The sequence below is a fragment of the Mixophyes fleayi genome, chromosome 1 (genome assembly GCF_038048845.1).
Source record: "Mixophyes fleayi isolate aMixFle1 chromosome 1, aMixFle1.hap1, whole genome shotgun sequence".
Taxonomy (NCBI): Eukaryota; Metazoa; Chordata; class Amphibia; order Anura; family Limnodynastidae; genus Mixophyes; species Mixophyes fleayi.
This window is the reverse complement of record NC_134402.1, coordinates 338,329,997-338,389,247: the sequence shown is the minus strand read 5'-3', so window position 1 is coordinate 338,389,247 and position 59,251 is coordinate 338,329,997. Positions and strand designations below refer to the sequence as shown.

The 59,251-nt window shown below is 40.8% G+C and overlaps 1 protein-coding gene across 1 annotated transcript; it reads left to right on the top strand.

Annotated features, from left to right (window-relative positions):
* Positions 1-21,486: 21,486 nt before the first annotated feature.
* Positions 21,487-57,347, top strand: MMP11 (matrix metallopeptidase 11). The gene is made up of 8 exons (XM_075192534.1): positions 21,487-21,702; positions 39,050-39,255; positions 40,207-40,350; positions 47,423-47,556; positions 47,723-47,967; positions 51,980-52,184; positions 53,505-53,765; positions 54,041-57,347. Exons 1-8 carry the CDS (start codon positions 21,613-21,615, stop codon positions 54,181-54,183), a joined length of 1,428 nt encoding a protein of 475 aa, XP_075048635.1. The 5' UTR covers positions 21,487-21,612; the 3' UTR covers positions 54,184-57,347.
* Positions 57,348-59,251: the final 1,904 nt, after the last annotated feature.

The window sequence follows — 59,251 nt, the reverse complement described above, 5'->3', positions numbered from 1 at the left end:
TAAGTAGTGATGACTTGTTATATATTTTGTAGAAAAAGGAACTAGGCAGCTAGAGTGTAAATTATATAGTTTAAGTGATATTTATAATGATCGTAAAGATGATATAATGTATGAAAACATTAAAATGTATCTGAGAATCATGATTTACTCGCATGTATTGATAAACTATCACTTTCAACATTTTCAATGTGGAACCAAGTTAGAGATGAGTTTTGGCATGAACAAGGTTCTCTATACCCAAGGCACAGTAGAATACTGAGGGGGCTGGTGGACAGATTAATATATATATATGTACTTGGGTACAGAGAATAGAGATTTCACTAATCTCCACCTATACTACAGACTTCCGGTAGTCAAAAAAGTAGCACCATGTCCACCCATGTACATAATATAGTAGTGTATTTCTTCAATAAAGTTGATTCAGAAGTTTTGAAATGTTTTTCCAATTAATATTCTACCTTATAAGGTTATTTCTATATTAAATATGATGTTTACTAATACTAAACCCCCTTCCATCCCAAAGATAGTAGTTTGGTGCAGATCTCTCCCTCAGGATCCCCATTATTTGCTCTATTTAGCACTGCTCAGCTCTATCCATAGCCATACTAATACCCCACCATGGAGCCAAGAAATGTTGACATTTTGTGGTGGGTGGCCAATTAGTTTGTGGAAGCACCTGTAGTATGGGGGCCCCATAATTAGTGCCCTGGTTGTCCCTCCTATAGCCTGGCTGCATAAAACAGGGGTAGTGTGTTAATATGAAGATGGAAATAGAGGCAAGCAGGATGCCACTGAGAGTTACATAGTGGAAAGAGCGGGGGCCCCCACCAGCACAGATTAGTGATATGAGGTTCCTATCGGACCAGTGCAGGTAGATTGTGAAACATAACTCTCTCATTCTTTTAAGTCTCTTCAATTTGTGAATATTAAATTTATCTTGGCTAATAAGCCTTCTATATTAAATATTACCATTATCACATCCTCCAAATAGTGCAATACTGTTGGTAAGCTGTGTATGCTCCAGTACTTTCTAGTAGCTAAACTCAACATAACTGTCACCTGTGTCCCCCCCATATGTAGGACTGTGTTAAACACCCATGTATTTGGGGGTGGGGTGAGGGGTTGTCTGAAATTGTTTGGCTGTACCCAGCAGCTATTTAGAACAAGGAACACATGCAGTTGCAGCTCAGGCCACCAGGGGTCCCTTCACATCTGACTTCTGTAACGTTCACTAAGCTTATGCATCTAGGGCCTGATTCATTAAGGATCTTAAATGAACAGGTATCTTATTTCAGTCTCCTGGAGAAAACCATGTTACAATGCAAGAGGTGAAAACTAGTTTTCTGTTTTGCACATAAGTTAAATACTGACTGTTTTTTCATGTAGCACACAAATATCAACTTTAAATTTCAGTGTACAAATAAGCTATCAAGTATTTGTGTGTTACATGAAAAAACAGTCAGTATTTAACTTATGTGCAAAACAGAAAACTAGTTTGCACCCCTTGCATTGTAACATGGGTTTGTCCAGGAGACTGAAATAAGATACCTCTTCATTTAAGATCCTTAATGAATCAGGCCCCTAGTGATTAATTATTAACCTAGGCAATCAAGAGGGACTCCTTTGACTTGATATGACCCCTTGATATGCTTTACTGTGATTTTCCCTTTTTTAACTCTATCAATCTCCTTTTTCTTTAAAATCCCCTAAAAACTGCAGTTTTCGGGGGATAGACACATTTTGAAGGATCGTATCAATTTTTAACTATGGTATCGCAGCAGATACCTCCAAGTCTCCTTGAAAGCAAGAACAGTCTCCATAAGTTTCTATGCGGACTGCTATTTTGCATGATTTAACAAGTTCTGAAAATCAAAGATTTTCGCAACTTGCTGGTGTTTCCTATCATGTACGTGAGATTTCAGCGGAGCTACACAAAGCAGAGCTGCACAACGCATGTGTAGAGGGATCATCGGACCCCCCCCCCCCCCTCGCATGCTGCGTCTCCTCCTGTTTGTCTACAGGGATCTTTGTGGCACGCCCGAGGTTTTCGCATGGAGCTTGCACACATCCAGTTTCAACACTGATCTGCATCGCAAATCTCATTGGGAGTGAAGAAACAGTGTTAGGTGTTTGATCACAGGGATAGCAGTTTTTTGTGACTGCTGTTCCGAAACAATTTTCATAAACAGTCACAATCTTTCATTCCTTATCATTGCGATAAGGAATAAAAATGATTGTGTAAAAAAAGTGAAAATATGCTCTTCCATCCTAGCCACTACTGCATTTAAAAGAATCCCTGATTCCCTTCCGAGCCTTCAGTTATCTTACACATATTGGGCTGCATGGGGCTATGGGTTAAATTCCAACCAGACCAGTTTACATGAACTGCCCGTCCAGTATACGAGCATTCTGTGCAGCCCCTGTGTTTTAAATCTCTCTCTATTATCCTGTTAAAAAAATCATCCTTTCTTTTACTTACAATGTTATATTGATCAAATCCTTACTTTGTGGTTTTTTTACATGTTATTATCTCTTCCATTTACAAAAGAAAACTACAGGTAATTATGAACCGGTTGCCTGCAATGTGTGAGTCACATGCTGCCACTCACTGTAGTAATTCCCTCTTTCTGTCAAGCGTCTGCTGAGTCTGCAGAAGTCAGCACATGTTATTAGTCAGAAGCTGTGATAACTGAGCTGTCCCCCCTTCACAAGACCGTCATTCACCTCCATTTTACCCTGGGGCTGGAGTTGGATGAGGTAACCCCTTCTTTTCCAGAACAAAAGCTCCTTGTAAGCCGAACACATGTACCAAACACTTTGCTATATATACATGTCAAATGTATTAACAAAATGTCGTTTCACATGCAAAAACAGTACTTATTGTACTTACCATAATCGCCTCCATTACTTTTATTTGTACTGTGAAAGCTTCAACTATCCTACTAGGTCAGAAAATATTCTCCTGTTTGAGGACTTCTTTGAGGTATGTTTTTATGTAATCCAAACCACTATTGGTATATATATATATATTTAATGCTTTGGATTACATAGATTTTAGGTACCTTTTCAGTGGTCGCATCCCTCAAATGACCCCTTATTCCCCTAAACTGTCTATTGATTTATCATGTGGACATTGTGAAACTGCAGCGCTAGTTGTTCTAGTTTATGTTTTATGTGTTGGACTCCCCTATGCTAAAAAAAACATCAATGTGTCCCATATCTAGCTTTCAAGATAGTCAGGAACACGGAAAAAAGCAATATTGTCAGAGCCCATCGACATAACAATTTGATCATTGTTTGCAAAAAGCTGGGCAGTGATTCAACTGACTGGTAGGGAAGTTCTGGAGGATGTGTTTCTATGAAATGAAAGCCCAAGTGTAATTTTTCAACAACGTTAGGCCCTAGGGCAGAATTCCCAGCCAATGTGTTAAGTGAACTCTGCCGTGGTACTGATTACTCCACACTGAATCCAGAATTACAGGGTCGATGACAAAGTAAAGCAATTTGTGAAAATCAGCAAAAAATATTTAAAGGTAACTACATCTGAGCTACTCAAGTTATTCACAAATATGCTGTATATGTAAACGTTTCAGGAGATTATCGTAATTAAAGATATTTGAGAAAATCTTTATCGTGGGGGGGGGAGATTTTCTTCCTAAAGCAGGCCAAAGACAGGCAAGTAGGTAGCTAAATTGGGTGAGATGCAGCCATTCTGGCCATTCAATTGCACTGCAAGTGCATGAACCGGCAACAAGGATCACGCAACCGTAAAATGATGGAGTCTGTCCCTAAATATGCATATTTGTAATATGTTTGTGAATATTTAAAATGCTGCCGATGCACGCAGTGAGATTATCAAGATGGTCTAAGATTGTGTGATAGCCCCCAAAATAATCAGCATACTTCCACGACGATCAGATAAAAATTAAATGGGATATGGATTGGATATGTCCAAAAACAATCCAGTCAGTAGAGGACAGCAGTCAACCTTGTATGTGATCATCTTCAAACTACCGAACATGCCCCATTGTGATCTGTCTGCTCGACTGGAGCGTGTGAGTGCCAGACTGGAAGCAGCCCAGGCCAATTGGCAAGCCATACAGGAAATCATTGAAAGTATTGAAGGCACCAAGTTTAACACAGTACCATGACTTAATGAGAAGAAGTTAATTGTACAGTGCTGTGGGACATTTTATAAATCTATAATAATAATATATTGTACTTGATGTTATACTGGTTACTAAACTTACCAGGAGATGTGCCTCAGACTAAGTTGTCCTTAATTACGTTTACTGCAAGGAGAACATGCGAAAAGTGACTTTATTACCCTCTGAATTCACACAATCTTTACCTAAATATGGTCTTCATTTATATAATTTTAGTATAAAAATGTGTGACTGCTACATCAAATTACTAAGTATGACTTTACAGTGCTGCCTTATACTTGGATTGAATTGTGCTGACTTTAGTCTTTAGCATTTCTGCACCTCAGGATGGAAACGAGGAAACATGCTGCAATCTTACTATAATACATATTGGTTAATGTTTTCCTTTCCTTACGGCTATATTTAGTACTACTATTTTTGAGCTCTATGAGAGAAAATGTGACTGCTTAAACATTTTTTAAGTAAGTGTTGTACATTATTATCGCTGTCTATACAAAAGAAGAATGCTTTATGACCCTTTCTGGCAGGGTAAAGGTTAAAGCAGGTCTCAAGTGCTCCTAGAATAATACTGTCTAGACAACCCCCACCTAGAGCAGGGTGAGGTGTTTGGACCCTTCTGATTCTCAAAAAGCTACAGGCTCCAAGCTGATAGCAATCTCAGGGCCATTCAGGCTAATGTTATGTGGGTGGCAGGTGGGATTGTTGGTGTGTCTGTGAGGAGACTCACTGACTGTGCATGGAAACTCAGAGACCATAATATGGATGAAGAGACAACAGTGGTGTCAGGTTGCCCTGAGTTCAGTGGTGGTCTGCAAACTTGTGATGCTTCTTAATTCATTTTATCTATTGACTTGCTCCCTGCACTCCATCACCACTACCATTAACAATGTATTTTTGTGTGGAAACCTATAGATAGAGCAAAAAGTTAAACATACAAACATTGATAACATACACTAATAGTAACATATCTAGATATCTGATCCAAAACATGAGCAGGTGAAGCATGCCATTGATTTAGATAGAACAACAAGTGTGAGAGCTCCATGACACCAAAACTTTAATCAAGCAGTGAGAAAAAAGCTTGGCTTTATTAAATCTTTTATAAGCTATCCTGAAGCTTTTTGAGCTATTTCTTCAATACAATTGTTCTAAAATTTCAGTAATTTAACAAAATAAAACCACTTTTAAAAAGCTGCATCCTGCACTTTTTAGCATATTCTGGTTTTCATACATAAAAAAAGAGTTCACAACCGCCGGAAAATGTTTTTTTTGTGTCAAAAAAATCTGTGTCCTGTGCACTATTATAGTCACATAGCTGTGTATGCTTCTAAATGCAGATCTGTAATCTAAGAGCTTGTGCACACAGGTATACTTATATATCAACCCTCTTCCATGTCTTGACAGGTGATCATGAGATGGGGTACTCATACAGAGATTTCTATATAGAAGTGAATGACAGATCAGAAATGGGAGAAATTTGAGCTTGTTTTCATTTCAACCCTCCCTACTAGATGTCCAATTTTGTAAAGTGCTTATGTGTACTGTACCAGCATCCCTTCATAGAGATAAGTGATCTATAAATTAGTACTCATCTCTCCACCATAAAAAGTGGAAGAGATGGATATAAAGATATCCATATGCACATTGCCTACGACTGTGTGAATAGAATAGAATAAACAGGTCAAAAGCACAAGAAAAATTTTTTAACATTTGCTTTAATAGCGAAAAACATTAGGTTTAATTTAAAAAAGGTCTATGATACAGTCGGTATAATCTTCATTCTCATGTAGGAATAAAAGTAGAAAAAATTAATTAAAAAACACGCCCACAATATCATGTAATATAGGCACAGGCAATGAAGAAAGCCCTATTAGCTTCAGAGGTGAATTCTCAATCAGCCAATCAGAAGCAGGTAGCTAGTGGTGGCAACTGTCATCATCCTAATTGTGTATTTGCACCAGCCCTCAAGGTCTCCTCAGTGCTACAGGCTACTGAAAGGTATATCTTGGTCACGTGTCCGCCTCAGTTGCAATTACGCGAACACGCCGTTACTGTACTCTGGCCGTTCTTTCCGTCACCCATTCCACTCCAAGCATAAGGAGGTACAAGTCAAATGTCGGTTGTGAATATGAAGGGCAGCTGTGAAAATGAAGAATAAATAACATCCCAAAAAATTTAGAGATAAAGGGCCTCTTGCAGAAATTGTATGCGTGAATTGTGTCTGTGAAAAGTATGCAGTGTGGGTAGTATGTAGAATTGCAGGTATCTTAAGATACTTGTGAGGCTGCATAGTATGCAGCCTCATGCTGTGCAGCTCCCTAGTGCAGCTATGTGCATACTATGCAGCTCCCCAGTGCAGCTATGTGCATACTATGCAGCTCCCCAGTGCAGCTATGTGCATACTATGCAGCTCCCCAGTGCAGCTATGTGCATACTATGCAGCTCCCCAGTGCAGCTATGTGCATAGTATGCAGCTCCCCGGTGCAGCTATGTGCATACTATGCAGCTCCCCAGTGCAGCTATGTGCATACTATGCAGCTCCCCAGTGCAGCTATGTGCATACTATGCAGCTCCCCGGTGCAGCTATGTGCATACTATGCAGCTCCCCAGTGGTTCGCAGCAGTAAGAGGAGTATTACCGCTGCCAACCACTGGGGAGCTGTAAATTGCTTTGCTACCCCATTGACATTTATTGATACTTTCGGCGGCTTAAGATTTTCTATCACTGCGATACTCAGCAATAGAAAATCTACAATTTAGAAGGGTCTTGATAAATTGACCACCGCAGTCTGCTAAACAAAACCTTGGGCAAAAGTTCATCTTTCAGCAGGACAAAGATCACAAACCAAAGGCCAAACTAATATTGGAGTGCCTCAAGAACAAAAAGGTGACTGTCCTATAATGGACCAGTCAATCCATGACCTCAATTCAATTGAGCATCTGTGGCCCATTTGAATATTGGAGTGACAAGCTTCATCCAACAAACCTGAACAAACTGGAGCAAAGTTGGCCGCGATAATAGCCTAAAATCACACCCAAACAGTGTAAGCTGGCACTTAACCCAAAAGACTTCAAGTTGTTATTTCTGCCAAGGTGGCTATACAAAATATTATAGGGCAGGGGTGAAACACTTACGCAAACAGCATATTTCAGTTTTTGTTTTTCTTAACCTTTTTGTTTCTAACATAAAACTATGTCACATAACCATAATTTTGAGTTTCAGTGCTTTGAAATAATATTACAGAAAACAAAATGTAAGTGTTGTATTTGTTATTCAGTAAAATGAGAGAATTAGTTAAGTCTGAATAATTTTGCAAGGAGCAGTTTGTTACATCTATAATATCTGTAATACATAATCACCATAGATCTAACAAATCAATCAGGACTCATTAATATGCCATTTTCACCCTTGTGGATTTCCCATATGAAAGTTATCAGATGACTGCATAAAAACTACTTCTAAAATAAGACTTTAAAAATTGGTTCCAAGCTGTAAAATCACTTTGCTTTACACCAAAATAGTCATATTCTCTGCATAAACATATGCTCAAACATTGTGTATACTCTCTGCCCTGGAAACGCCTTTTCACACTGCCATGAACAAAGGAGTTATTGCCTTTGTTGTGTGTGCTAGAAATGGCAGTACAACAGATTCTTTTCATATTTTAATAAATACTTCTGATCTAAAGGGGTAACCAAGCCCTCTGTAATCTCCTCTCGCCCCTTGCACGCACCAATGATGTATATGATTTTTCCTCATTATATTCAAACAAATGCGTAGGATTACATTGAGGTTTAAAATCTAAACAATGAATTTTATTAAGCAATTAATTCCAAAACCCCCCCCAAAAAAACAGGCACATTGTATATGGGCCAAATTAGTTAAACATACAAACCACAGAGAGACCACATGTAGAAATTTGGATAAATAATGTTAAAAACTATAGGGTAGAATGAAATAACTTTATATTAAAAACAGTTGCTCAAATATTAAAGACAACATTAAAGCACAATATTAAAAAAAAAATACTAAGGTCAAGTATTGCTGTAGTAGCTAGAGCAAAATGTAGGCACTGTCTAGTCATAATTATACTTTGCTGCATGGTACAGCAAATTGCATAATTTCTGTCCTGACGCAGTTCACCACAAATCGTGTCCTGCCTACTTCACTAGAAAGTGGGTGGAATCCGGGAGAGAGGGCTGCTTTCCCAGGGGTCTGGGAGACCTCTCCGAAATTCTGGAGTCTCCTTGATATTTAGGGAGGATAGGCAAGAATGGTCATAATGCTACTTTAAAAACACTAACATGGTTAAACAAGCCAAGTAGATGGTTAGACAAGCCAAGTAGACCAAGCCCTTCTCAAGCCCTGAGAAGTGTTAGAGACTCTCTCTCTGTCTGGGATAAGATGTTGAATCTCCTGCCAGATTTTTATCTCCCCTCCTCTAGCCTTTCTACAATTGCACTGTCCCAACTGATTCCAGATCTGCGCCTTGGCTTTTGGGACAGGCAGGGGGCTAGCCGGGTGCGGGACCTTATGGAGGGAGGTTCACTTCTCTCTTTTTACCAAATTCAAGAGCGATACGATGTCCCAGTCCATGACTTTTACAAGTACCTCCAAATTAGACATTGGGTACATTCTCATCCCTCATTCCCTCCGGTCTTAAAACCGGCTCCCCCTGGTATTATGTAGTCTCTCTCTCCCACTTCTCATGCGGGAGGCATCTCGGTTTGGTACCGACTCTTGATGGTTCCTGTGGACAGCAGAGATCTCTCGGTGCAGGGGATTTGGGAGAAAGAACTAAATTTAGATATTTCACCAGAGGTCTGGACGAAAATCTATCAGAATATATACAAAATGTCAAAGTGTATTAACCATTCAGAAATGCTTATTAAAATGATTCACAGGGTGTATCTCACGCCAGACAAACTGCATAAAATCTGGCCGTCAGAAACTAAGTACTGTTGGAGAAATTGTGGGGAAGTTGGTACGCTTATACACGTTTTTTGGAACTGCCCTAAGCTACAACCTCTTTGGGTTGAAATTTTCCAGCTAATCACCCAGGTCACTAAGGATGATTTATCCCCATGTCCGGCTATGGCACTTTTACACCTATATCCCCCTCATCTTCAGCATCATAATCACTATGTGGCTGGGCACATATTCATATCAACCAGAGCCGCAATAGCTCAAAGCTGGAAATCCTCCTTGGTTCCATCTCTTACCAAAATCATCAGCAAAATACAACACAGCTATGAGATGGAAACCATAGGCTTTAACTTTTCCTCAAGAGCTTCCTCGCCCCTATTTAAATGGTTCACATGGTACAAATTCTTTTCAAAGTATAGACCTGTGTCTGCCACCTAACTCTCCCATGCTGTATACCCCTCTGGAGGGTAGATGTCCCGCTCTCAAATTGTGCCTTTATGGTTGATTGGGGTCAATACGGTCAGTCTCCGACTCCTGCCCCCCTGTCTGTCTCCCTCCTCCTCCCCCTTGAAGTCTTTGTCTTATGTATATTTGAATGTTTCCTGTGTTATTGTTTTTTTGTTACTTTTTTGATTGTTTATGGGCAGTTCTGTTTGATTTATTGGATCTACATTATGCACTGTACTCTGTGGTAACTGCTATGTTTGTTACATATTCTTTTACTAAGAACTTAATAAAAAACCTTTTGAGAGAGAAAAACACTAACAAACACAAATCAATTCCAAGTGATATAGCCTGATCTACGTCTCCTATCATTTCTGTGCCCTTAGCACTTGCCTAGGTTGCTATGTGTTGTGGGAAGTGCCAGACATGGTCCCTGCTTTTCATATTTTATAAACTACTGTGTAATTCATTCAAGTGACTTCATTGTTTATTCAGACCCTCATTTTCAGCCAAGTTGCAATACCATACTTTGTCAATAATGCAGTACATACCACTATGCTTGATACCAGGTGGAAAGTTCACTTTTCGCATAATGATGGCTTGTTTAACAAGCTGTATCAATCTAATTTATGAGTTTAGCGTTGTCACCATTTTTAGTGTTTATTTTTGAAAACATAGATATGTTGCTTAATCGTTTCATTCTTTATCTTCACATGTTTTCTTCTACCATATGACACCATATGATGATAGAGTTATGGCTGTTCAACAAAATTCTGCGAAGAGTAAAAATAAATTTAAATTTTATGGTTAATTATTAAATAAGACATCATTAATTTCCCTGTTCCCTTCCCGGAGGCCCCTGCTCTGCAGTCAACAGAGCAGAGCCCCGGGGCATGCTCATAAGAGTACATTGCTCTGCTCTTTTGAGTGCAGAACATTGGGCTTGTGTCACATACAAACTTGCTCTGATGGCCTTACCTGCTGGTATTGGTGCGGCTACACTGGGATGCGCGCAGTCTAAACATGCCTCAGGTCCTTTCCAGGGAACCCCGCAAGAAGATTTCAGTTTACCTGCAGAGACGTGCAGGTCGCAGCCCTCCCAGATAGCTACCAGCGAGGTATAGTGAATTAACAGAGGGCTTTGAGATGAAGGTGCAGTTCCAGATAGGAACATCCGACTAGAGGTGTCCTGGAGGCATTGGTCAGAGCAATTACGCTGGAAGGTTCGAGAAGATGAGGAGGTTCAACTGAGGGTGCCACATCGGATTCGTCAAATGACCGAGACAGCGCATCTGCTCAAGAATTCTGCGTACTGGAGCGGAAGGTAAGTTTCAGGTTGAAGCGAGCAAAGAAAGAAGACCACCTTGCCTGACCTTCGAGGAGGTGCGCTATTCTTCTAACACCGACTTGATGGCAAGTAACTCCTTGTCTCCTATTCCATAATTGCGTTCAGAGGTGGAGAATTTTTTAGAAAAGAAACCACAAGGACGAAGGGTACAAGAGTAAGATTCTTGGGAAAGGACTGCTCCGACCCTGACTGAGGAGGCATCCACCTCTAAGAAAAATGGTCTACTTTGGCCGGTTGAGTTAGAACAGGTGCAGATGAAAAGGCCCTTTTCAAGGAACAAAATGCTTAGATTGCCTCCAGGGGCCATATCTTAGGGTTCACTGATTTCCAGGTGAGGGCTGTGATGGGAGCAATAAGCGTGGAGAACTGATTAATAAATTGTCAATAGTAATTGGTGAAACCAATAAAATGTTGAACAGCCTTTGGACTGGTTGAGGCCAATTGGTGATAGCAGAATCTTTCTCCGGATCCATCTGCAACCCAGAGCCAGAGACAATGTAGCCCAGTAAAGGAATTTGAGATATCTAAAAAATACATTTTTCAAGCCTAGTTTGTTTTGACGTAAGTGGGACAGAACTTCTTTTACATGAGGACGGTGGGTGATGAGGTCAGGAGAAATAATTAATATATCATCCAACTAAACCATCACAGATTTGTAGAGAAGGTCTTAGAAGATTTCGTTAACAAAAGACTGTAACACAGCTGTGGCATTGCACAGCCCAAAGGGCATGATGAGATACTCGTAATGCCCATCTCGATTACTGAAGGCAGTCTTCCATTCGCCCCCTCACGAATCCATAGTAAATTGTACACGCCTCATAAGTCAAGTTTAGAGAAGATCCTCAAGCCACTGATTCGATCAAAAAGCTCAGAAGTGAGGGGGAGAGGATACCTGTTCTTTATAGTAATAGCATTTAACTGCAAATAATCAATGCAATGGTGTAAGGTTCCATCTTTCTTCTTAACGAAGAAGGGTCCTTCTGCAGCAGTAGAAGAAGATTTTCTGATGAAGCCACGCTGTAAATTCTCGGTGATGTATAGAGACATGGCCTGATCTTCTGGAAGAGAAAGAGGATAGATTACCAGGCTGCAAGTCAATTGGGCAGTCCCACGAACGATGCTGGGGAAGGATCTCAGAGGCAGTTTTGGAGAAAACGTCTTGAAAGGAGGTGTAGGGAGCTGGGAGCATTTGATAAGGTGAGGGAGTAAAGCTCTGTTTCGTGGGGTTAACTGCGAGTAGGCATCTCTTGAAACATTGAGGACCCCAGGACGTGACTTGTGCAGAACGCCAATTAAATTGAGGTGCATGCAATCTGAGCCATGGAAGGCCCAAAATGACAGAATTAATGGACTGAGGTAAAACCAAAAATTTGATCCATTCAGAATGCAAGACCCCTACCCTCAGCCGAACCAGAGAGGTAACCTTGGAAATGGAGCCGTTAATAAAGCGATTTCCGTCTACGGCAGTAAGAAATAATGGCTGAGGCAGATCTCGGGTAGAGATTTGGAGTTGCGATGCCAAGGTGGCAGAGATGAAATTTCCAGCAGCGCCGAAATCCACGAAGGCAGAGGGGGCCACTAGGAGTGTCCAAAAACATGGTCATCAAAAAATCTGATTTAGAGGTGGAATAGGGAGTGGAAAGTCTGACTCCTAGAATGGCCTCCCTGTCACCGACTAGGAGGGAGCGTTTCCCGGCCGTTTAGGGCAGGAGACTAGCAGATGACCAGCCTCTCCACAGAAGAAAAAAGATTCTGTTTTAGTCTTCTTTCTCTCCCCTCAGGAGACAACCGAGAACGTCCTATCTGCATGGGCTCGTCCGGAGGGATTGAATTCGGGTCTGAAATCGGGAAGCGAGGCAGGGAACAAAGCGTCTGGCAGAAGATCTTTCTTGAGTACGTTCCCGGAAGCGAAGATTTACCCTATTACATAGGGAAATTAAGGAATCAAGATCTGCTAGAAGTTCACGATGTACCAACTCGTCTTTGATGCGATCCGAAAATATTGCCACAATTGCCCCATTTAAGCTTTGAAGCCAGGGTGTGAACTTGAACCGCATATTGACCAACAGTTTGGGAACCTTGGCTTAAGGAAAGGAGGCTGGAGGCTGCAGAAGAAATCCGTCCCGGTTCCTCAAATATTTTCCGGAAAGCTGTAATAAATCGAGAGACGTTCAGAAGGAGGGGATCATCCCGTTCCCACAAAGGTGAGGCCCATGCCAGAGCTTGTCCTGGGAGAAGGGAAATTATGAAAGCCACCTTGGAGCATTCAGAAGAGAAAGCTTCGGAGTTACATTCGAATTGGATAGAACATTGGTTCAAAAATCCCCGACATCTCTTTGGATCCCCAACAAATTTCTCTGGTGTTGGTAGCCGAAGGGAGGATAATATGACAGCCGCCGAAGCAGAAACAGGAGGACTGGCTCCCAAAGAGGTGACTATAGCAGATTGCGCCGTGGGTAAGGAGGCCTTAAGATAGTCCAGACGAGAGGCAATACCTTGAATACATTGAAGAATCCTGGCCTGTTTGACATCGTTTTGTTCAACCTTTTGAGCCAAGTGGAGCAGCAACTCCCGGGCGGAGGGTTCACCTTCTCCTTCAGAGGTCATGGCCAAAGTATACTGTCACAAACAAACTTGTTCTGATGGCCTTACCTGCCGGTATTGGTGCGGCTACACTGGGAGGCGCGGAGTCTAAACATGCCTCAGGTCTTCTCCAGGGATCCACACAAGGAGATTTGGGTTTAGCTGCAGAGACGTGCAGGTCAATCCAAGGTCAAATACAAACAGGCAGAACAGGTACTGGAGGATAAGGCAGAAGAAGAGTCAGGAAGCCAAAGGTCAAAACCATAGAATCAGGATGGGTCCAAGAGAGAATCCAAAAGAATGGTCAGGCAGAACTGAGGTCAAAATCCGAGATATCAGTAGAACAGGATGCACAATGCTGGAGCCTAGGGACTAGATACTCTGACACTCTAGTTTAAATACAGGTTGCTGAGGATTCATTGGTGGATGTGGAGTTGGCGGTCAGCTGATCTGACCGCCGTCAGGAAGCACTAATTGGCGTCTCCATTGCAGTTGCGCCCGAACCTCCTGCCGGATCCCGGAATAAGCAACAGGACGGCCAGGAAGAACAAAATGCGACCGTCCCCGGCACCTAGCGTGTGTGCAAGGACGGCGCCTGACAGCTTGAAAGGCTAGAGTGGCATCGCCAAGCCCTTACCCAAATTTTGCTTTGAGGCCCATCAATGAGTTGTTGTACCCCTACAATCCCTATTATTTTTTAACCTCTTACTATGCTAGCTTCTCATGCAGGATTGTACTTACCATAAAGGTAGGTAAATGCCAATGGCCGTACTGCCCAATGGGAAGCACAGAAATGTTTTAAACTATTAATTTTGTTATTTTGCCAATTGGTCTTTGCCAACCACCCATTTAACCCAGTACAATAGGTAGCAACAGTCTTAAAATATCCATACCAACCTATCCTATTTTAGTATACAAACCTATCTATACCTTCCCAGCATTATTTATCTATTGATAAAGTATTTCACCAGGAGGAAATACATTGAAAGTCAACTCTTGTTTTCAAGTTTGTTCTGGAAACATCAAACACAATCGTGACCTGGTTATAGACAGAATGTTTCAAGCATTACAATCACAAACACGCTTACAGGGCGACAGAAGTTCTGAATTACTGCCATATGGCTATTTCTCACAAGATCTTCCTCTGAAACAATCTACTGTTGCTGTGATATTATACAATGCTGTATGTATATATATATATATATATATATATATATATATATATATATATATATAGGACATGCTTCATGTACTTTGTAAAACAATAGATGATTATAAAAAAAATAAACCTGGAGCTATCTGATGCATTGTGACCTCAATATTTTCCCTGTGTTTGGCAACAAATTGAGAAATTACAGGATCACCATCCTGACAGCAGCATGTTGAGACGTCCCCAGAAAAAAAGCAGCCCAAGGCAAGTGGGGGGAGGGAGCAGACAAGAACAATATTAATAGAACTGGGAACAACCCCAAATTTGCCCAGCAGGGGGCATGGGCAGAACATTTACAACAGAGGTAGACACCGCCCTGGGACTTTCCAGCAGTTGTGGAACTACAGGTCCCAGCAGGCTGTTAATTTCTGACAACATCTGGCTGCCCAACCCTGATCAATTGACTTTAAACCGCAGACTTTCATTGGTAGTACTTTCTGCTATGACAGGATGCTTTGTTGTTTTATGAGAAAAGTTTCATCTTATTAAAACTGAGACCTGTATACAAACAGACACCTTTACTAGAGAGTTTATGGAGCTGAGTCAGCCACTTCTGAGACATCTCTAGCCACAGAGCTCAGGCCCTTACTGTGTCATTACACAGGCTGTTTACTTGTTTTTATACAGTGGAAACTATATACTCAGCACTTTGTTACAAATACACAAATATACAATAAAAGAAGTCCAGAATAGAAAGTTCTGCCTTTTTCCATACGACTGTGCTTCAAAGTACTGCACAATAATATTTTACATTCCTTGTACAATCAATTACAAAAAGCAAAATAAGTTACATAAATGTGTACTAAAAACAAATGGATATTTTACTACATGTCATCATACTATTGACAAATATGATAAGTTTCATCAGGCTTTATAAAACTGATATTAAAAAACAAGGCTACAGACAGGTAATTTATTAAATGCTTTTTTTTTTATTTTATTTTATTGATCAAAAAATATTTGAAAACTCTTTTGTACTGATTTAGCTTCTGATAACAGCAGAAGTGAAACATTTTATTGATTAATTGACTGCAAGCTTTTGCCACTTCTAAGGTTTCACAGTCTATAATTTGCACATTGATTTTCCATTGTTCAACTGTTGCCAATTTTACTACAGAACCACATATGTTGCCAGTCAGCTCACAAAGAGCCTGAACACATGTCCTAAAACAACTTGCAACTTAAGTTGTGTGTTTAAAAGTGCATGCGACTTGAGCCTAGTTCCGACCATATTCAAATCCAAGCGTATCTCAAGAGAGATTTCTATTGGAATCTGGCTCTGCCTAAACAGTACTTGCTGTACACACAGAACAGACTAAGGCAGTGGTTCCCAAACTTTTGCCGTTCGCGGCACCCTTAGAGTCTCCATAATTTTTTCAAGGCACCCCTCCAAAATAAATACAGAGCAGTCCCATTTTATAAGTAGTTGGGTCAAAAAAACGTAATAAGTATTTGTCAGGACAGAAATACTTATTTAGTTGTATGCCAAAAAATAATACACATAAATCAAAGGGAAAAGAATATTTTTATTTATTTTTTTCAATTATATTTCTGTCAAAGAATAATTTACAGCTAACACACTGTGCCCCCTTCATCCGCACACTGTGCCCACTTCATCCGCACACTGTGCCCCCTTCATCCGCACACTGTGTCCCCTTCATCCGCACACTGTGTCCCCTTCATCCGCACCTCTCACTCTGTGCCCTCCTTCATCTCCCCCTCTCACTCTGTGCCCTCCATCTCCATTCATCACACTATGTGCCCTCCATCCATCTCACTCTGTGCCCTTCATCTCCATCCATCTCACTCTGTGCCCTTCATCTCCATCCATCTCACTCTGTGCCCTTCATCTCCATCCATCTCACTCTGTGCCCTTCATCTCCATCCATCTCACTCTGTGCCCTTCATCTCCATCCATCTCACTCTGTGCCCTTCATCTCCATCCATCTCATTCTGTGCCCTTCATCTCCATCCATCTCACTCTGTGCCCTTCATCTCCATCCATCTCACTCTGTGCCCTTCATCTCCATCCATCTCACTCTGTGCCCTTCATCTCCATCCATCTCACTCTGTGCCATTCATCTCCATCCATCTCACTCTGTGCCCTCCAGCTTACTCTGTGCCCTCCAGCTTCATTCATCTCACTCTGTGCCCTCCAGCTTCATTCATCTCACTTTGTGCCCTCCAGCTTCATTCATCTCACTCTGTGCCCTCCAGCTCACTCTGTGCCCTCCAGCTTCATTCATCTCACTCTGTGCCCTCCAGCTCACTCTGTGCCCTCCAGCTCGCTCCATCTGTGCCCTCCAGCTCGCTCCATCTGTGCCCTCCTTCTCACTTCATCTGCGTCCTCCATCTCCGCCCCTCACTCTGCCCCCTTGGCCAGGAAGAGGGAAAAAAAAATACTTATCAATCCAGGAGGCACCCGGGACCCAGCATCCTCCTCCCTCCTGCCGCTTGTCACTGACTGCCGGCGTGATGACGTCACGCCCGACGTTCAATGAGAAGCGAGGAGGGAGGATGCTGGGTCCCGGGCGCCTCCGGATTGGTAAGTAATTTTTTTTTCTTTATTTATTTTTTGCTATCTGGCCACGGCACCCCTGTGACAGCGCTGCGGCACCCCAGGGAGCCGCGGCGCACACTTTGGGAACCGTGGGACTAAGGTATAGGCGTACGTACAATAAAAGATTAGCATAAAACTTTTATTTGATCATAATTTAAAAAGAAACTGCTAACCGTATAATCATATATATTTATATTTATTTTCAAATATAAAATAAATTTTTACTTTAATTATATAAATAACGATTTCAATGCATACAATATATACATACATACTGTACAAAATTTGCTGAGGGGAGGGAAGCGCAGCGGCGATTTTTAAAGGGGGGGGGGCGGCGATTTTTAAAGGGGGGGGCGGCGATTTTAACACTGTGCCTAGGGCGCCAAGGACCCTAGCACCGGCGCTGTATGTATGTATAATGTATGTGTAATTTTTCATTCAAAGCCTATGCTATGTCAGTCATCTCTATCAGTTGACATTATGCCTGACCTGTGGTGGGTGAAGAAGATACGGCAGACGACAACTGTAATTACGATAATTAGTTTTATAAACCGCATTGGAATGCCCTTACTAAACATCCGCCTCTTCCCTCCTTCCGCGTCTCAAGTCATAGACAGTCATAAGTATCAGTTGCATGCAGACATGAATTGCATGCATTTGTGATCATTGGCGTAATTGTCCGTATCTGGGCTGAGCAGAGCTATTTGCACAAGATATACTACACAAAGGGATGTACGTTGGAACATGAATAAGGCCCAAAGTGTCTTTGTGACAACTAAATATCCAATGTGGTTTAGTTTGAATTTTTTAATAAGTTCTAGCAAATTCTAATTTTTTTAGCAAGCCCTTTAAATAAGTAAATAACATTGGCTTTCAGTTTCTGCTGTGTGTTAGTGGTGTGAGTGAAGCTGTCAGGGCTGATGTAAGCCTTAGTGCATTCCTACCCCCTCAACTACGAGGTGGCACCACCCTCCCTTTGGGCATTGCACCCCATCCCTGCCTCTTACCTCCTCCGACTGACAGTGTGGAGTTCCTCAGACTGGGAGTGTGACGCTCCCAGCTTAACACTGACATTGAGGAGCAGCCGACGACAGCTTCACATGTCAGAAGCTGCTGGCTGCTTCTCCTTTATGTAAGTGGCAGGCCAGTGTTTTAGGCGCCCCCTAACCATTTGTGCCCTATTATGGTAGCGCCAGCCCTGGAAGTTGGCATTTAAAACATGCTAGGTGTTTGTTACAGAAGTTGAAGTTCAACAATAACAATATTTAGTTGGAGACTATATATTATGTAATGAAAATTGGCAGGTCTGAACTGTGTCAGTCAATACTGGTGTAATTCTGACAAGCCTCAGATCAAAATTAAAGCCACAGTAACCCCCCTCAATGTGTAAGCTTGGTACCAAGGAGCTGTAAAATTAGCACATGACCACCCAACATGTGGTATTATGTAAAGAACAGTATAGACATAATAGATCACATATCAGCCTAGTATTGTAAACAGTATATAAGATGTGATGGAGATGCATATTTTGGGGGCCACCTAGGGGTAATATGCATAGATGTAGTCGCATCCATTTCACCTTCGGTCATTATGTTTCTGTATGGATACAGTGGGTGTAAATCATTTACAGTTATAGTAGAAAATCAATTTTCATTCTTGATCTCAACAAAGTGTTCCAGAAATATTACAAATGTCAAATCTTTAATATTTAACTAGAGTTTTGATACATTATATGTATGCCATATATTGTTACAAACAAAAATGTATGCTATATATTAATGTTCCATACAAACACAAAGGTTTCCACAGATGGACACACACAGAGGCTTGCATACATCCACAGAGATCTCTAAACACGGATTCACTCATACAGACAGGTGTCAGGTGAATGGACACCTGGTGTTTGGGTCTGAAACATGTTTTCATTCATGCTGGATTCTTTTGATGGATCTAAAAGAGGGATTTTTTTTTCTTTTCCTTAAGGAATGTGTGTGTATGTTTGTAGGAATTCCTATAGGCTCAGTTTGTGTGTGAGTTTGTTTGTTTGTACATAGAATGTACCTGCATGTCATTTGTGATGGATGCACTTCCAGTCAAGTGTAAAAGAAAAACTGGTGTTGGTCACACATTGTGTCCTTTGTCATTGGGTAAGGATGTCCACAGATGGGCTGACCCTGTCACTCGCCTTGAGAGACAAGCAACAGGATCATCATTTCATTTGGTTATTCAAGGGGTGGCCATACCAGACAACATCACTGACTCTCAGGCCAATCAACTGGATCACTTCCTTCATTGCAGTTAGAAGATGAATGCACATACAGATAGATAGCAGCTATCTCCCCACCGCACTTTCCCTCATGCTCAGTAAAGCTGACTACATGTGCTGCAATATCGCAACGTGTGCACCCAAAATGACAACAATATCTGATAATGATCCTATCAAAATTGGCATCATATTTGGCATTATTATGATTTTGGATCCACTCGCTGTAATATTGCAATGTGCAGTCAGCTTTACTGTGTATACTGTACAGTCTATGCCACAGAAGCTCTTTCTCCATTGCCGGCTCACTAGTCATTTGTGCATACACACGGGTCATCATGCCACTCTTATCACAAGTTAGACAATACTGCCTCAATTTCCTCTGCTTCTAACATATATAGCCTTACTTTTGACATATATCCTTACTTTTGACTCCTTGGTTTGATATAACTTGGTGTTTGATTTCTCCCTAATTTTGGTAGCCTCAACCCTGACCTGTTTTCTGACATTGAACTTTTACCCTCTTCATGACAGGACACCTTTGAGGGCCACAACATGTGGGCATTTCACAGCAAAGATCAAGAACCCTGGGGAGGCCTCTGGGGACAGCTGAATTGCATTTTAGACTTTGTGCCTCAGAGGAACCTGTATCAACTGCTAAAGGCTCAGCGGGATGTGGAGCGGGATGTACTCCTGTTTGCATAATGTATTTCAGTTAAAATCACTCTGCACATGGCCAGGAAGTGGGCACTTGCATATTTGCCAGACTTGTGTGATTCCGACACTTACTCTCACCTGCACCTGGAGAGGTGAAATGGGGAAGGGCGTAGGCGTTCTAACATTGGCCGAGCACAGTAAAGGCGTGTTTACACAAATGCAGCTCACACTGACCTGCATAATATGTGTATATGTGTATCTTTTGCACCTGCTATAAGCCAGGTTCATATATTTGCTGATGATGAGTACTTAAACCTGACACATATGCTGCTGATGCAGAGGCGGATGCATCTTGAGAAGTGCTCTTTTTTTTTTTTTAGAGTAATTTACTCCCATTTTGTGATCAACTCTGCATTAGCCCCAGAGAGTCCACTTTTCAATAGCAATCTTAACACACAGAAAATTGCTTGCCAAAAAGTAAAACTGCTTATTTATTAATCTAACTTTAACTTTAAACTACGATCTAAATCAGCTAAAAGTGCATTATCCATTCTGACTCTAACAGAAAACCACATAGTTACTTATATTTTTATATACTGTTTACCTTTCTTCCTGTTTCATCTTCTCTTCTGCGCTGAAAAGATGGAGACAGTTTCAAAAAGAGCCCTTGTAGCTCTGATGATAACACAATTACTGTCAAAGATATCAAATATTTGATATGCTACACCTACTAATTGCTTTTATTTCGCAACTACAAAACTTCAGTTCTCAACCACACTTTTTATGCCATCGCCAGTGTAACCACACTAAAACAAAAAATATTATTATTATTATTATTGTTTTGTTGTGTTAATAATATTTATATAACGATCTAGCAAAATCCTTAAGTGGTGCTTTAAATGTCAAACACTAAAAAATAATAATGCTAATACAGGTTATGTGACTATTGTGTGATACCTTTGTTGTGAATTGTCACATTTTGTTTGAGTATCTCTGTCTGATTGTGAGTGTGGTGCTTTGTTTGTGTTTATTATACATCTGAAGTTCCCAAATTAAATGCATGCACCAGATTATAAACTTCAGTAAAACTTTAAGAATTCTTTTTTTGTTTCTGAGGGGATAGCTACTCTCCCTCCTCCTCTCCAAATGTACCACTCTCCTCAGTCAAACCCTCTATCTCTCTCTCCCTCTCTGCTTCCCAAACATTTAGCACGTGATGCTGCTCAGATGTGTCACTTCAGGCCATAAAAGTGAAGAGAGAGAACAAAAGGCACAGAGGAGTATAAATCCCCAGCAGGGATTCTCTGCTCACTGACAGGCACCGGGCAGCTCCTCCACACATACACACAGAAAAAAGGAGAGAGGAAAAAAAAGAAAGACTGAGAAAGTGGAGCAGAGTCTGCTGCACACATAGTAGTACTACCTCTTTCATACAACCTGTGCTCAGCTGTGAGGATGTATCTCCTTATTATCCTGCCTACTCTATGTCTACTAGGGGCACAAACAGCACCTTTAACCCTGAAGAACGTCCAACATCGAACTCAGGTGAGATGCAGGCATTGGGATTTTCTTTGTATTGTGTTATGTCACTCTATACAAATTCACTATCTGGCTAATGTTACAGTAAATACATTGGTACAAATAATTTCTCTTGCATATTACCATATTATATATGATGCTATTTTCTCTGGTAGTAAAATTAGGTGGTAATTATGTTCTACCTTTAGTCTGTTCATATCAGTGCTTTGTGTGTATATGTATGGTGCCACCTAGGGTACACGTGTGTGTACTGGGTCACTTGAACACATGTTGCTTCATTCTTGAATTGTGCTTTGCTAACTTTTATTCTTAAGTCCACAATGTACCTGTACAAGGTTAACACCATCTCTGAGGATGGCAAATGTGTTTTAAGTGTGTATTTCCATTTTTTCTTTAATTTTGCATTCTAAACTCTTAAGAGTGCCCATTGGGTCCATTTAATATATTGGCATACTAGTATAAGAATTATAATGGAAGTTCATGAGATTTTCTGCAGATGTTTCCACCTGGGAGGAATGTGCTGCAGGCCTCTAGCAGTTCAGGGGTGATGATTTTCTGATTGGATGAGTGTGACAGCCACTGGATGACTCTGGCAGACCCTGTTTGTATAAGGGATGTTGTGTTTCTGTGCTGTCAGCTGCCTGGGATTTGGAATCTGCAGGCTGGCGTTTTTATATATCAGTGCTAAGCAGAGTCTATGTACTGACAGCTTTTCACAGATGCACATGTTCAGAAACCGGCATTTCATTTTTAAACCCTTCTGCTTGCAATCATTAGATGTAAAAAAACACATGTGGCTAAAATGTTGGAGACTCTGTATTATGTTCCCTGATGAACCAAGCCAATTTACTGGTATATTTTATTACCAAAATCAGTTATCCAATAGTGAACAACAAAATATGTACTTTTGCATATGCCCAGTTTAAATAAAAATGCACAATGGTAAAATGTAATAAAGCGTTTAATACAAGGGCACACAATGATAATGCTTTTGGCCATTGACTAATTGTTAGGTGTGAATACACTTGATTCTTTGTTGTATTGCAGTGTCACACAGTGACTTGGCTTCATGGAGACCTGTGTGCAAGGTTCTGTATAGAACAAAGAGCACTGTTTCATTTTATGCAATTACTTATGAAGCACAGTGAATAATGTAAGAAGCTAAAGGAGGAGTTAGAATGCAGGCTGATTGTAATGGGAGGGGCTTATAACCAGAACAAAGAGAAAGTTTGGCTTCTACTATGCAGCACAGCAAACAGTGGTACCCAAGACTGCTGTGTTTGTGCAAGTTTTCTCATTTGGCATCTGTATCATTGTCTGTAAAGTATAACACCAGTTGTCAGTGTGGTGGCATCTACAGGAGCTAATGTAGAACTTGCCCAGATGGATTCTGTGTTCTTTTTCAAAGTTATTTCCGATCTTTAGAAATGTTTATCCTCTATATAAACAGGATCTGAAAACATTGCACGGATTGAATTCAGTGAAGAAGAGCAGAGAGGGAGAGGGTGTTGAAAGGAGTTTATGTTAAAGGGACACCACTCAGAAAATACACTGATTTAAAAAAAGAAGTATTTTGTATAATTGTTTCCAGCTAAATAAATACTCACGAATGAGATATGAATTGTTCAAAGGTCACTTCATGGTAAAGTTAAAGTGTACTTATCACAGAGGCACAATGGAGACAGCTGTTTTGTTGGGTGAACCTATATTCCTGAGATTGCAGCCTACTCGCTAGGATACTGCATTCTCATTCATATTGGTTCATCCCAAATGTCTATTTCTGATGTATAAAAGGAATAATATGCTGTAACAAAAACCCAAGTTCCTAATAATAATAATTGTTCCACTCAGGTAAGTATCGGTAATCTGGTAGAATTGATGGAGAGAGGTAATACAAGTAAAGATGGATGTGCGACATCAGTAAATAAAGATAACGGGTGGACTGGGTAAGTGAAGAGGGTAATAAGAAAACAAAATGGAAGTCAGAAATTAACTAGATATGGGGGTTGGAAGACATTAATAATGTGTGATTATTTTGTAACAGTTTGTTTTCTGCTAGTGTACATGCAAGGATGGTTCACATATGTTGTTGTGATGCAGGCTGGGTCATTTACGACTTACAGAATTGCTGCTCTACTTTATGTAGCCTGCATGCCTAGAAACAGACAGAGGTGCTTAAAAGTCCTCTTTCAGGGAGAGAAAAAGACTGTTCCCATCCACTTCAGTGCAAAACTAAGTGCACTCATGCACCTAACCCACACTAAGCAAGGAAAGCCTGCGATCCATCCAACTCCTCTCTTAGTCCAGTACATCCCCTTAGTCTCTATCATCTATGAGCAGCAAATCCAAGCTGTAAAAATTGGAGCATTTGTACAAAACTAAGTATGTGACATTATTAAACAGCATTTGCATATTTGACTCTTAAAGAAATAAGGGGCATATTTAATTGTCGGCGGGATCGCCGAAAATCCCGCCGCGTAAAAACTAATACATGGAATACGGTAATTTGTAGCTGGATTTTAGCTCGCGGCTCAGGGAGCCGCGAGCTGAAATCCAGCGAGTAAATTGCCGTATTACATGTTTTTCCGCGCACGATTACCGTAATATCGGTAATCATGCGTGGACCGTGGGATTTTCGGCAATCCCGCCGACAATTGAATACCCCCCTAAGAGTCTATTTATCAAAAACCTCAGTAATGAAGATTTTCTACTATTACTTATTGCAACAATAAAAAATCTTCGCCCGCCAGAATTTATCACCAAAAACTTCACCGGGACACCTGAGTGATGCTCCCGGCAACACTGCAAAGTAGAATCTTACTGCTCGCCATGCCAGTCTGGTGCTTGCAAATGGGCTACTCTGCCTCTGCAGTGGTACCTGTTCTGCTATTACCATCTCAGTATGCTGAGAACAGACCAAAAGCATTTAAACAATGCTTTATTCTTGGAAAACGCAGTTGTTTGAATGAATTAATGTTTTAAAAATTATAATTTTTCAAATGCATTTTTTAAACCTCATTTTTTTACTAAGTGGAACTGAAGCTCAAGTCTGGGCTTTCCTTTCCACTGTGCATGCATTAGCTGGCAGTGGATTTCAGCAGAGACTGGCTCTGTCCTCTTTAGGCTGATATAGTCTGGCAGCTGAGTATCATTCAGCAGCATCAGTGATATTTTTTTGACAAATGGAGCAATAAGTGATTTTTAAAAAAATACTACTTATGACAGATCAGGGCTGTTAATGATAAATATTCTCTATAGCTTCTTACAGCACTATAATTGAAAGTCACACAATAACGTATGCAGAAGCCCATCATGTCCTGGGACAGTCTGGTATTTATCCTGTCTCAGCTTTGTATGTGAAATGTTAATTAGCCCATACCTGTCTCCAGGTGACTTTGAATTTGAGTCAGTGATATGTTCAGACACTAATAAGTGGTGATGTCACAGACAAGGGGAGAAGCTAGTTGGGAGCTTAGAGTTCGAACCCTTAGGCAAGAATGAAGTCTCTGGATAACACAATACAAACAAAGTCTGTTTACCACAGACAAGCTGTCCAGTGACTAGGATGAGGAGTCAAGCATGACAAAACTATTTGTCCAGAAATGTGAAAATCCATTCAGAGATTCAATTAGCCTTCCAGTGAATGAATGTGACAACTCGTGATAGTACAACTAGGATTACCAGATCAGCAGTGCAAAGCTGCAACAACTAGATCCAATGGGATCCTGATAGTATGTTGTTCAGTATTGCTGAACATTTTGGACCTTAAACACAGCTATTAAGGACAAATTTTATCCAAAATGGACAACGTGGCAAGCCAATACAGCATGTCTTCATTGCAATTCATTTAAGTATATGCTGCATGCCTATAGGTAAAGCAGAACACACCCAAGAACCAACTGCTAACAAGAACCAGTGCTGTCAATGGTTACAGTGCTAGGGTTGCACTTGGGTTGCATTTTCTACAGTGGACTCCAGCTAGTCAGCACTTACTGCAAGCAATAGTACTGTGCAGTACAGCGGTGGAACAAGCAAGTCGTGGGCCCAGATGCAAAAAAATTTTTTGCCAACGGCCCCCCTTCTCACATACATGCACAAAAATAAAAAATATTTTTGTTTTGTTTACTTCAAATTTCAAGAATAACAAATATAAATATATAACATAAAAATTATGAACAACCCCCCCTTCCCCATAATAAAACTTTCTTCAATTTCAATAACGTCTTGTGCTTATATCTCCTACAAATATATTAATGTACATTTTAAAAGATGCAAATCAATGCCTACATCCCCATCATTAATTAAATCTAACATCAAAATGCATTCCAAACATATTCATTAACCCTCTCATCACCTTCCTCAGTCTCATAAAGAAAACCTCTTCAATTAACTCCACTAAGATCTTTAACCAACATACATATATATATATATATTAGGGATGTGCACCGGCGACTTTTGAGGTCTCGTGTTTTGTGTTTTGGATCCGGATTTTCGTTATTTTTGAGGTTCGGATTTGTCTCGCAAAACACTTGACGAAAGGTCTCGGTTCGGATTTAAGGTATTGGATTCGGATTTTTTTTGAAAAAAACATAAAAAGTTTAAAAATCAAGTTTTTGGGCTTATTTTCACTCCTAGGCTATTATTAACCTCAATAACATTCAATAACAAGCATTTCCACTAATTTACAGTGTATTCTGAACACCTCACAATATAGTTATTAGTCCAAAACGTTGCAACAAGGTATCTTTCTGGACTGCGTAGAGGAGTGGGTCACCACAATATATATTAAAAACCCTGAACTTTTATGATTCGCACCAATAATTGTACCTGGACTGCGTAGAGGAGTGGGTCACCACAATATATTAAAAACCCTGAACTTTTATGAATCGCACCAATAAATGTACCTGGACTGCGTAGAGGAGTGGGTCACCACAATATATATAATAAGAAAACCATCAACTGGTTTGATTCGCACCAATAAATGTACCTGGACTGCGTAGAGGAGTGGGTCACCACAATATATTAAAAACCCTGAACTTTTATGAATCGCACCAATAAATGTACCTGGACTGCGTAGAGGAGTGGGTCACCACAATATATATAATAAGAAAACCATCAACTTGTTTGATTCGCACCAATAAATGTACCTGGACTGCGTAGAGGAGTGGGTCACCACAATATCTTAAAAACCCTGAACTTTTATGAATCGCACCAATAAATGTACCTGGACTGCGTAGAGGAGTGGGTCACCACAATATATATAATAAGAAAACCATCAACTTGTTTGATTCGCACCAATAAATGTACCTGGACTGCGTAGAGGAGTGGGTCACCACAATATATTAAAAACCCTGAACTTTTATGAATCGCACCAATAAATGTACCTGGACTGCGTAGAGGAGTGGGTCACCACAATATCTTAAAAACCCTGAACTTTTATGAATCGCACCAATAAATGTACCTGGACTGCGTAGAGGAGTGGGTCACCACAATATATATAATAAGAAAACTATCAACTTGTTTGATTCGCACCAATAAATGTACCTGGACTGCGTAGAGGAGTGGGTCACCACAATATATATAATAAGAAAACCATCAACTTGTTTGATTCGCACCAATAAATGTACCTGGACTGCGTAGAGGAGTGGGCACTGGGCACCACAATAAAATATATAAAAAACCTTCAACAGGTCTGCATTACACTACACATACGGCTGCTCCTCCATCCTCTCCATCATATACATGTTGGAGTTTTAGCGTGTGACAACCTCTTGTTTTTGATAATGTCAGTGCATTTTGAATATTTTTCAATTTGCCCCACACCACTGAATGTACTTTATCTATGATACGCATCTATCTATCTTGACTGCGTAGTGTGGTGGCCCCGGTACACAATTTGGTACCGGGGCCACAATAAAATAAATACACCCTCCACGTGTCAGAATTCCACCAAACAAGTATCTGGACTGCGTAGTGGGGTGGCCCCGGTACCCAACTTGATACCGGGGCCACAATAAAATAAATACACCCTCCACGTGTCAGAATTCCACCAAACAAGTATCTGGACTGCGTAGTGGGGTGGCCCCGGTACCCAACTTGATACCGGGGCCACAATAAAATAAATACACCCTCCACGTGTCAGAATTCCACCAAACAAGTATCTGGACTGCGTAGTGGGGTGGCCCCGGTACCCAACTTGATACCGGGGCCACAATAAAATAAATACACCCTCCACGTGTCAGAATTCCACCAAACAAGTATCTGGACTGCGTAGTGGGGTGGCCCCGGTACCCAACTTGATACCGGGGCCACAATAAAATAAATACACCCTCCACGTGTCAGAATTCCACCAAACAAGTATCTGGACTGCGTAGTGGGGTGGCCCCGGTACCCAACTTGATACCGGGGCCACAATAAAATAAATACACCCTCCACGTGTCAGAATTCCACCAAACAAGTATCTGGACTGCGTAGTGGGGTGGCCCCGGTACCCAACTTGATACCGGGGCCACAATACCTCCTCCAAACATGCTACAGACAATTCGTCATTGAGATCCCATTAAGTATGTTAAAGACAGACAGGGTCCAAGTGTTATTAGTTGACTTTGTAAAGAAAAAAACTGTCCCTGTTGCACATAGTCGTGCAATGAAGACTTACTTTTTCATTTAAAGGCACGATCTTTCAAGTGTAGTGTTTGTAAGTCTAAGTCATATTATACTTTTGGTAAAATTGGTTTTTTTGGTTCCTCTTTATGGTAATTAATTAGTAATAGAATTAAAGTAGGAAATAGAATTAAATAGAATTAAAGTAGGAAATAGAGTGGTATAGAGTTGTAGTGTGGTATAGATAGAGTGGTCCACACAATATAATAATAAAACCCTCAACTGGTCTGAATTGCACCAAACAAGTATCTTGACTGCGTAGTGTGGTGGCCCCGGTACACAATTTGGTACCGAGGCCACAATATAATTAAAAAACCCTCCACGTGTCGGAATTCCACCAAACAAGTATCTGGACTGCATAGTGGGGTGGCCCCGGTACCCAATTTGATACCGGGGCCACAATACCTCCTCAAAACATGCTCCAGACAATTCGTCATTGACAGACCCCAGACAGACAGGGTCGTAGTGTTACTGTTTGACTTTGTAAACCCAAAAAAATGTCCCTGTTGCACTTGCACATAGTCGTGCAATCAAGACTGACTTTTTCATTTAAAGGCACGATCTTTCAAGTGTAGTGTTTGTAAGTCTAAGTCATATTATACTTTTGGTAAAATTGGTTTTTTTGGTTCCTCTTTATGGTAATTAATTAGTAATAGAATTAAAGTAGGAAATAGAATTAAATAGAATTAAAGTAGGAAATAGAGTGGTATAGAGTTGTAGTGTGGTATAGATAGAGTGGTCCACACAATATAATAATAAAACTCTCAACTGGTCTGAATTGCACCAAACAAGTATCTTGACTGCGTAGTGTGGTGGCCCCGGTACACAATTTGGTACCGAGGCCACAATATAATTAAAAAACCCTCCACGTGTCGGAATTCCACCAAACAAGTATCTGGACTGCATAGTGGGGTGGCCCCGGTACCCAATTTGATACCGGGGCCACAATACCTCCTCAAAACATGCTCCAGACAATTCGTCATTGACAGACCCCAGACAGACAGGGTCGTAGTGTTACTGTTTGACTTTGTAAACCCAAAAAAATGTCCCTGTTGCACTTGCACATAGTCGTGCAATCAAGACTGACTTTTTCATTTAAAGGCACGATCTTTCAAGTGTCAGAAAGAGAGAGAAGACACAGGAGAGGAGAGTTGTAGCTGGGGACCTGGGGTGGAAGCTCCCAGGCTCCCCCAGCATTGCCTGGAAGTCTGAGCGTGGTGACTGAGCCAGGGCAAGGAATGTGTGCCCTGGATGAGGGGGAGAACTCTATGCCACTATAGTGAACCCAAGAGAGAGGGGGACACTGCACATGGAAGAGGCCCTGGAGTGAGGGCTGCTACAAGAGGCATGGTAGCTGTAGTGTCAGATCCTGAGGCTGAGAGTACACAGAGTGACGTGTCAGAGCACAGGAGACATTATCCCCGCAGAGGAGGGATGAGCTGCAGTTGAGAGGTCTGCTGTTGAAATAGGACATGCACACTTTAACAAACCAATCATTTCAGCGACAGGGCCTACCAAACAACTTTGACTGAAATGATTGGTTTGTTTGGGCCCCCACACCAAAAAAGCTATTCATCTCTCCCTGTACAGACTAAACAGGCTCTACTGAGGCAAGATGTCGTCCTCATCCTCAACCTCTGATTCCTCTCCCCCTACAGTGTGTACTTCCTCCTCATCACACATTATCAATTCGTCCCCGCTGGACTCCACAACCACAGGTCCCTCTGTAGTATCTGGAGGGCAGTGCTGTACTTCATTGAGGAATTGATTATTCATTTTTATAAACATCATTTTTTCAACGTTGTGAGGAAGCAACCTCCTTCGCCGCTCACTGACCAGGTTCCCCGCTGCACTAAAAACTCTTTCCGAGTACACACTGGAGGGGGGACAACTCAGGTAAAATAGAGCCAGTTTGTACAGGGGCTTCCAAACTGCCTTTTTTTCCTGCCAGTAACAATATGGACTGTCTGACATGTCTACTTGGATGGTGTCAGCAAAGTAATCATCCACAATTTTTTCTATTGTGACAGCATCCAATGCAGCGAGAGTAGACATGTCTGCAATGGTTGGCAGGTCCTTCAGTCCGGACCAGATGTTATCAGCATCCCCGCCAGTGCCTCTTTTGGGAAAACTGAGCTTTTTCCTCGCAGCCATAGATGTGGAAGAAAATGAGGGTGGAGCTGTTGGCATGTCACGGTCCTCTTCAGAGGACAATCTCCTGACCAGCAGGTCTTTGCACCGCTGTAGATTTGTGTCCGCCGGAAACAGAGACACAACATACGCTTTAAACCGAGGATCGAGCACGGTGGCCAGAATGTATTCCTCTGACTTTAAAAGAGTGACCACCCTCGGATCCTGGCAAAGCGTACGAAGGGCTACATCCACAAGAGCTACATGCTTGCTGTAATCGCAATGGCTTACCAGCTCCTCCCTCACTTTCTCCAGCTGCTTCTGCAACAGCCTGATCAGGGGAATGACCTGACTCAAGCTGGCAGTGTCGGAACTGACTTCTCGTGTGGCAAGTTCAAATGGCTGCAGAACCTTGCACAACACGGAAATCAGTCTCCACTGCGCTTGACTCAGGCGCATCCCCACTCCTTTGCCTATGTCGTAGGTGGCTGTGTAGGCCTGAATGGCCTTTTGCTGCTCCTCCATCCTCTGCAGCATATAGAGGGTGGAGTTCCAGCGCGTCACAACCTCTTGTTTGAGGTGATGGCAGGGCAGGTTCAAGCTTTTCTGATGTGCCTCTAGTCTGCGGTAGGCACTGGCTGAATGCCGAAAGTGTCCAGCAATTTTGCGGGCCACCGCAAGCATCTCCTGCACACCCCTGTCACTCTTGAGGTAATGCTGCACCACCAAATTAATGGTGTGGGCAAAACATGGGACGTGCTGGAAATTGCCCATATTTAATGCCCGCACAATGTTACTGGCATTGTCTGACACCACAAATCCCCATGAGAGTCTAAGTGGGGTAAGCCACTGGGAGATAATTTCCCTCATTTTCTCTAATATGTTGGCAGCGTTGTGCCTCTTATTAAAGCCTGTAATGCACAATGTTGCCTGCCTTTGCATGAGCAGCCATTTTGTAGATGCTGCTACTGATGCAGCTGTTGCTGTTGCTGCGGAAGGGGATGCATCTACCCAGTGGGCTGTCACAGTCATATAGTCCTTCGTTTGCCCAGAACCACTTGTCCACATGTCCGTGGTTAAGTGGACAGTGGGTACAACCGCATTTTTAAGAGCACTGAGGACACTTGATCGTACTTCTCTGTACATTTTTGGTATCGCCTGCCTAGTGAAGTGGAATCTCGAGGGGATTTGGTACCGGGGACACAATACCTCCATCAACCCTCTAAATCCCACTCCACTGATGGCGGACACCGGGCGCACGTCTAACACCAACATTGCAGTTACAGCCGCAGTTATACGCTTTGCAATAGGGTGACTACTATCGTATTTGGTGGTCATGGCAAACGACTGTTGGACGGTCAATTGTTTGGTGAAAGACTTAGCGGTCTTACGACTTCCCCTCTGGGAAGATGACCGACTAACAGCAGCAACAGCAGCAGTGGCAGTAGTAGGCGTACCGCTGCAGGATTCCTCGGATGAATCCCGTATTGAGGAGGACTCAGTCTGGCTGCTGACTTGGGCTGCAGGACTGAATCTGATGGAGATTGTGGAGGAAGTTGACGAGGAGGGTGTTGCTGGTGTGTATCCAACTGGACCACGGGATTTAGGTGTCCCTGTACCGATGAGGGTCCTAGCCCCAGTTCCTGAACTAACCACTGAACTATGAAGGTTATTCAGGTGACGTATAAGGGAGGATGTTCCTAGGTGGGCAAGATCCTTACCCCTGCTTATTTGAGCTTTACATAAGCTACATATTGCCATACATTGGTTGTCTGGATTTGGATAAAAATAACTCCAGACCGAAGAGGTGCATTTTTTGGTCTTCTGACCAGGCATGACGATGGGCTTTTTCATCCCATGGACATCAGCTGTTTCCCCCCCTGGTGCCTCATTTACAATAACCACATCACCATCCTCATCATCAAGTTCCTCCACAGCGCCAGCTACATCATCAATAGCCTCCTCCCGAGCCACCTCTTCCCGTACAGTGATGGGAAGGTCAGGCTTGACAACCACCAACACGCTTGGACTCGCCTTGGGGATTTGTGATAATTTCTCTTTAGAAGGCAGAGTTGTTTGCTGTTTTGTTGCTGACAGCATAACTCTCTTCAATTTTTTGTAGGGGGGGGGAGGAGGAGGAGGGCTAAGATCCGTGGGTGAAGCTGAACCACTAGTCATGAACACGGGCCAGGGCCTAAGCCGTTCCTTGCCACTCCGTGTCGTAAATGGCATATTGGCAACTTTACGTTTCTCCTCAGATGATTTTAAGTTTCTCTTTTTGCTACTTTTTCTTAACTTGGGCTTTTTGGATTTTACATGCCCGGTACTACGAGATTGGGCATCGGGCTTGGAAGACGACGTTGATGGCATTTCATCGTCTATGTCATGACTAGTGGCAGCAGCTTCAGCATTAGGAGGAAGTGGGTCTTGATCTTTCCCTACTTTATCCTCCAAATTTTTGGTCTCCATTATATGTAGCACAAGATACTGCAGAATGTGTGAACTTGGTAATATTGCAGTACCAATGGACTTATAATGCTGGATTGGTTTTGCAAATTTGGTTATAATTATTATATATTTTTTTTTTTTTTTAAATTTTTTATTTTTTTTTACTTTTTTTTTATTTTTTACAAACTTGGGAATAATGGGGAAATAACTATGCCCTTAGAAGCACAGAGCACAGGACACAGCACCACTGGACTGAACAGGACACGGCACAGGACCCAGCAGCACTACGGAACTCAGCAGGACAGAGCACAGGACACAGCACCACTGGACTGATACTGCAGAATGTGTAAACTTTGTAATATTGCAGTACCACTGGACTTTTACTGCTGAATGTGTGAACTTGGTAATATTGCAGTACCAATGGACTTATAATGCTGGATTGGTTTTGCAAATTTGGTTATAATTATTAAATATTTATTTTATTTTTTAATTTTTTATTTTTTTTTACTTTTTTTTTATTTTTTACAAACTTGGGAATAATGGGGAAATAACTATGCCCTTAGAAGCACAGAGCACAGGACACAGCACCACTGGACTGAACAGGACACGGCACAGGACCCAGCAGCACTACGGAACTCAGCAGGACAGAGCACAGGACACAGCACCACTGGACTGATACTGCAGAATGTGTAAACTTTGTAATATTGCAGTACCACTGGACTTTTACTGCTGAATGTGTGAACTTGGTAATATTGCAGTACCAATGGGCTTATACTGCAGGATTGGTTGTGAAAATTTTGTGGTAATTAAAAAATATTAAAGTAGTTTTTGGTATTTTATAAAAAAAACTTTTTTTTATTTTTTTAAACACAGGGGAATATTGGGGAAATAACTATGCCCTTAGAAGCACAGAGCACAGGACACAGCACCACTGGACTGAACAGGACACAGCACAGGACCCAGCAGCACCACTGACCTCAGAAGGACAGAGCACAGCACACAGCACCACTGGACTGATACTGCAGAACACAGCACAGCACAGCACAGCACTAAACAGCACAGCACTAAACAGCACAGCACTAAACAGCACAGAACTAAACAGCACAGAGGACCACCTAACACACCCTCCCTCTACCCTGATCAATGCCCGAGTGAAGATGGCGGCGACTAGCGGGGAATTTATAGGATCCGAGTATCGCGAGATCCGACAACGGGATTATGAGTCAGAGCCTCAGTTTCACTTTTGAATTTGGCGCCAATACCCGGATCTGTCTCGGATCCGACTCGGATCCGCAACGTTCGGGTGGGCTCGGATTTCAGAAATCCGAGCGCGCTCATCCCTAATATATATATATATATATATATATATATATATATATATATATATATATATATATATAGATATATATAGATATATATATATATATATATATATATAGATATAGATATAGATATATATAGATAGATAGATATAGATAGATATGCATATATATATGAATATATATACGTATATATACACATTTATATATACATATATATATATATAATTTTCCTAAACATGACACTTTTCAGTCAGTGGATTACAATAAACTGTTTATATATATTTAATTATTGTTTTATGTCTATGAAAAAAAGCTTTCAACATTCAGTTTGTGTCGATGAAAAGTGGGCATGACTGCATCAAACTGTGGGTGTGTCTAGCTCGTCTGAATCTCTAGGCTGCCTCCAAACCTCGTCCCCTTCCCTAAAAACATCTCCACATTGACATCATCACCAGTGAGATTTGAGCAAGGCACACATGCAAACAGTCCTGACAGCATAATAATCCCCTAAAAATGGGACTGTCGGAAGGTATGAATTTGTCTACTTTTTGTTACTGAAAGTAATACATTGGTGTTCTGGCAAAGCCTAATGCAAGTTACACATGGTGCTCTATTTATTAAAGTGTGAATAGCCCTATAAATCGAAAGGTTGACAGAGACAATTCCCGGGCAGTATCTCCGTGGAAGCTGGGTGTTTCCCTGCTGCCCCAGCGATATTTTGATAAAGTCATGTATATAGGTGGTTTTCTATTGCTGTGAGAAGCATTAGTACTGGGCAGTTGGCTTGATAATGATGATGACATTTGATTGAAAATGATTGGATTATTATCAGGAGTGTTGTAAAATGACTGCAATCAGTGTTTGAGAGCTGTCTCGTTTTAGTCACACTAACAAATCCCAATAAAGCATAAACAGATCTTGCAGCCTGGTCCCTGCTCTGAATGGCTGGATATATTGATACTGAACCTGTCGCTCTGTGCTTAGCGGATGTGGCAAGATTGTCCCATGTGGCCAGGTTAAGATACATCTTCATCCAATAATTACCATGATCTTCACAAATAAACGTGGCTATATACGTGTAATACTCTACAAATCACAGGTGCATTACTGCATGCAGGCATTCAGAAAACTACATCTCCAAGAGTGCCTCTGGGAAGTGCATTGCAAATTGCATTGGCCAACATGGGGTGGACAAACTACAAACTATAGCCCCAGACTGTACACTAGAGCCCCAGACTGCACTAGATGCATGCAGGGACAGTTAGACGCTGCAACAAATTACATAAAGCCTGCAAAAAACTGACATTTTAGTGCAATAATGTACTACAAGGCTCCTGGATACTCTTAAGGAAAATCTTTTTGGAGGATCCAAAAATGGACTGCTGGAGGCTAGTGGGAGGTTTCTGTGAGTTAGGTTGTGTTACTGCTGCCTGGGACCATGGAGGAGCTACCCACAAGGAGTCACTGAGTGCTGATGCTGGACTATTGCCATAAGAGATGTTTGCAGCTAAAGTTCCAGCTTTAAAAGCCAGCCCAGTCTATCTTTAGACACTGCCCTGTAGATGGATGTCAGCAGGACTCATATGGAGACAGATGAGCTTTTGGTTTACATTGCCTTGCTATATTCAAGTAATTAAAGTGTAGTGGGACATCAAGCTGAGTTATTATGACATCTGACCTGTATTGTAACATTGCTAGAAGTTATAGTGCTGTCTGAAAGAAGAAATAATTTGTCACAAAAGTGTGTCTATATTGTATCAGAAGTATGATCCTAGTGTGAAACAGCCTAAAATGGTTGCTGAGAAGATAATTGCACATTATTTTTCCCTACAGTTGCTGGGAGATATCTGCTTATTCCATTAGATGGATTACTAAATGGAGAGTGTGTTCCTTACACTAGCAATTGTGTATTGTGCAGAATTACTGTTTCTTACACTGTGCTCAGGAGTCACGTATGCGTTATGTTGATTACTGAAGTTCATACTCTTCATGTGTCCAGCTGAATCTGTGGATTACAATTTACAATTCTGTCTATTGTAATATGACCCTAGTCTACAGTCATTTCTTTTAAAACATCTAACCTGATCAAGTTGAATTAATCCTTGTTGCATCTCTACTGATTTTTGTGTGATAAGTGTAATCTGTAGTATCCTCCCTTATCATTGCCATAAGGGATTATAAATAACAGGGGGCATATGTGGCCATTCATAAATAGGCCCCTGAATCTTAACTAAAATTAAATTACATATGTGCTACTTACGGGTATTACATTTTGTGATAATAGGACTTATCCCACTGCCCCCCACTGTCCATTGTAATTCCAGCGCCTTTCTTCCCTCCTAGCCAGCTCTTTCAATGCAGTTTGCTGCACAGCAAAGTTTGACTTACAATTTGACATTGCACTTGTCATTACATAGTTTGGTTTATTCTTCAAACTTTGTATAGAGGTTCAGAATGTCAAATTGTGCATGTGCTGGACTCACACTTGCTCAGAAGAGGTCGCTGATCTGCTCTTAAGGCCAGGGAGGATAGACCAGCAGCCGTTACCGAAATGTTGCTATATGGCACTGTAATACACTGTTCTGTCAATGCTCATAACGTTTGAAATTAAAAAATGAAAACACCATAACTTGTCCAACCACACTGAATTTTGTTAAAAGACTATATTCATATACCAAACCTCTTTTAGGGTCCAAAAAATTGGGACATAGCGCAAATTGAGTGATCAAATCCTGCTCACACCAGTAAAATCCAAGTGACAGGGGCATGATTATGATTATTATTATTACTAATTTTTATTTGCAAGGTGCCACAAAGTGTCTGCAGCGCCGTACAGGAACAAACAATAGGACAGTACAAGATATGACATTACAGTACAATAAACGAGTATCACAATAAGTCAGGAACCTCAGAGCACAGCTAAGAAAAGAGTGAGGGTGAGGGAAAGTCAGCACAGCGGGAAACATGGTCTGCCCAGGAGAGTGGGCGCAGCAACAGGTTAAGAGCTTTAGAAAAGAAGCAGTGAAAAGCAGCGGAGTCGGTGGGCAGGAGGCTAAAGAAGGAGATGGGAAGAGTAGCTGAGGAGCAGAGTAGAAAGTGGTGGAAACAGGAGGAGAGAGGACCTTGCTCAGAGGAGCTTACAATCTAAGGGGAAAGGCGGACAAACTGAAGACATAGGGAAGGCCAAATGAGGACAGGGTCGAACGGAGCGAGAAGGAGAAAGGGGATAGAGGAAGAGGTAGCCGACAGGTGTGTAGTTAGGCAGATGACTGAAAGGCTTTTAAGAAGAGGTGGGTTTTTAATGCCTGTTTGAAACTGCTAAGATTTGGGGAGGTTCAGATAGCACGAGGGAGATCGTTCCAATGGAGGAGGGCAGCATGGGAGAAGTCTTGAATACGTGAGTGGGAAGAGGTGATCAGAGGGGAGGAGAGGCGACGATCGTTGGCTGATCACAGAGGGCGGGAAGAGTGTGAATAGAGAGGAGGTTGGAGATGTAGGGAGCAGTGGATTTGGCGAGGGCCTTGTATGTGAGGGTGAGGAGCTTGAAGAGGAATCTGTAGAGAAAGGGGAGCCAGTGAAGGAGATGGTAGAGGGGGAGAGACAGATGTGGATTAGCACAATGCAATTAAGGATGTGATTGCTCCTCTCACTTGAGGACGTAAATTCTGTCATCATGCCCGGTGTGCCTTGACCTTTCCTACCCTGTCACCATATCTCCCGGAAGTAAGGTATGAAAAGTAGCCAAGTACTATATGTATGCAATCGGAATGAGAAATGTGACCAAAAAACTTGCAATTAAGGGTAATGGGGGGGGGGGGGGGTGAGGGTGTGTTGAAGATAGGTTTCGGTGTTATAGCAACGGTGTACTGTAAATTCTATTGTTTCACTACGTGCTACCCACAGACTTCACATAGTAATTTTTCATTTTTGGTGAAGAACTCCTTTATTCTGGGAGGATATTGTCAGTCATGTTTACATGGGGTTTGTTAAAGACACAGTGACTCACCCCAAAGAAGCATGTACCTGTAATTTCAGGCCAATATCAGGTTGTCATTAGTTTAGTTCAGTTATGTAAACGGAATGAGGCATGGACAAGAAGGAATAATTGCTGTTTCAGAAATAAGTTAATATTGCAGCTTTTAGCTGTATTTTGCCAAAAGTGAGAAAAATATTTTATTCCCCTGTATCATGACACAAACAAATAACATACAATGACATGAAACAGAAGGTAAAAATGACCCTGCCCAAATGTGCATACAATCTAAGAGGTGTGTAGTACACTTGATGTATAACATAGTGGGGTATTAATTGTAGCTGTTGGTGTGGATACTTGTTCATGGATACAGGTACTGTACTAGTGCCTAGTTGAATGTAGTTAGTGGTTACAGGCACTGTGAAGTCTAATTATACATATATATAATGATTGCATTATGTGTGCCAACAGTCCCAATCAGAAAATCGGTACAGATTTTGTGGAACCCACAAAGGGCATGGCTTTGCAAAAAGGCACAAATAGGCCTGGGTGAGGCCTATCATTAGAGGGAGGAGAGAGTAGCTGAGGGAGGAAGCAGGAGTGCAGAAAACACACACACACACACGTTGTGAGCAACTTATTGTCGTGTGTGTGTGTGTGTGTGTGTGTGAATATATGTGCTAGTGCAGTGTCTGTACCATAAGTAGGAAGTGGTAGAAGGGGGCCCAAGAATGTCCAAGGTTTAAATGAGCAACAAAGAGGGCAGATTAGTATTGTGTTTTCTTTAGAGAGAGAACTAATTGTCTCTTATCGATAGGACCAGAAGCACCCCTCCTTGAAATCACGGCCATGGACACGTCAACCTCATACTAATGGAATGCTCAGACCTCACAATTCCTGGAACCCTCCTCGTTGTGGCGTACCTGATATCCCTGCCCCTGCAGATTTCTCAAATGGACGCAATAGGCAAAAACGATTTGTGCTCTCTGGAGGACGCTTGGACAAGACAAACCTTACATACAAGTAAGACTTCAGGCATATATCAATAATAATCAATAATACATAAACAAACTTTATTAAAGTCTTAAGAGTCACAGTCATTCATAGAGTATATTATTTAGGGCACCAATGCAGACTTGATGTTGTGACCGAAGCATTATCAAAGGAAGCATTTGGTGTAGAAGTAGAACATCTCAGCATATGGTATAACAGAAAAATATAAGATGGAAAAGATTGCTCTGAACAATATTAGGTCTGGCTCTCATAATTTAAATTGTTCCAGTATCTATATCACTATGTACCAGCTGTTATCATTCCAGAATTTGTTTTGGTGAAGTCGTGGAATAAGCAATTTTTGTGTATATTGTAATGAAGCCATTTAACTACACACTAATCCACTTTAGAAAAAAAATGATTTACTGAGCCCTATGTACAGTCTAGAGGTCAAATGCAACTTGTCTTCATTCAAATACATAACATTGAAAATTAGGGTTTCAATTAATTTCTATATGTTTTACGATGCTAGAAGTAAATGAAATGTTTTATGTATAGAATGCCTTTTCAATTTCTAGTGCTACTGGATATTTAAATGAACATATTATCAAGTAAATAAAGTATTGTTGTGTTCTATGCACCTCTACGCAGATACCAACGTTTTCCAGCATAGTGAAAAGTAAAAAATGTCAGATGCAAAGGATGGTAAAACACATGTCAAGTTCAGGCTCCCTTGATCAAAAACAACAAACTTTAGCGTACTGGAGAAAAGTTACAGACTTACCAATTGCAGCTTAATTGTAAATTTTTGTGGACATTTTATCAATTCAGTAGATACCAAGTATACCCAACTTATGTCAATGTTCAAACATATAAACATTTATATATGTATAAATTATATACAATGCTGATGATAATTTCCCGCAAAAGATGCTTTGGTCAGTCTTCACACTCGCTAACATTGTTATCATGATGTTTTAGGATTATCCGCTTCCCATGGCAGCTCAGTAAGGTAAAGGTGAGAAGGACTCTTGCTGAAGCACTTAGAGTATGGAGTGAGGTGACCCCTCTGACATTCACTGAGGTACATGAAGGGCGTGCTGACATCGTTATTGATTTCACACGGTAGGTTTGTAAATCAGTATTGACTACTTCACTGAGGTCATAGCCAAGTCTGACAACTTCAATCTAGCACTACTGCAGGCAAAGGAAGATTATCTAAATAAATGTATACACATAATGATGTAGCTTATAGTATATCCAAATCTTAATAAAAAAATTATTTCAACTAACCCAACTTCATTAATTCAGCAGTGAAGATATATAATAAATGTTCCATCTCTGGATCCAAACTTTTTAAATAAATGTTTAATTTTAACCCCCTTTACCCCTCCCCTCTTTCCTTACCTATCGGAGCTCTCCAAGTATCTGTTCTTAGCACCCTGCTCTTGTCCCTGTACACCTCCTCCCTTGGTGACCGCATCAGCTCCTTTGGGCTCTAGTACCACCCGTATGCTGATGACACCCAAATCTATCTTTTCTACCATGACCTCTCCCCCTTCCCTCATCTCTCATGTCTCCTGCTGTCTCTTGGCCATCTCATCTTGGCTATACCAGTGCTTTCTTAAACTTAATATTTCTAAGACTGATATCCTATTCATCCCCCCACTCCCTCCACTCCCCTGTCTCTCTTTCTGTTGATAACACTACCCTCCTTTCTGTCCCTCATACTTGACTTCCTCTCCTTCAAACCTCACATTCAGACCCTCTCCAAATCCTGCCGCTTCCACCTTCAGAATATAGCCAAGACTTGGCCCTTCTCACCATGGAAGCCAATAAAACTCTTATTCACTCTCATATAATCTCTCATCTTGCCTACAGTAAACTCCTTTTCTCTGGCTTAGCCAAATCCCACATTACCTCTATTCAATCTATTCTCAATGCCATTGTCCAATTTAATTTCTCTCCCACCTATCTCTGCTGTCCCTCTGTACCAGTCTCTACACTGGTTCCCTGTGGACTACAGAATTAAATTTAAACTCTTCACCCTCACCTATAAAGCCTTCAGGCAATCCCCACTTCCTACATCTCCAACATAATCTTCTACCCACAATCCCTCCCACCCCCTCCGCTCTGCCAATGACCACCCCTCACTAACACACTGATTACTTCTTCCCACTCCCTCCTCCAGGACTTCACCTGGGCTGCTCCTCACCTGTGGAACAATCTCCCATTCAATCTAAGCTCTGCCTCTACTCCATAAAGCTTCAAGCATGGCCTTTAAACTCATTTCTTTATTCAAGCCTATCAGGCCTCCTCCTAACTCCCTTGCTTCTGCTATCAATTCTGCTCCCCCAACTAGTACCACCCTATTTGTGTGTTCCCTTTCTCTTTAGGATATAAGCTCTCAGGACCCTCTGTCCTTATGTTATCTTCTACTATTGCATCACCCTCTGTACCTCTAGGCCTGCTTTACTATCCCTGTTTTCTTGCGATCAGGCCTACTTCACATTGGACATTACCATTACTCTCACTCACTGTCCAATAAATAACTTGATCTGTATTGCCAAGTCTGTTAATTAGTAGATGTCTGGTCATTTATATAATTATGTTTAGTTTAATAATGTTTTATGTAATGTATTATGATTCATTGCTGTCTGTGTATTGTATACTATTGTAAATTTCATGTATGGCGCTGCGGACCTTTTGTTAATAACCTATGCTATTGCAGCCATATATCTTTATAAGGAATACTAAGTGGGTAACATATAAAAAAAATAATATACCCCCCTGCTGTGAGGATATTAGTAGATTCTGATGTTACAGACTGAGAGCTGTTACACTGCTCATAGAGCTCCTCTGTGGCCTCCGATACACCTTTTATTTTCCCGGGTAGGGGGATAACTACATTATTTCTTATAATTTGTAACATGAACAAGCTGCTTTTATAAGGTGGTCCTTGTATACATAGATGTAATACTGTTACTGAATATTATGGGCCTCTAGAAAGCTCACTCAGTGCACACAATAAAGCACTTTGGTTTTATACTCGTGTGCCTGGATGGTTGGCCCAGCACACATCAAGGTGCACACTTACTCTCTGCTCTTGCAACAGTCCACTTAGGTTTGTGGAGAAGCAGAAAAATCAGAAGAGATGCACTGTGCAAAAATGTAAACGTCACATCAAAGTCAAACCTCCTATAACTTCAAAACCGCTCTTCTAATTAAATTTAACCTTTCAGGTTTCCTCCTAAAACACTACTAGATTTAGCCTAATTTAAGGCCTAAGTTAATCATGAGAGTGACTGTGTCACTTTTGTGTGTGTGTGTGAAGCTTTTCATTACATTGCTTGGAGTGCGCTTCTTTGCCAATGTACAACATTAAAACCAGGGGCTAAATCTATGAACCTCCGATTTCTATATCGGCGACTTTGCAGTTAAAACTTAAAGTGGCCATGGCTTGTAAAGGCAAACTTGCCACAAGCCACATCGCCGCTTTAAATTTTACCTGCAAAGTCGCCGATATCCGGCGACTTGCAGAAATCGGAGGTTCATACATTTACCCCCAGGTCCCATTAAATGCTGAGACGAGACCTGATGACCGTCAGCTCTGAACTGGTGCAAAATGCAAGTCCTTTTGCAGGAAATAGCTATGTGCCCCTATACACAGCGAGGGGCATCTCCTACAGATGCGCCCTTTCTAGACCTCTTTATTGATAATCATACGACACAACATGAAATTTCAGTTTCCTTTGCTGTACAAATCAATGCAGTATCTTGCAAAAATACCTCCACTATGTCTAACTCCTCCCCTCAGGTGTAATACCATTTAACGATACTGACTACCCCAACTACCACGACATGAGTATTCCAAAGACTACTACCCCGACCTGAAAGAAAAACTGCTTACCATGACCCAGATGACTTAATGTGATGACCTGATGTGTTGCCGACTATGGAAAATGACGTCACGTCAAAGCGCGGCTCCTTTTAAAGCGGCGATGGATGGACCCAGCTGCCATTCATCTAATGTAAGTATTATTTTAAAGGTTAGGGGTTAGGAGTTAAGGTTAGGGTTAGGAGTTAGGAGTTAGGGTTAGTGTTAACCTTACCTTTACAAGCTGGACTCGGCTTGTAAGGGTAAGGTTAACCTTAATCCTAACCCTAACTCCTAACCCTAACCCCTAAAATAATACTTACATAAGATGAATAGCAGCCCGGACTGTCCATCGCTGCTTTAAGAGGAGTCGCGTTTTCACGTGACATCATTTTCCACAGTCGGCAACACATTGGGTCGTACCATCAAGTCATCTGGGTGATGGTAAGTCGTTTCTTTTTCAGGTCGTGGTAGTAGTCTTCGGAATCTTCATGTCGCAGTAGTCCATGTCGGGATAGTCAGTATGTTGAACTGACTACCACCGCTCCCCTCGGGTTGGGCAAAAATCAGCTCTTCCACAAATGCCGCCATCTTGCTCCACACTTTCATGCATTTTGATGAAAATTTAGGCACACTTGCGCAGTACATGTTCGACCAAAACTGATTTAGCACTGTGCATTAGCAGTTTTGCAGATTAATGACTAACTGTTTTCTTTGAAATCTCGAAAATTACTCCAAAGAACACTACATCCATAGTTAATATAAAAGGACCTTTATTAGAATGTGTGTATGTGGAGCCAGTTTTGTGGTACTAGACACTGTGTATAAAGATTAAGCCCATCAGGGACCCCCTCTGGTTGCACCTCGCCAGTTGTTTTCTTAAATTTCCCCATGCGACATTTGTGAAATATACACTGTAACTGTTATTCCTACTGTAAGCCTAGTTCGTAAAGGAGCGCCACACTGTGGTATGTATCTCAAGGACTTGAATCGAGCCCCAGCTACTAAAGGCGCCCGCTGCTACGACTCTAGGTAACAGGACTCTGTGCTTTAGCTATCGGCCATGCCTGACTGTAAGTAAATGTCAACCTGGATCTCATAAATGCTGGATAATACACCTAAGGGTTAAGAATAGGAGATGTCCACCACTCAGGGTTATGCTCATTCTTTGGTTGTGGAAGGCCAGTAGCTATTTTCCAATTCCCTTATCTACAGACATCAGCAATTCAGAATCAGCAGAGGATTTCAAAGAACATTAGGAAACAACTGAACCACAAGCAGAGGATAAGGGTCACAATCCTGCCTCAGGGCTCCTATGTCCTAGACGTTGGTGCCAGATATGGACGCAGCCCATTGATCAGTCCTTACTTGATGATGTTTGCTACTTGTTTGCACTTCAGCTGCTGTAATTTATCAGTGTTTTTTCCTGTTGCAACAGTATGATGATTATCTGTGACGATTCGCTTGTATGTCACAACATTGCCTTGCACTGTGAGTTTCATCTCTGACCAAATGTTGCTTTAAAGACTGAGTACAATTATTACATTATTTATTGCTATCTTTGTTTTTTGGTGAGATTAAGGGGGACTAGGCAGTGAAGGTAACCTTCCCCTTTTAATTATCAGTTAGCTACAGTAACTCATTCTATCCATGCTTCTTCAGCTGATTCATTCTCGCTTCTTCAGCTGATTCATTCTCGCTTCTTCAGCTGATTCATTCTAGCTTCCCAAACTTGGTAGAAAACTTTTATGTGACCAACTTTCTTGCATACAAACCATTCATGGGTTTCATATTGCTGACTATAGTAACCTCAAACATGTCTTTCATGCTGCTTCTGCTTACATTCATTCCGCTCACATTCATCCACAAGTTTGCCTTGGACATACTCCTACATGATATTGTTGTTGCGTCAAGCATCAGGTATTGTCTCAAGCAATCCCTAGAGACCACTCAGTAGCAATACCAGAAAGATAAGCACCTAGGACACCCAGGGCACACACCTCTGCCCTGGTATCTCATGTAATAAAGACACTTCCAATGTCACCACCCTCTCATGATTAATTGAAGCCACAAATTAGGCAAATATGAGCAGTATTTAGCAGAAATATATCAGTGTATTATTAATTAATGAAGTGGTGGACCTAAAGTGTAAGTAGGTTAAAGTTTGTATGACGTTTTAACTGTTTCCACCCATTTATAGTTTTATTCCAAGAAAGAGGTGGTTTAAAACTACTGATTTGACATTTACACTTTTGCATTGTGTGCCTCTTAATATTTTTCACGTTTCACGTATACAGGTTCAGCTGATCCTACTATTAGATGTAAATGCATTCAGGCTTTATGTGTGCAGTCATCAACTGACCAGAACTAAGGGTTCTTTGTCACTACCTCCCAGTTTAGGTGAGACAGTGCCAATTCTAGAGCACTGCCCTAACATCCCAACAGTCAGGACTTTTGTTTGGACTGCCAGAACTGTTGTCAGTTTTTATAGCTTTTTTATTGGAAGCTATGACTGCAATTATTGTAACTTTTCTCCCCCAGTCTTAGTGACTTGTCATGTTTCACTTTGCCAAAAACATTAGGTACCTCTATTACCACATTGACATTTTTCTACACTACAATGTAACCTGATCTGGGACAGTTAAGGAAATGGAGTATAAAAGTGTCCATACATGGTGCAATTTTGTGGTCATAACTTTAGACCTAATTGGTAGCACATAGTACTTCACAAATATGAAGTGTTGAATGAGGAGGACTGTAAATGTGGTCAGGTAATGAACACATCTGATTGCTCCTGCCATCATCGTACAACCACACTAAGAACCTCATTTAGAGTCTGAAGCAATGTCCGTCTAAGAAGTGTAGGAGTGGGAGTGTGCCGCAGCTGGTAGGGTATTATGAGTGGCAAGCAACCCAAGTTGCATCGTAGGGTATTATGAGTGGCAAGCAACCCAAGTTGCATCCCACTCGTAACCCTACCGAGCTGCGAGCAGTTCCTGCAGCTAGCTAACTGCTTGCGCCACCTAATTCCTGCTGAACAGTTTTAGCCCTTTTTTGACGTGTGTTGCGTCTGCACCTCACTGCGACTAGGATTTACTTACATGGTCACGCCTTCACAATTCCGCGTTCGGCCAATTCTTTCGTAGTGAGCCGCAAGCTGTCGCAATGGTTAATTACGTCCAAGATGCAGGCGGATATGGTTCTTGCTGCACATGTGTGATAGTGTTTTTTTGTTCGATGCGCATAAAACGGACTTTGCGTCCGACTCTAAATGAGGTCCTAAGTGTGCCCTGTCTGATCCCATCAATTTACCCAAGCACCAATCCCCTGGATTTTTTTTATATTTGGTCACATATATTGCCAAATCTAATAGATATGTGGCCGTTCCAAGATTGGACCAATCATCGTGGTGAAACTTTGTATGACCAGCAGAAGAGTTGTCTTAAAGTGAGATGGACTGCTGTTTAAGGCTAGATATACATTACAAAATTTTCCGACCAATGTGTTATCTGCAACAATTGTACCAACGACTGCAAAACAAAAAAAAGGCTTGATCAAAATGCCGATTTATGTGCACACACTATACATGCTTTAAAAGATTTACCCTCAGATCTGTGCTCTTTAACTGTCATAACCACCGGCTGAAAAGATCATGACTCTGTAAACTCTATGGAGATCCTGATTGTGAGTGCATACACACTGCAGGATTGGATGGATGTTGTTCCATAGCTGAACAAGATTTATAATGCTGCTGAACAATCAAATCAAAGGATGATCTGTGCTTTATAACGATCCTCACTCATCACTGGAGCATACACATTAATGCAATATCGGGCCGATTGGTTGTTTATCGTGTGATTGACACAATACTCGGTTTAAAACACTGTAGTGTGTACCCAGCCTAAGTATCTATTAGAGGCACAGTGTACCTGCAGACATAATAAACCAAAATTAATAAAATAGTAAAACCTGACATTTTTACTTGGCAAAATTGATTACAAGACAAACCCAATATTTATTAAAAAACGCAATTATTTTTTCATGGAAGATTATTTTTAACATTTATGCTAACACATTTTTCTTTGCACTATATAGTTACTGTACTTGTTATTAGCTCTGTTTTGCATAATATGTTTATGTTACTATATATGGTGTTGATGCCAAATAATGATGTAGTGTCAGATACAGTGTAATAGACAAGTAGAAGCAGATCTCCCAGTCAGAGTAGATATATAAGTTAAATCAGCAGGAGCATCAGTAGGATAATAATAATAATAATAATAATATTGTTGACATAACCTAGAATATTACATTTGACAGTTACTGGCATGGAGACAACTTGCCTTTTGATGGTCCTGGGGGCATCCTTGCACATGCTTTCTTTCCAAAAACACACCGTGAAGGGGATGTACATTTTGATTATGACGAAGCTTGGACCATTGGCAACAGTTTAGGTATGTATTGGCTGCGAAAATCTATTTATGCAACATCTCCACAGTCAGTGATAAGAAGAAAACATATTGAATCACACTAGCAGTCTCAACTAGTGTGTTCGGTTTAGCAGATGTCTCAATATTCAGGTTAAATCTGTCTATCTATCTATCTTATTATCCATTGCAGGAACAGATCTTCTGCAAGTAGCTGCTCATGAGTTTGGCCATGTGCTGGGTTTGCAACATTCCTCAGTAGCCAAGTCTCTGATGTCTCCATTTTACACGTTTCGCTATCCACTCAGTCTTAGTGCAGACGATAAACAAGGCATCCAGTACTTATATGGAGCTCCTCGGCCTCCAACCACAGCTCCAACCCTGAGGCCAGAAAGCCGCCAGCCAGAACCTGAGAGTAATGAGATACCTTATGCGGAGGTTAGTAGAATGCTTCTGTCTGCATCAGCTAATTGTATATCCCCAGTGTAGATCAAATAGATGCATTGTATAGAAAAGGATTTTCATAACATTAAATAGCATGTGAATTTATTTAACTCAGTACACTTCTCCTATTTGAACCGAAGAGTTGAAAATGAAGATAATGATTAAAACTAACCCATTTATTGTCTATTGTGTACTTGTATTTAAGTTATAATAGTGCCATTACTGAAACACAAGGTATTTGGTATAGCTGAATGTGGATGGACATATGTTATACTGGTACTTGGTGACACAGGTAGAGAGAGAAAGCGAAGCAGGGCAAATAGTCTCCCACAATGTCCAACAGCCACACAGAGGCAAACCTTTTAGTCACGCACAGAGATCCCCAATAATACACAAATGTAGACGTCATCAACCAAACAGCGGTTTTACTTCTGTCTTCCTCCTTGTCTTCCCATTTTAATAACATTATTTGAATGAAATAATTGATCTTAAAGTTATGTAACTCAGGACAGATTATTGCAGTTGGAAAATAGGTGAAATTGCACATTTTGGAAAGTATGTAAATATATGCACTCTCCTTGTCACCCTCCAACTCCGTATACACACTGGCATTTTGTGCTGTAATTATGACTCATGAGGTACAGGGGAAAATGAAAACATTGATAATAAAAGTTGGGAATAATAATCTCTCTACACTCTAGTTTAATACTAGTAATTTTTTGATTGACCTACAAGAATATGTAATGGCACACTACTTCTGAACCAACCAACTTGATCTAGACTAGGGTCAACTGGCACCCAAAGTGAGAATGGCGAAGCAGAGGTCTAAATGAAGTACAGGCCCACAGTATTGGGTATATTCATGCGAGAGGTGTGGTTATTCATACTAATTTAATTAATGCTTTGGACATACCTGCTGCTTGTACAGTTGGTCGAATATGCAGGTTAAATTAAAATCAGCACTCTGACCATTTAACAACACTTACAACTGGGGTGCTGTACTTAATTTATCCTGTGGCTTGGGCCTACCCTCATTCCATGCACGTAAGCTGAAGATGCAGTCTAAATTTTATACAACATCCCATCATTGTGTTAGATATTAATACTATTTTATCCCGCAGCTTGGACCTGTCTGCCATGAACAGCCAGAACCCACAGGCAAAATTAGTAACAGTACCCTTGGCACTTAACATCCTATATGGCCAGGGTGCTGTTCCTAATTTATCTTGCCGTTTGGGCCTACTTGAAATGGATGCAGGTAGGCCCAAACTGCATGCTGAATTGCTAGTGTTAATGTGGGGGTCACAGCAGTGTAGCAGTAGTAAGTGGAGACAGGTAGATTAGATTGGGGAGGTCATAAGTTTGTGGATGAAGGATATGGTGTGGAAGATTGAATAGTAGGATAGCAGTGGTAGGTGAATGGATAGCTAATGCTCTGAATAGCAGGCTGGCATGGAAGGGAAAGGTATTGGAAAATGATTGGGGGGACACAGATTTTGGGATGAAGAGTAGGTTAGGGTGAGGAGCAGGGAAGGGAATAAAGGGATGTGAGCTGGCAGATCTTTCCTGCCCGACATGCTACGAAGATGTGAAATAGATTGGTATGTCTTGGTATATGGGAGTGTTTATGGAGGTGCAATGTGTTGTGAATGGAGTGTGTGTGTTGGGGGGGATCTATTTCCATGACCTGGCTTCGACACATCTACTATGTTTTAACTTTATGATAAATGTACTTGACAGAATTCTACAAGTAGCACCCCTAGAAGGTTCTGACTGTATCATCCAGCCCTGCTACCCCAAGTGTATAAACAAACCATAGCCATGAGCTATTGTAAGTAGTGCGATGCTCTGGTTCACTGACAATTAGTACATCCAATAACTATTTCTAAAATAAGTGCAAAGGCTATTTAAATTCTGCCACACAAATTTTAACCTTATACGCCAACATTCATGAAGCTTATTAAGGGCCTGTGAAGGGACAGGACTTATTTGGGGTTTCTTCTTGCTTCTGCTGGGAGGGCAATGGTTGAGATGGAGATAACTTTGTATGTAGGTAATTTGGTGTAGTGTGTAGGGGTTGTCTGGGAGACAACTTTATACAAGACTGATGTTACCCATCTATAGAGCAATTGATGTTTGGTGTTAATTATGAGTTATTTGGGAGAGACACCTGGTTCCTCTCTCCTCTGTCTTTCATTAGCTGTATGTGTGCATTGCCCCTGCCTCTTCTCTTTATCATTAGCTATCTGTGGTACAGGTTATACCTTGTATTTTCCACACCAAACAGTCTCTTTTATTTTTATGTACAGTTATATGCTTCAAAAATACAAAGGTAAAATATGGTCCGTTCAAACTAGACTCTTGTTTAGTAGAGGAGCTGGGACTGGTGTATATTTTGTGGTTCTTACTAAACAAAATCGGTACTCGTAAAAAATATTTTTAAAGTCTTTAATTTCATTTGCAAGACATAATAAATAAATGTGTATGCAACGAAGAAATAAGTTACTAAAGTCCAACATTCTCATTGTATTAGAAATATAAGCCTTTCGTTATTTTTTCCATCCATACGACAAACATAAATAATCATAGATCCCTTTTAAATATGATTTGCCGTCACTGGTATTTTTAATAAATATTAGCAACAAGGAAAAGAGAGATTTAGGAATTGTTTACCTATCTAAGATCTACTACATATGGGCTCATTAACCGTCTCATCATATTATATATAGGACCTTTGGCGCATCCAGCGAATTTTAATAGCACATATTTGTTTTATGATATACATATTTTTATATTTCGCTGATCTACATAGCTAATAAAAGTTAAGTTTTAATTAGTTCAGTTTTCTCCTCCATGAGTGTATATGAGAGCACCAGTGCACTTGCTCAAATCTCTCTTTTCCTTGTTGCTAACATTATACTTTAGTGAATAGGTTGCACCCCTTTATGGACATTGACAGGAATTTACCTGTACAATAGGAATTAGTGGGTTATTACTTTCCATCACTTGTGCGATAGGTATTGGTTTTCTCTCCCCCAATTCTATACTCCTTTAGATATTAACTATCATAAAAATGTAAAAAAAAATTTAACTTAAAGGGTTTTTATTAAGTTTTTAGTAAAAGAATATGTAACAAACATGGCAGTTACAACAGAGTACAGTGCATAATGTAGATCCAATAAATCAGTCAGAACTGCCCATAAACAAACAATCAAAAAAGAAACAACAAACAATAACACAAGAAACATTCAAATACACATAAGACAAAGACTTGGAGGGGGAGGGGGAGGGAGACAGACAGGGGGGCAAGAGTCTGAGACTGGCCGTATTAAACCCAATCAACCATAAAAATACATTTTGAAAACAGGACATCTACCGTCCTGAGGGGTATACATCATAGGAGAGTTAGGTGGCAGACACAGGTCTGTACCCTTAGAAAAATTCGTACCATGTGAACCATTTAACCAGGGATGAGGAAGCACTTGAGGTGAAGTTAAACCCTATGGTTTCCATCTCATAGCTGTGTTGTACTTTGCTGATGATTTTGGTAAGAGATGAGGCCAAGGGGGGATTTCCAGCTTTGAGCTATTGCGGCTCTGGCTGAGATGAGTATGTGCCCAGCCACATAGTGATTATGACACTGAAGATGAGGGGGATATAGGTGTAAAAGCGCCATAGCCGGGGATGGGGATAAATCATCCTTAGTGACCTTAGTAATTAGCTGGAAAATTTCAGCCCAAACTGGTTGTAGCTTAGGACGGTTCCAAAAAACATGTATAAGCGTACCAATTTCCCCACAATTTCTCCAACAGTATTTGGTTTCTGACGGACAGATTTTATGTAGTTTGTCTGGCGTGAGATACACCCTGTGAACCATTTTAATAAGCATTTCCGAATGTTTAATACACTTTGACATTTTGTATATATTCTTATTATCATAATTTTTTTTAATAAATATCCAGTTGATTCATTAACAATGGTGTTTGTTTGTCCTCTGCGTTTGCAGCCAGATGCCTGTTCCACAGATTTTGATGCAGTATCCACAATCCGCGGAGAGCTGTTCTTTTTCAGACATGGTTACGTCTGGCGTCTGAGAGGAGGGAAACTACAGAGTGGCTATCCAGCCTTGGCTTCTCGGCACTGGAAAGGGATCCCTGTGTCTGTGGATGCTGCATTGGAAGATTCTGTTGGGAATATATGGTTCTTCCATGGTAAATACAATAGGGAACTATCCTGAGATTTAGATCTCATGCACATGTACAGAACTCAGCACTTCAGCTATTAGTCAACTATAGCAATGACAATCCTAAACATCTCACATGCAGGGTTACTTTAGAATGATTGTTAAACAACAGCCAGAGGGATGCAGCTTCTTTGATAAAAAATCATTATTAGGAATCAATTCTACTAGAACACATTATTTTACTATGAAGCTATATGTGATCATTTCGTAAATTACATGCAATTGCCATCATTTAGAGTTAAGAGCAAAATCAGCTAAAGGACATAACCTGGACAAACCATGTTGCAATGCAAGGGGTGCAGATGCAATTTTTTTTTGCATGCAGGGAAAATAAGTGGCTGCTTTTGCATTCATCACACAAATACTGGTCAGCTATATTTTTACACTGCAATTTAGAATTGAGTTTGGACGTGCCTCCTTCCAAATCTAAATCTATCCACACATTTCAAAGGTGACCCCCTGCAGCACAACATGGCTTTGCCAAGCTGCAAAATTGTGCCTTCTAGCTGTGTTTTACGCTGAATCAGAGTAACTTTCCACGTGTAATAGAGTGACAGTATTGAGTGTTATTACATTTTATGGCATGAGAAGTTAAGAGCAGATGAAGACATTGCCATAAATAGAGGTGCTTTTAGCCTTTGTGGTTTCATCTTTCGGTGGATATTAGTGTAATGATACAAGCTAGGGCAGGTCTGTGGATCTCCTCGCATTCTTAGCTCTGTGTTGTGTGTCTGCACACTGGAGCCTCAGTGGGTTATATTAGCCCTGAAGGCACAGCAGATACTGAAGCATCTTTCAGCTCCAAACACAACTAACTCCCTCCACTCAACTGCCCCATATAGCATCAAACCCCAGGGCACAATACTTCATATGCAGGAGCAAAGGATCCGGGCACTGACAGTCAGGTAGCAGACATAGGGTGCACAAGGTGCAGAGGGAAAAACAGCCACATATATTTTTAAATACAGTAACAAAAATGTATTCTGTTGATAATATCCAGACATAGTTGAATGAAACCAAATTAAAACAAATATTATTAATACAAGTCCTCATTAAGAAATTTAAGCCCTGTTGATAGAATCTCAATATTGGCCACTAAATGTCTACAAGTTTTACTCCAGCAAAATCAGAAAACCATAATTAAGTACAGTTTATGTAATGTGATGCCGATGTGTCTGGACAATCTAAGGTTAACATTAATATTTCCGTATATTATTCAATAGCGAGACATGCAAGATCGTTTTAGACACTGTGGCAATCTTGTAATTTTCCTGTATATTTTCTCTAGGTTCACAGTATTGGGTTTTCGATGGAAAGCTACAAGCCACAGGTCCCTTCCAGATATCAGACCTTGGATTGTCTGTACCCAATGTTGAAGCAACCTTTTTGTGGGGCACTGATAAGAACAAGAAAACATACTTATTTAGAGGAGCAGAATATTGGCGTTTTAACACCGAAAAACGTCGAGTAGACAGTAGACACTCGCGCAGTATGGGTGATTGGAGAGGGGTGCCTACAGGCATCAATGCTGCCTTCCAGGATGAGCAGGGTAAGGCTGTCTGTCCTATTGTTACAATTGTAATAAGGGCTCTGAACAGGAGTTCTTAATGCACAGGTGACATTTACCACTATAAAAAAGGTTTTGCAATCCATTAAAATGTGTTTATAGGTTTACAAACCTTACCAAATGTGTTTACAACATTTGAATATCTTAATTTATTATCAACTGCAAATAAAAGTACAGCTATAAAACTATATTAAAGATTTTTTTTTTAAATTTGCCATTTTTATAAGTAAGTGACACTTATCTTCTGACTTTTGTAGGTTTTGCTTATTTCCTGCGTGGACGATACTACTGGAAGTTTGATCCAGTACAGGTGCGGGTACTAGAGGGGTATCCACGTCTGGTCAGCCAGGATTTCTTCAATTGCCCAGAGATGTCTTCATCTGTCAACTCATTACAGTGAAGTTGGACAACTCTCTGAAAAAGTTAATCTTTTCACCAACAGACTGCATAAGGAACACTCCCTTATATATAGGTCCACGTATTCTGGCAGAGCCTTGAGGTAACCCCAAGCCCAGGTTTCATACTACACTGTATAGAGACATGTGGATAACAGACGTCTTATGTTAGATTGTATCCTGGTCATACTTTTCATATTGTGATAGCCTTCTCACACACCAGAGCAGTGTCACTTCATATATAAAGTTTACTAAAGCGAGATTACTGCAAGTCATTGACATGGTAGAAAACTAAAACCCTAGCATGACTAGACTGTGAGTCTAGTTTGAATGTTGTATGGTAGCCTTCAGTTGAGGCATTAAATGTGGTTTCTTTTTACTGGGAAGCGGTGAATTGTTCAAGGACAGCCCGTACATCATCTTTTGATTTCAGCCTTCCACTGATGAAAACAAGAGTGCATTCAGTCTTGTGGCATACAGCACACTGTCTTTCCCAGCAGTCTGCTTTACACTGTCACCGTCACCAACAGCATCTAGGGGTCACTGAACTTATAAGACACTGCTAGAACATTACGGATCTCTTCATGAGTCAGTGGACAAATTTAACAGAACTATGAACTGCATGACCATGAAGTATACACTCAACCCTTAACTGCGCTAAAAGAGAAAAACATTCAACCTTGATCAAAATGAAGATGTTAAAACAATTTAGAACAACGAGATCTTTCATTTTTATTTAACGTCTGTATCTATACATTACCTCTGTCAGTGCTGGACACTGACTTAGTGAGGTTTCTGGTACAGGATTGCTCATGCATATTACTGTCTGGAAACAGCAACTGTTACCATGTTATCCTCACTAATTGCATTTTTACTAATTGTATTGTTATATTAAGTGATGTAAACTGAAACTGCCAAATAATTTTCTTATCAGTGTAAAGCCATGGTGTGATAGGTTGCAAATTCCATATCAGAGCTTGTACATCGTGGTCAATCAGTATAATTGGGCTAAAATTGACGACTGGTTGTTTGTCTCAATTGCTGAACAACTGGATTGGTGACCAATAAGGCTACAAATGTATTGGTTCAAACTGTAGAGATCCGGTTGATCGCAGAGAGCTGAAGACAGTGCAGATGATGAACTAATCGGCTGGGTGGGTTTATGTGTAAGCCTAAAAACATGCCAACTAATTCAGATTGGATTTTTTGTTAAATCACATGAACATTCTGGGCCCATGCACTGTTCTAAAACAACCAAACTAATGGACAAAATCACTATGTATAAGCCCAAGTTTATAATACTAGAAACAGCCAGACTATTAGTTATTTATAAGACAATGTCACTACAAAAACACTGCATGCTTCCACTAGAAGTGACAACAATTGGAATGATGTTTACTCCGTCTCATGTGTTATTTCTCATTCAAAACCATTACAATTTAAGTGATTTTACTAATGTGCCTGTGTGCTTCAAGTACTTAGTGTTGCCTTTAAGGAGTAAGTTCACTTTCATGTATTTTTGTTATCTTCCTACTGATGATCAGAATTGGGCCTATAGAGTTCCGCCTAGTGGTTGAGTTAATTCTAGTAGGTTGGTATCCATAATTAAATCAGTTACATGACCCAACTAAAGCCTGCAAAAGCCGACATCAACTAAAGCCATGGGCAATGTTGCCTGTCCAGTTGAATAACACTGCCCCCTTGAGGGAGCCCTAGAGAATGCTCTAGGTCAGTCATTCCCAAGCAGTGTGTCAAGTAGTGTTTGTGTGTCACAATGCCAGGATAATTATGTCACAAGAAGTTACCACCAGAAGGGAAAACTCTGAAAATAAGCTAACATTAAGCAATTGTGAATATTTGTGAACTATATTTTAATTATAAATGACACAAATTGGCTGTAATTCACTTTGATTTTAAAACAATAATTTATTAATGATTCTGGTTTTATTGAATTTATTATTTTAACATTTATGGGTCACGTAAAAATCAATCATGTGTCATCTGTGTTAGCCAGTCTCATCCACTGTTCTAGCTGATAGCATGAATAATGCACCCTGTTCCGAAAAGAAACAGCTACTCAAGTGAGCAACAGCTCTTGTCAATAGCACCAGACAGTTACACTTTCATGAGGAAGAAGCATGAACAAGGTATTTGCAGAATTGTTTTTTTGTTAAAAAAAACCAAAAACTAAACTTTAGACATTTTTTTTCGGGATGTATTCCTCACAGCACTATGTTCATTATAAGGGTCACATACCACTCATAGTTGAACCAACTACATTCCCTCCCAAATTTTATGATGAACACTTCCTCCAAATAGTAAGTTTAACAATAGTGCTATGTGCCTCGCGGGAATAATCTCCATGATCAGCAGATCATTTCTGCATGCTCTACTAGCGCTGCGTATCAGTTAATCTGCACACAAGTATTTGAAATACGTTATAACTTAGCAAACTACAGTATTATCAATCAGAAAAGCTACTAACAAATTGCAAACTTTATTTAGTTTTCCCTGCCACTATCCCTCAGTGCTACTTATTTTTAAAATCACAAACAAATCTGCTTCAATATAGACCACAACATAGAGAGCTAAATTATAACCTTATAAGACAAAGCTAACTAAATACGCAAGCAACCAAGATATCAGTTACTAGACAACATTCACATTGCATCAGGAATAAAAAAGTTTTCATTATATTTTCCATCCACACGACAAACACAATTTATTAATTTTGTTTGAATGTAACCTCCTGCTCAACGTGAGGTTTCTGTCCTCCCTGAGCTTGCCTTAGGAGACCTGTATTAGGGTTTGATCGCTGTACCGCCCCAGTCAAATTCCCAACGTGCCACTCTCTCAGAGCAGGTCTTGATTAGAGCTAGATTATTACCTTGATATGGTAATTATAATTTAATTGCTTTTTTGATGATTTTGCCTTTAGTGGGCATCAATTATGGACCATTCTTGATGTGCATAGAAAAACACATTGGTTCTTCATTGGTACACTTGGATGGTCCAGCCAGCCTGCTCTCCGATCTCAGGAGATATCTTTACAAACTAGAGGTGCGCAGAGAGGTAGAAGATTCTTGAGAGGTGCAATGTGCAAAAGTGTGAGTGTCACACCAAAGTCCAACCTGTTATCACTTTAGAACCAGCCTGTTAATTTAAATTCAACCTGTTAGTTTTCTTCCTAAAACGCTGCTCAGTTTATCCTTATTTATGTATATTGGCGCTTCTTTATTACTTGTGGCACTTTTGGTATGTAAAGCTTTTTATTGATCAAAATGCTCTTACAAATGCGGTTCTCTGTGCAAAGTGGACACCTAAAGATGTTCGGCTTGTGAAAAATCCAAGTCATCCCCACATTTAAATTAGCCGTGCACCCCTCCACTCAGCAAGGAACATTCTAACCAGGTGGCCCTTGCACTCTTTTATCTCTGTTTATCTTGCAAAATAAAACCTTGTGTTTTCAAAAATAGGCGTGGGAATGTCTGCTTTGGTGGTATGTGGCTTACCCAGGCCTTATTCTCCCCCAGCCTGTATATTCCACAAATACATACTCATTGCCAGGAATGTAGGCACACTTGAACAAATTGGGACCAAAGCTGAGTTTCCATTACGAATCAGCCATTTTGCACTTCGTAAGTTATTACGAGTGAGTCATTTTTAAGGGCACATTACACTTTAAATGCTACTTTGAGGCCTGCAACTAAAGAATGACACTTCAATTTTATACTGGTAATTTGCTTTCACACAAAAAAGGTGGATGTACTGTCAAAGTGGACAACATAAAACAATATTCATGTCTTTAAAGCATCAAATAAAAATGTATAAAACTCACAATGGGTTATTTATGAATGTATAAAATTGCTGATGTACACTGTATATGCTGTTTTATTTTTCTTTGTGACAGCATGCCTCTGTTTTTGCAGGATCATACCTGTTTTCATGGGTAAGCACATGGTTTAACATGAATGTGATGGCAACTGGGGGAGCATCATTTCGTCTTTATAATCATAGGAGCATTGCAGAGCTAGGTGGATCAGGGAGTGCTTTGCTGAATGCAGCCTATCTGCAGTAATACAGGAATGTCTAGGAGACCACTGAATTCCAGGTAGGTCTCCCAGACTCCCAAATTCTAGGTAGGTCTCCCAGACTCCCGGGAGAGCAGGCCATTCAATAAGTCTATTACATACTTGCCAACATTAGGTATATCCCCTCCGGGAGATCCCAGATGGGAAGTGAATTACAAGAGCAGAGATGGACAGGGCGTCGCAAATCTTACCATTTTGGCCCCGTTACCGAAATTGTTTTCACTCGTTACCTCCACCGATATACCTTCCAGGCAAACAGAAAAGCACATTTGCAAAAGCCAATATAATTACAAGTTTAAATTGCACAAAAGTGAGAAATGAAATAAAGACAAGCTAGTGTTTGCTAACAATCTAAGATAAATGAGGTTACTACAAGCAGTATTTTAAGAGTATAATAGTTGTAATTAAAAGAAGGTTCCAAAAGTGAGAGCAAGAGGAATTTTAAATCCATTTTTTTACTTTTGCCTGCATATATATTTCTGTGGTGGATGTAATCCTGTAAATGGTTGTGCAAAAGGTCTGCACAGAGGCACACGTAAAACGTGGAATGGGGGCATATACTTCTGTATGCTCTGTGCAGCATGGATGCATTTCCACAAACATAGGAGCTGTATATCTATATTTTTTTCAAATCAGAACTATCCTGCCTCAATTAGGACAGTTGGGAGGTATAATATATTGATAGTCATTGTTCCTGTCTGCACTCTTTCCTTTGTAGAGAACGCCACAGATATTAGAGAAGAACTGTTAGGGAATGGTGATAAGGCAGCTGTTTAAAGATAAATAATAGTAATAGTAATAAAAAAAAAGCATTCCTAAAATTGAGACAGGCCCTATTACTGGTGAAAACATTATTTTACCGGAGACAGGGCTTCTCCTTATCTATCAAGGGGTTAACGCCGGTGTTAGCACTGCTATTGCTGGAGGTAACCCCACCAGCGATAAGATTTGCCAGCTTTCTCCAGTGATGGCCTTCCCCATG

Coding starts and splice junctions, on each gene's coding strand:
- MMP11 (XM_075192534.1), top strand. CDS start 21,613: ATGTATCTCCTTATTATCCTGCCTACTCTATGTCTACTAGGGGCACAA. Junction 21,703..39,049: donor ACGTCCAACATCGAACTCAG/GTGAGATGCAGG, acceptor TCTTATCGATAG/GACCAGAAGCACCCCTCCTT. Junction 47,557..47,722: donor GACCATTGGCAACAGTTTAG/GTATGTATTGGC, acceptor TATCCATTGCAG/GAACAGATCTTCTGCAAGTA.